We start from the raw sequence: 72,089 nt of genomic DNA on the forward strand, positions 1-72,089 counted from the left end.
TGTATTAAATGGGGGAGATACATATTGAGCTGTTTCATTTGGTGGAGCTAAGGGTAGTGGGTGGTGGACTAAATTGTTTAGTTTTACTGTTATTTCAAATTGAAGTGTTGATTGTCTTGTGCAAGAATCTGCATAATGTGTTCCTGTATGTCTGTGGATATCGTGTCTGTAATGTTATCTGTTTAGTGCCCAATTAAGCAATTTATCACTATCATGATGTTGACAAAATAGGAGAGGTGCTACGAATGACTTATTGTTGAGGGGTTAAAAGTAGTGATAAGGCTTCTCGTAGTGACAAGGATGTTGCTGATGATAAATCTATATGGTCGCCTACTAAAATTGGTTCACCTTGAGTGAATGCTTGTGTCATCCAATGTGGAAGACGTTGTGTTGAAGAAGGATGATTGAAAGATTTTTCGCGAATTTGTTCAGAAGTGGGGGTTGATACTAAATAATCCGATGGGATATTTGGAGTATTTTGTTGTGAAATTGTTTATAATGATGGGTGGTACTTTGGTTTGTATTACTATAAAGAACTAAAAGACTTTGAGATGGTGATGCGGGTATATTAAAATTAACTCTTGGTGTGGCAAAATTTCTTTTTCTTCGGGGATGTTTAGTTTGTCTTTCTATTGTAGATGATTGCTTTTGGTTTTGACTTGGAGTTCTATTAAACTCTTGTTGGAAAGAAGGGTAGATATTAGACGTTGGTTCGTATTGTGATTCGCTTAGAGGTGCGTGGCGGACTACTGGTATCAAGTGTTTCTTCGAATGCGTAGGGATTTTCTTGAAATGAAGTGCGTGTTGATGGTTGAGATTGGTTTGTTTGACTAGACGTTGGTGTTGTTGGAATGTCGTAGTCGGTGGCTCTTTTTTCTTTTTTGAACGATATCTAAGTTTTTTATAACATTTTTCAAGAAAAAAAACAATTAAGAGAAAAATAATTTGTTGAACGATGTCTATGTTGCTTATAAAATTCTTCAATAAAAAAATAATTATTTTGCTATTGCGGAAGTGATTATTGCCTTTTTTATACATTTAAATATTGTCAAAATTAGGGAACTGAGGAAGGTGACAAAAATTACGACAAGAAGAAAGATGTCTTTTCTATTGAATAAACATCTTAACATTTCAAAAGTTGTTGAAAAATTGTACCTGAGGATGTGGTCAAGGATTTTTGAGAAGCTTAGGTAGGTGTTATGAGGGAGCGAAAATGACAAAGAGACTGCAAAAAAAATGAAAAAGAGGAGGAATATTTCAAGGGTGTCTATGATAAAAAATATACTGATTTGAGAAAAGAATGTGAAAACTGAAAGAAGTTTTGAAGTTATTGTTTTTAGATATTGAACTGTTTAAGAGAGAAGCATTCGAGAAATGGTTTGGTTTGTCGAAACTTTTCTTCTAGTTTTCGAGTTGGAAATCGAAATTGGTCGGAAAATTCAATAATTTCTGACAAGTGGGTTTGATGTTGGCAATTTTTTTTGAAGAAAAGTCTGGAGATATAGAAAGAAGCTCCCTAGTTTTTTTTTATTGGATGGTTGAAAGTGAACTAGTTATTTGAAATCTGGAAATGAAATAAAGAGAAAGAAAAAAACTTGATATTAATTTATGTAATTAATTAATTGGAAAAGGGTTTCTGCAATTCAGTTTTCTCTAATATTTTAGATTGTGGGATAAAAGTTTTGTCTTCTTGTGAACTGTTTTTTGGCTACGTTTAAATTTTGTTAAAAAAACGGGAAAATTTGGCTACAGTCTACTGTAGTTCTTCGTTGTTGATCATTGAAAAAATATGAGTGATATTTTTCTTGTGGTACGTGTTGATTGTAGTGTTGTACCTGTGGTTAATTCTGACTGTTCATATGAGTATGTTTTGTTATTTTACTTTTTGCAAAAAAAATTGTATGTATGGTCTGAAAGTTTTTTTTTTGTGGGAATTTTTTTGTTTATTTGTTTGTCGTGATTTCGTTACTGGTCTAAATTTTGGATCAACCATTTGTGAATATTTTGGGGCATCAGATGGTTTTACTAAGGATTGTATGGTTGACTGCGGAAATGTAGTATTTATGTAAATGTAGGATGAATGGGAGAAATGCTGTGATGTCTAGTTGTCGGCATTGTTTCAACTATTTCTTCATTTAAAAAATGCGATGGGGTTCGAATATCTTGTTTTGTAAGAATTTTTGTTCCACTTAAGATTCTATTTAATTTTTTGTTATATTCCAAAACTTGAGCGTCTGAATTTTTTATTGATTGAGGTTGAAAATATTCCAAAAAAACCGTGCAAGTAATACACGCGCTACGCTTGTTTGTTTGTTTACTTGTGTGTGTATCGCGCAAGTGTTGTAGATTCCTTTCAATAGTGAGAAGAGTAATCCAAAAAATATATATAGCGTAGACTATAGTCAATTTTTCTAAGATGTAATAGTGCCATAGAAAAAAGGGGGAAGTTCATTTTTTAGATTGACAAAGCTTAAAACATTTATAGGAGAGATGTTTGTGGACGGTACTTTTCACCGTTAAGATAGTTGTAGTCTTTTATATCTTCAAAGTATCCGAAAAAATCCTGTGCGTATGTCAGAAAATCCTGCAGTTTCAGCAAGTTTGTGTAAATTTTGGTCTATTGATTGTCTTTGGGTTGCGACCATTTTAGTAAGAAGTTCTTGAAAAGTTGTGTTTGACTGTGATGTTGTATGTCTGATCGAGAGTTTATGCCTTTTGATTGTATATCTATATTTGGGTTACGAGCGATAGCTCTAATGCCTTCTGGTGAGAGTTTCTTTTATGATGGCGCAAAAGTAGGGTATGGGTTGAGAAGATAGTTTTTATTCTCATTTGGGTTTGGCTGTACTTCATTGTGACCAGTTTCAGATCTATATGGAACAGCTGTATCCCAAAAGTACGTGCGTCTGGTAAGTGTGTCCACAAAATATACATTATTTTTGTAGAATAAAGGGATTCTGTTAAAACATCGTTTATCGTCAAAAACGTATAATGGTGATACTTTTTAGTACATGTGTAGTAGCAGAGAATGTTTCCTTCAAAGACAATAAAGTTTGATCTATTGCCTGATAACAAATATCCAGCGTAGGGCTTTTTAATACTGCTAATGCTAGTGATTGTAACATTTGTGTTCGTTCGAGTTCACATAGGTGATGGAGTGTTTCTAATTCGAATAGTGATATTTCTTGAAAAATTTTACTTACTTTATAATCCAATTTCATATCTAAGTGTATATCATAACGGACTGCAACAAAATATGTATTACTAATCAGTGAAAATTTTTGTAAATGTGTGCGATCTTTAGCTTGTGGGAGAAATTTTCCTCCAGGGTTTCCTGTGTTTTCAAAAATGTTACCGGGATATAAGTATTTTCATTGTCGCGGATTTGGTTTGGGTGATTTGCGTGTATATTCAATTTTCCTGTTTTCATGTCGAAACCTTTTTTCGTATTCGACAAGAATTTCTGAAAATTGTGTTATGAAAATTGGTGATTTATTTTTACAAGTGATTTCTGTTTCAGGATAAATTTGAAAGCGTGGTAATTTGTTTTCTATTCCATCAATATTTTTATAGTTGTGTCCATTGGATCTTATTTTATCAGGGTTTACTTTTTTAAAAAACCTTCATTCAATGAAATATTTTTGATGAAATTTGGTCATTCTTGCGTGAATTTTAGCAAATTGAAATGAGATACATGTGTTCTTCAGGGAACCAAAATAAAGTTGCCTGGGTTCGCGTGGTAGGACTGCAATAACCTTGATCATTTTTGCAAGGTAAGTGTATTCCTTGACAAAATATAGTGTCGTCTTTTAAATCTCGTGTTATTTGTATTTTTCTAATTGAAATTTCCAATAAAAAACATTATCTCTTGGTATCCTTTATTTTTTCTGTCTGCTTTGCAATTTGAAGGTTATTTCTTCCAATGTGTGAAATCCAATTTTTATCGATTAGATCACGAAGCGTATTGGTCATCTAAATGTATATGACTTTGGTATCTTTCAAGTTCTGCTTGATGTGCAGAGTCTGGAAAAAATTAAAAATTGACTAGTTGACGATTCCTGCCTTTATTCGCAGTTATTTGTAATCGTTTTAGTTCGTTTTTACAGTCTTCAGGGTTAAGATTTAAGATTCTTTCGATGTTGCTTTGGTAAAAGGGTTGGTGGTCGAGTGTATTTTTGTTTCCATTGAGACTTGGAAACAAGGTACTTTTATCTCTGAAAATTTTGCTGTGAAATTATATCCTATGAAGTTGTTGCTCGTGCTTTTGAATTGAGTGCTGGGGAAAGGATTTTAAGGAAAAAAGTTTTAATGATACATGAGTAAGAGAGTCCTGAAAATGAGTTATAGAATGTTGTATATCCAAGTGTCTTTGTTGTATATCTGTCGTATCTATAGATCAGTTTTGTTGTAATAAATGGGGGAGATACATATTGAGCTGTTTCATTTGGTGGAGCTAAGGGTAATGGGTGGTGGACTACTGGTATCAAGTGTTTCTTCGAATGCGTAGGGATTTTCTTGAAATGAAGTGCGTGTTGATGATTGAGATTGGTTTGTTTGACTAGACGTTGGTGTTGTTGGAATGTCGTAGTCGGTGGCTCTTTTTTCTTTTTTGAACGATATCTAGGTTTTTTATAACATTTTTCAAGAAAAAAAAACAATTAAGAGAAAAATAATTTGTTGAACGATGTCTATGTTGCTTATAAAATTCTTCAATAAAAAGTTAATTATTTTGCTATTGCGAAAGTGATTATTGCCTTTTTTATACATTTAAATATTGTCAAAATTAGGGAACTGAGGAAGGTGACAAAAATTACGACAAGAAGAAAGATGTCTTTTCTATTGAATAAACATCTTAACATTTCAAAAGTTGTTGAAAAATTGTACCTGAGGATGTGGTCAAGGATTTTTGAGAAGCTTAGGTAGGTGTTATGAGGGAGCGAAAATGACAAAGAGACTGCAAAAAAAATGAAAAAGAGGAGGAATATTTCAAGGGTGTCTATGATAAAAAATATACTGATTTGAGAAAAGAATGTGAAAACTGAAAGAAGTTTTGAAGTTATTGTTTTTAGATATTGAACTGTTTAAGAGAGAAGCATTCGAGAAATGGTTTGGTTTGTCGAAACTTTTCTTCTAGTTTTCGAGTTGGAAATCGAAATTGGTCGGAAAATTCAATAATTTCTGACAAGTGGGTTTGATGTTGGCAATTTTTTTTGAAGAAAAGTCTGGAGATATAGGAAGAAGCTCCCTAGTTTTTTTTTATTGGATGGTTGAAAGTGAACTAGTTATTTGAAATCTGGAAATGAAATAAAGAGAAAGAAAAAAACTTGATATTAATTCATGTAATTAATTAATTGGAAAAGGGTTTCTGCAATTCAGTTTTCTCTAATATTTTAGATTGTGGGATAAAAGTTTTGTCTTCTTGTGAACTGTTTTTTGGCTACGTTTTAATTTTGTTAAAAAAACGGGAAAATTTGGCTACAGTCTACTGTAGTTCTTCGTTGTTGATCATTGAAAAAATATGAGCGATAATTTTCTAGTGGTACCTGTTGATTGTAGTGTTGTACCTGTGGTTGATTCTGACTGTTCATATGAGTATGTTTTGTTATTTTACTTTTTGCAAAAAAAATCTTATGTATAATCCGAAAATTTTTTTTTGTGGGAATTTTTTTGTTTATTTGTTTGTCGTGATTTCGTTACTGGTCTAAATTTTGGATCAGCCATTTGTGAATATTTTGGGGCATCAGATGGTTTTCCTAAGGATTGTATGGTTGACTGCGGAAATGTAGTATTTATGTAAATGTAGGATGAATGGGAGAAATGCTGTGTTGTCTAGTTGTCGGCATTGTTTCAACTATTTCTTCATTTTAAAATGTGATGGGGTTTGAATATCTTGTTGTGAAATAATTTTTGTTCCACTTAAGGTTCTATTTAATTTTTTGTTATATTCCAAAACTTGAGCGTCTGAATTTTCTATTGATTGAGGTTGAAAATATTCCAAAAATACCGTGCAAATAATACACGCGCTACACTTGTTTGTTTGTTTACTTGTGTCTGTATCGCGCAAGTGTTGTAGATTCCTTTCAATAGTGAGAAGAGTAATCCAAAACAAAATATAGCGTAGACTATAGTCAATTTTTCTAAGATGTAATAGTGCCATAGAAAAGAGGGAAGTTCATTTTTTAGATTTACAAAGCTTAAAACATTTATAGGAGAGATGTTTGTGGACGGTACTTTTCACTGTTAAGATAGTTGTAGTCTTTTATATCTTCAAAGTATCCGCTAAAATCCTGTGCGTATATGTCAGAAAATCCTGCAGTTTCAGCAAGTTTGTGTAAATTTTGGTCTATTGATTGTCTTTGGATTGTGACCATTTTAGTAAGAAGTTCTTGAAAGTGTTGTGTTTGACTGTGATGTTGTATGTCTGATCGAGAGTTTATGCCTTTTGATTGTATATCTATATTTGGGTTACGAGCGATAGCTCTAATGCTTTCTGGTGAGAGTTTCTTTTATGATGGCGCAAAAGTAGGGTATGGGTTGAGAAGGTAGTTTTTATTCTCATTTGGGTGTGGCTGTACTACATTGTGACCATTTTCAGATCTATATGGAACAGCTGTATCCCAAAAGTACGTGCGTCTGGTAAGTGTGTCCACAAAATATACATTATTTTTGTAGAATAAAGGGATTCTGTTAAAACATCGTTTATCGTCAAAAACGTATAATGGTGATACTTTTTAAAACATGTGTAGTAGCAGAGAATGTTTCCTTCAAAGACAATAAAGTTTGATCTATTGCCTGATAACAATAATCCAGCGTAGGGCTTTTTAATACTGCTAATGCTAGTGATTGTAACATTTGTGTTCGTTCGAGTTCACATAGGTGATGGAGTGTTTCTAATTCAAATAGTGACATTTCTTGAAAAATTCTACTTACTTCATACTCCAATTTCATATCTAACTGTATACCATAACGGACTGCAACAAAATATGTATTACTAATCAGTGAAAATTTTTGTAAATGTGTGCGATCTTTAGCTTGTGGGCGAAGTTCTCCTCCAGGGTTTCCTGTGTTTTCAAAAATGTTACCGGGATATCAGTATTTTCATTGTCGCGGATTTGGTTTGGGTGATTTGCGTGTATATTCATTTTTCCTGTTTTCATGTCAAAACCTTTTTTCGTATTCGACAAGAATTTCTGAAAATTGTGTTATGAAAAGTGGTGATTTATTTTTACAAGTCATTTCTGTTTCAGGATAAATTTGAAAGCGTGTTAATTAGTTTTCTATTCCATCAATATGTTTATAGTTGTGTCCATTGGATCTTATTTTATTAGGGTTTACTTTTTCAAAAAACCTTCATTCAATGTAATATTTTTGATGAAATTCGGTCATTCTTGCGTGATTTTTAGCAAATTGAAATGAGATACATGTGTTCTTCAGGGAACCAAAATAAAGTTGCCTGGGTTCGCGTGGTAGGACTGCAATAACCTTGATCATTTTTGCAAGGTAGGTGAATTCCTTGACAAATTATAGTGTCGTCTTTTAAATCTCGTGTTATTTGTATTTTTCTAATTGAATTTTCCAATAAAAAACATTATCTGTTGGTTCCTTTATTTTTTGTGTCTGCTTTGCAATTTGAAGGTTATTTCTTCCAATGTGTGAAATCCAATTTTTATCGATTAGATCACGAAGCGTATTGGTCATCTAAATTTATATTACTTTGGTATCTTTGAAGTTCTGCTTGATGTGCAGAGTCTGGAAAAAATTAAAAATTGACTAGTTGACGATTCCTGCCTTTATTCGTAGTTATTTGTAATCGTTTTAGTTCGTTTTTACAGTCTTCAGGGTTAAGATTTAAGAGTCTTTTGATGTTGCTTTGGTAAAAGGGTTCGTGGTCGAATGTATTTTTGTTTCCATTGGAGACTTGGAAACAAGGTACTTTTATCTCTGAAATTTTCGCTGTGAAATTATATCCTATGAAGGTGTAGCTCGTGCTTTTGAATTGCGTGTTGCTACTACAATTGTGGATTCGATTTCTTGTGATTCTGTTTTGCATTGCGTAACTTGGTTTATTGCGTATTTATTTAGTGTTTTTTGTTCTTTTTCTTCACAATCATAATGTGTAACTAGTAAGTTTTGTGGTCTTGTTCGAGGGGAAGGATTTTGATGGAATGTAGATTCTAAAAGAACAGGGGGAAAGGATTTTAAGGAAAAAAGTTCTAAGATTATGAGTCAGAGAGTCCTGAAAATGGGTTATAGAATGTTGTATATCCAAGTGTCTCTCTTGTATAGCTGTCGTATCTATTGACAAGTTTTGTTGTAATAAATGAGGGCGGTACAGGTTGAGCTGTTATATTTGGTGGAGCTAAGGGTGTTGGGTGATAGACTAAATTATTTAGTTTCACTGTTATTTCAAATTTAAAAGTTAGATTGTCTTGTGTAAGAATCTGTATATTGTGTTCCTGTAAGAAGGGCAGCGCAGCTGGTGCGCAAGTGTCTGAGGGCGGAGCGGCAACAGCTGCAGCTTCTGTGACCGCGAGCCGAAAAGGATCTCAAAGCCCCTCTAAGAACAGCAGCGCAGCTGGAGCGCAAGTGTCTGAGAGCGGAGCAGCAACTGCTGCAGCTTCTGAGACCGCGAGTCGTAAAGGATCTCAAAGCCCCTCTAAGAAGAGCAGCGCAGTTAGTGGAGAAGTATCGGAGAGTGGACCGGTAGCACCTTCCGCGCCTGGGACGGCGAGTCGAAGAAGCTCACAAGCCGGACGGAAAAGAAGCACGACTAGAAGTCCATGAAAAATAGAGAGCGTTTCGAAGAAAAGCAGAGTTGGGTCTGTGAGAAGTTCAGCGGCTCCATCTGAAACCAGACGAAGTTTTAGTAACGCACGGGTTGCGTATAAAATATGCATATTTCCGGACTGTGACGATGATCCGATCGGTCATTTTATTGCTAGCAAAGGCCAGCAATGGAACCAAAACTAAGTAATTTAACAAAAACCAAGTTAGAAACTAGTTGAAACCCAATGATTTTGGTCCTAGCTAGCAAATGTTTCCAACTTGAGTATAGCAATAATCAAAATGTTATAAAAAGTTTAAACAGCCATTTGGTGTAAGAAATTTTTCCCTTGTAAGAAAAAGAAATAGTCCCACAATTGACTTCAAGAGATGCAACTCTTGGAGTGCCCGTGTTCTTGCAATCATGTAATGACGAGGCAGCCAGCGGTGCCATTCCAAAAACTTACTACAGTAAACCCGCACCGACTGCGCTCATGGATTCTAATCGATTATAATGGATTCCCAAGACAAAACAATTGATTAAAATCTGTTACGGATGTAAAACTCAGACCCCGAAATCGATTATTCTTGAAAAAGAAAATTAATCCATTATAATCAATTATAATCCATTATTTTGTCCTGAAATTGATTTTTTTGAGGAAAGAAAAATCCTTTATAATCCACTTAAACGGAGTTGCTATTTTGCAACAGATTTGATATTTGAAATATTTTGCAACCGATTTGCAATTCATGCCTTGCATAGTATTCTTATCTATTTATAGCCATAAAAACAGGTAAAACACCTATGAAAATAGAAAAGCTGGACTCTTTTTTGCTAACATAGGCATAGTGTAACCAGGGGCTTTAAAAGGCTATGTATGAAGACCAAATATGTTTGCCACTGCCTAACTAGTCCGCATACCAACTTTTGTAGCATTCAAAATTTATGAACAATGAATTAGTAAAAAAAAATGCAGGGCTCGGCTCTTTTCCATTTTCCCACCCCATCTGCCAATTCTTATAAGTAAAAGATTTACTTACATTGTTCGATTGTGGTCAAAATAAGCATACGGCATAATTCTCATACTCAATCTTGTAAAACCACTAGTTACACAAGAAAACTGATGCTTACGCGAGGTTGGGGGGGGAGGGGGGGGGGGGTGGTAGAGAAAATTGCATGTGAGGGGAGAAAATTGCACCGGCTCTTCCCCCCCCCTCACCTCACACAAGCATCAATTTTATGGTCTAACGAGTGGTTTTACAAGGTTGACAATGCAGAACAAATATGTTTATCGTGGGCTTATTAGTCTGCATGTCAATTTTCATCACAGTCGGACAATGTGAACAGTACTTTTAATTTTAACAAATTGCAGGTGGGGTGGGGTAAGGAAAAAGAGCCATAGAACCAAAAGTTGAAATGTGTGCTAATGTGTGGGGGGGGGGGTAGTCGATATCAAAAGAACCAAAAATTGAAATGTGTGCTCGTGTGAACTCTTTTTCCCCAAGTGTTGTGTAGGAGAGAGAGAGAGAGGGGGGGGGGGGGTGAGTTGATATGAAAAAGTAAAAAAGTAATCTAATCAAAACGCGGGATTAGGTCTTGCATCTCATCTTGAAAGTTAGTCGTGATGTAGTTCTGACTTCCAGTCACATTTTGATTTGAAACCGCCATTTCGAGATCGAATCTTCATTTCGTAACAAAGTTGTCTCATTAAAAGTTTTTCCAATTTTCCTCTTCTAGTTCTTTTCTCGAGTTCTCCGCCTTACATCTCGTAACAAACTTGTCCCATCAGCAGCTTTTTTCATTTTCCTCGAAAGTCGGCGAACAAACAATATGCAATCTGCAGACGAAGAGGATCAGAATCAAAATATGGAATGCACTCATTGTCCAATCCATTGCCCGAAGAATGAGTCCAGTGATCCAGACAACGAAGGCCTCCCGGAAGAAAATGCAAAGGATGGAGCTGATATCTTCGAGGCAGAGCAGGGAAGAGGTCGACTGAGTGGAACCGATGGCTCCAGAGGTCGTCCCGGTGGATCCGGACAAACTGGAACAGCATTCTCAGGGAGTCAGCGGAAGTCCGGCCAAAGTGGATCTACGAGCCGTAAAGGATCTCAAAGCCCCTCTAAGAAAAGCAGCGCAGCCAGTGAAGAAGTAACTGAGAGCAGAGCGAGTCGGAAAAGATCTCGAAGTACATCTAAGAAGGGCAGCGCAGCTAGTGCGCATGTTTCTGAGAGCGGAGCGGCAACCGCTGCAGCTTCTGCGACCGCGAGCAGAAAAGGATCTCAAAGCCCCTCTAAGAAGGGCAGCGCAGCTGGTGCGCAAGTGTCTGAGGGCGGAGCGGCAACAGCTGTAGCTTCTGTGACCGCGAGCCGAAAAGGATCTCAAAGCCCCTCTAAGAATAGCAGCGCAGCTGGAGCGCAAGTATCTGAGAGCGGAGCAGCAACCGCTGCAGCTTCTGAGACCGCGAGTCGTAAAGGATCTCAAAGCCCCTCTAAGAAGAGCAGCGCAGTTAGTGAAGAAGTATCGGAGAGTGGACCGGTAGCACCTTCCGCGCCTGGGACGGCGAGTCGAAAAAGCTCACAAGCAGGACGGAAAAGAAGCACGACTAGAAGTCCATCAAAAATAGAGAGCGTTTCGAAGAAAAGCAGAGTTGGGTCTGTGAGAAGTTCAGCGGCTCCATCTGAAACCAGACGAAGTTTTAGTAACGCACGGGTTGCGTATAAAATATGCATATTTCCGGACTGTGACGATGATCCGATCGGTCATTTTATTGCTAGCAAGGCCCGCAATGGAACAAAAACTAAGTAATTTAACAAAAACCAAGTTAGAAACTAGTTGAAACCCAATGATTTTGGTCCTAGCTAGCAAATGTTTCCAACTTGAGTATAACAATAATCAAAACTTTATAAAAAGTTGAAACAGCCATTTGGTGTAAGAAATTTTTCCCTTGTAACAAAAAGAAATAGTCCCACAATTGACTTCAAGAGATGCAACTCTTGGAGTGCCCGTGTTCTTGCAATCATGTAATGACGAGGCAGCCAGCGGTGCCATTCCAAAAACTTACTACAGTATCAGGATAAAGAAGTTAGGAACTTTTTGATTGCAACGAGCAAATGAACGAATTTGATCTTCAAGTTTTGTCCTGTTCTGTGCGACTGTTCAAGAAACAGCCGTGAGTTTTTGACGCATGCTAGATAAAACTTTTTGAAAACAGCTAGTCGATAATTTCAGACAAGTTGTTTATAAAGTGTAAGCCAGTCGGTATATCATAACTTGTTTCAGAGGTGCTTTTGCTGTGTAAATATCCTCACAAACAAGACAGGATCATCGCAAATAAAACATGGGATCAAGTTGGTTCTTGAGCACTTGATTTACTCTTTCAAGGAAAAACGACAGACAAAACAAAACTAGTTTTTTTAAGTTTCTCACCCCCATCGTAAAAATACGCAAAAAGCTGTTCAAAAGTGGTTCATATGGCAATTGAATAATTAAAGTATTTTGAACAGATTTGCTATTCATGCCTTGCATAGTTTTCTTATCTATTCACAGCCATAGTAACACGTAAAACACTATTAAAATAGAAAAACTGGATTCTTTTTTCCTCGCATAGGCATAGTGCAACCAGGGGCTTTTTAACCTTACGCATCAGGACCAAATTTGTTTGACACTGCCTAACAGTTCCGCGTACCAATTTTTTTAGCAAACGAAAACTCTGAACAAGAATTTAGTAAAACAATGCAGGGCTCGCCTCTTTTCCAGTTTCCCACTCCTTCGTAAAATTGCAAAATTAAGCTGTTCAAAAATTATTCACACCGTTTTTGCATGTAAGAAGGCTGTAAAAACTGATTGACCTTTTCAAGCTGACACGGTTTATTGCAGTTTATAACCTGAAAAGTCATTTTAAAAAATTTTTCCTGTCAGAGATTTTAGAAAAACTAAAGGGAACTGGAAAGGAGCAGAGAAAATAGCGTCGCTCATAGCAGAGAATTGGACTTGTTATGAAGAGAACTGTTTATCAAAACGAGAAAGTCAAGCTTGCTGTAAGCCAAATATGAGGCCATAAATTCTAACTCCTTGCGTTTGCGAAGATATTTACACAGCAAGAACTCATCTGAAACATTATTATTACACTGGATGTCCTCGGTCTTTAACCCGTACCCCTAAATTCTGTGCAAAAGTGATCTAGTTTTTTTTTAGAAAGAAATAACCAAAAAACAGTTCACTGCTCAACCGCAACGAGATAAGCATGCTTCGAGTATACACAGTAACAGTAGCAATGCAAAGCAAACTAACACTTGTTATAAAAATCTTTATTTTGCTGAAACTGTCAATCTTTATCGTGTGTAGCCTAGTGGCTAGAACTTTCGCCTAGAAAGCCGAAGGTCTGGGGTTTGAGCACACCAGGAGATTTTTTCTTAGCTAGAAATAGCCTAGATTCAACTATTTTCTCATCAAAATTAAGATGAGAAATATAGCATTTAAAGAAAATCCTTGCTTTATTTGAACATTTCAAAAAGATTTTCTGAGCAGAAATAAGATGAGATACAAAGTATTTCAGGTCAGAAATAAAGAATTGTCTCGGTACGGGAATAGATTTAGTTAAAACTTCACATTATTGATAAAATGTTCTAATAATTTAACTAAGTCTAGTAAACAAAACATTTGAAAAAAAACTGAGGTAAATGAGTTTGTCTATTTAGTTGAAACACGTGATCTAACTTTAAGTCCAGTGGACTTGTCAGCTATGTTAGTCAGGTATAAGTTAGAGAATGGCTTTCAAATGGATTCTAATACGAAAATTCAGTTCACAGCATTCCTTCTGCTGGCATACTTTTACATAGAGCGAAGTTGCATTTCGCATACACAAGCAAAAAGATGACCGATAACGCTACTGGGAAAAACTGAATGAGTAAAACTTTGAGTATACAAAATTTCTGAAGTGAAGCAGGCCAAAAACGAATCTACATATTGCTAAGTGATGAAAGTCAGTTATGACGCATTAGCAGTACCAGTCAATTTGAAAAAAAAACCAACTAGCCTGCCTCAATTTATAGAGCGGATGCATTTAATCTAGTTAGCGAAAATGTTCATTAAAAACATTCGACCCTGCCCAGGTTCGAACCCTCTTATTTTGTTTCGGTTCTTCTTCACTACCCCTACGCTACAAATTCATGATACCTTGAAGTTAAAATGCTTATATAATAGTCTGTGTTAGTATCTTTAGCACTGCCTGTACTTAATAGCTGGTTATTGATCAAAATGAACACTTTCAAACTGAACACATTTTGTCGCAACAATATTTGCGTCGCAGCAATATTTGCATTTTAGGTTGCAAAAAAAGAGAGTTCATACTACAACACAAGCTTTGCTTGTAAAATAGGATTGAAGAATAAAAAGTAATATCACAGCATATACATTTTCCCCTTGTGAGTTTGGACAGAGAAGTTTCAAGACATCGGGTCTACAAATTGACAGATACCTCCAACGATTCTACAGCAATTAACTAACTACCATTGAATAGAAAAAAATTAGCGCGAAAGTTCGACTTCGAGAACCTCATCATTTATTTGTTAATACGCTTGAGAAATTTAAAAAAATCAAATTTTTAAACTAAATCTGAATTTTGGAGGATCGTTGTTTCTTCTTGTTTTGGAGATTGCAGGCGGATAATTGGTTAGCTGGGGAGAGAAAGAGTCTTAAGAGAGCTTGACACAAAAGTACGATTATCCTGTAACCCCGAATTGGTTGTTTATAACGTCCCCTTGAATTTGACTGGGATTTCCTTTGTCGGAAAATTCGATCGACCTGCTGCTTCCTGTTTTTCAAGTTTTACAAATGGTGGGGTAGATGTGATTGGGGAGTGCCCCTAGTGTTGTAGTCTAGAATAACTAGCAGCAATTGTTTTGATCTTCTTAATGTATCTGTAACACTAGGTAGAAGGTTAGATGAGTGTAGTATCTCATCGTTCTGGTCCTCTCATGGATTCTATTTGAACACATTCGGTTTAGAGTAAATTTATTTTAGGTCCATGGGGTCATTTCCTAAGAAAATTTTATTCCGGGAATCCTGATCGCTTTAATGCTAAGTTGGGTCATCTTTGTAGGATTGTTTTGATGAAGCCTTCCTGCGTTTCAAGGGTCTGGAATGTTTTTGCACACCCATTGGGTTTCACCGGTACGACTTCTTGCGTTTTCCTTTTGTATCACTGGAGCCCAGTAACTGTGGTACAGTAGCTGCAGCTGCAGCCACACTACAGTAACCTTGGGGAGTGCGTATGTTATTTATGTATTTGTATGTTTAGTATTATTACAGGTCACTTACGTTGACCTAATTGATTCTACGACTGAACAGTGTGCCGTACTGCGTGACGGAACCCAGTCGAACTTAAAGAGAAAAATAGATCTAAAAGATTCAAGAGAATTAACCATTTGAGACCTATATTTTGTTATATTTATATACCCTGAGCATAGAGGTATCATATGGCGCAGTCAGCAGGTTTTTTGGCAAGGATTCACCATGGAAGTTTAAAATTTGGTTCGTCCAATTTTTACTGGCAGTTACTGTAAAAGAGAATGTGAATCCAGAAGTACTATTAGAGGATCCAAAAGCGGTGATAAAAGAACCAATGCCACGGCCTGAAACACCTAGAGCCAATGAGGATGTAGAAGCCATCGCAAACTGAGAAGCCAGAGATAAATTATTAAGGCAAGTCGCTAGAATCTTTCCATGCCGCACTGACTGCGCAAGCAGCAAAAGCGGAGCTTGGCACATTAGAAGACGAATAAGTTCGAGATCTGCTCATTTCAAAATTGAAAAAACCCAGCTCTACAAGATGCGTTGACTTTTGAAACATTCACTTCTGACGAAGTTCTGAAGAGAGCGCTTAAGTTTGAACAAAGCAAACAAACGAGGCAAGCCTTTCAAAAATCATATGCTAACACTGCAGAACACTGCAAGTAGAGGCGGTCTAATGGGCTCACAAGTAAAGATAAAGCAAGAACCCATTATGGAGGTCGGCAATAGAGGATAAAGTTAAAGTTTAATCGCAACTAACTAAATTGTTATCGGAAGGACATATAAATAAATTGGATAAATGTACCAGTGACTGTTTCATTGCCGCAAATGTCATCACAGTGAAAAAAGACGACTCGATCAAATTAGCGTTAGACGCTAAACCTATTAACAAAAAACTGTTTAAAAACAAATATCAGATGCCAAACGTCGAGTAACTTCTAGATGGAGTCAGTCAAATCGTTGCTGCAAATACAGTAGGTACGCTGTATTTCACAGTTTTAGACTTAAAATGCGCATATAGCTAACTCAAAATGACTGCTGAAAAGTCAAAACAGTGTAATTTCATTATTGTGGGGGGACAAGCAACCGGAACGTACAGGTTTCTTCCAGGCTTCTATGGTCTGGCGAACATGCCAGCGGAGTTTCAAAAAGCCATGGATCACGCTCCGAATGCATTTGTTTCTTAGACGATATTTTGATTGTTTCGAAAGGAGATGAAAAATAACATGAAAAATTAGTTTTGGACGTTCTAAAAAAGCTAAATGACAACAACTTAGCATTGAAAACTCCTAAATGTGAGTTCTTCCAGTCGGAGGTGAATTGGCTTGGATATAAGCTATCACCATCGGGTTTTGTTCCTAAAATAACGAAGACAGAAGCAATACTTAATTTGATTCCACCTAAGTCACTAAAACAACTGCGATCCTTTATGGGTAGCATCAACCACCAGTCAAAAATTATTTAGAATGCAGCGAGTCTAACTGATAAACTTAGGCCTTTATTACGAGACGAAAATTAAAAGAAGAAACTGAAAAATATCCAAATTCTGGTGAAGAAATTTGAGTGGGAGGAAAAACACTCAATAATTTTTCACGAAATAAAGAAAGCACTGGCGAACATTGCACAAATTAATTACTATAACCCGGCAAAAGATATACAAGTGAAAAGTGACGCGAGTCACAGTGGTCTCGGGGCCATTTTCGAACAAAAAACAGAGGAGGGGGAGTGGATGCCAACTGTTTTTGCATCAAGGTGCTTGAATACACAGGAGAAAAAATATTCGACAAATGAGCTAGAATTGTTGGCAATAGTATGGGCTGTAGACATATTTAAAGACTAATTTTTGGGTAGAGAATTTACTACAGCTACGGACCATGAAGCGCTAACATCTGCTTTGGGCGATAATCGTTTAAACAAAGCGTATCAGTCTCGACTCACAAGATGGGTTGATAGATTGTTACCATATCAGTTCAAAATCATGAACATACCTGGAAAAGATATGGGTGTAGTTGATTGTCTTTCAAGAGAACCAAATGGAGAACCTTGGTCAGAGTCTGAACTGGATGAGAAGTTCGTAGTAACATCGACTGAAAATTTTCATAAAGCTCTCTACTGTTTGAACAATCGGCTATTGGATATGGCCGAGCCTGTTCGAAACGAATTAATTCTAGAAAATTCTAGTAGCAACACTGGCGGTGACGATAAAGCAAACACGTCATCCCACGTTTGCTATAGCAACCAGATCGTTTCAAAATGAACAAGTCTCGACCGGATTGAAAACGGTCAAAACTCGCGAATTTCAAACTCTGAAACAAACACCTCATGCAAATTCTCTCATTCAAATCAGTTTGCCAAAAAATTATAAAAAAATTTTCAGTCAGAAACTTGACGATGGAAAACGATGGAAGCGCGGAGATCGATAAAGACAAGGTGGAGAACAGGAGTGGGAAGAAGAAAGTGAGGATTAGTGACATCAGACAGAGTGGGGGACACAATCAAGTGACAGAGGAAGAAATGGAAACAACTTTCCAACGAACAAGATTGATAAACGGGGAACAAGAGCTACGAACGAGGACACAGACAGCTCAGACTCAGAAATACCATATGCTGAGTGGAAGATAATGCGGCAGCAGATTAAGAATGAAGACGAAGCAGGGACTTCTACATCGGCGAGTCTAATGGGTAAAGAAGGAGCGTCAGCATCAGCTGCATGCAGCAAAATGGCGGTTGACAAAAAGGAGAGATCCCAACTAGTTTCTTTTTATGACTTAGTGGGTTTCGAGAGATCGGAAAAGCCAAAAACCATACTTGAACTGGAGGCACAGACACAAATGGTCAGTCCTAACGCAATCGAGACTTGCGTTAATCAAGTGGAAGGAATGCCGATAGTTGAGGTGGACATCACGGCGGACATTCCGGACGAAGAGGATCACGATGTGAATGTGGTTTCAAGAAGAATCAGCCAAAACTCTAGAAAAGAAGAGCGAGGTGCCAATGACGCGATACCAGGCGGGACAGATAAGCTAGCGCGATGTTTGACCGGACACTACTCGCCGAATTGACCATGAAGGACACAGGGATGGACCGCCTCAGAAGAGTGATCGAACGAAACGATAGACACAGTTTCGAGATGATGGGCCCATACACGAATTATTCATGGAACCAGCTAAGCGTAGTGGACGACTGCATTCTCGTAAGCGATAGGTTAGCGGTTCCTTGTCAACTGCGCTCGGCAGTACTTAAACGGATTCATTGGGGTCATCCCGGCCAAGAGGCAATGCTCAATGTGTCGCACTACTTGTGGTGGCCACACATGCCTTGTGGTGGACATCGTTAATTTGGTCGAAGAATGTAGAAGCTGCACTCGCTATGGTACGAATGCTAAATATATCATTCCCAAAAATGTAACTAAACCACTGCCACTGCTAACGCAGTCGGGTCAAGAGTTACAATTCGACTACGCTGGACCGCTTGAAAATCATAGGGGAAAAAACTTTTACTTATTAGTAGCAATAGATCGGTATTCAAATTTCCATCGGTGAAATTTACTAAATCGACTGGGGGAAAGTCGTCAATTAAATTCCTACGGACCTACATTGACACACATGTAATACCAGAATCTATAAGAACTGATCATTTTTCTAGGTAAAGAAAAAATAATGAAAAAAAACTTCTGTTCCGAAAACAACATCGAACAAAAACTTTGCCCGGTGGGAGATCACCGAGGATGCGGTTTAGTAGAACGTGCTATTCAAACAATTAAAAGAAGATTAGGATTAATGCTTTCAGACGAAAAACTATCTTCGATAAAGCTCTGCCTTAGCACAAAAACTCGCTCAAGACCTTAGATGGGCGAAACAAAAAACCATACAATGCTCACCGCTCGAAGCTCACTTCGGTCGTCTTCCAAAAACAGAATTTAAGATATAAAGAGATAAGTTTTTAGCAAATTCTGATGATTTAGATAAACAGCACTTGGAGAGATTAGCACTTACGGCTTCGCAATTACGGAAAACAATAGATCAATCCAGGGACTATGTCAAGATAGTACCTAAGGGATCAAACAATCGGGATGTCAATCCGATGTTTGACCAGCAGTCGTTACTGGCAATGGATAGAGACCGGGGCAAAACATTAAAGACGCTGCTCGAGGCCAATGCACCCTGGAATGCCACTCGACGGGATGCGTCGGATAGCGATATCCGGAGATTGGTGGACGAAACGAGAACGATAAATCCAGACCTACGAAATGAACTGCAGTACTCGTGGGAGAAGGGGTTTATCGAAGACAAACAGGCTGAGGAGCAAAACAACGTATGGTAACCAGTTCTGCTTTGCAAGGACGAAAATCGGAAGAGCGGAAAATCTCTCACAAATTCTCTAAAAGGAAAGGTCACGTCGCAAACGTCATCCACGGTGAAGACAGCTGCTGGAGCAGTAAACAGAAAAAATGACATCGCACAGTCGAAAATTAAGTCACCACTGCCTTCACAATCCACAAAGAATACGAAGTTCTCGAAAGGGGAAGAGGTGAAAAACAAAGGTGGCGGAAAGAACGTCCGCTTACAGGAAACTCTTGGTTTGGAGGATGAGGAGAGTTATAAGAATGAAAACTGACGACACCAAAGCTACAGAGCGCTTCCAGGACAGTCAGGTAAGAGTCACCTCGAGAGACACCGAGTCAGGGTGGATTAAACCTGGCTGTAAAACGGGCAAAACCCAAAAACAGTCGGCCGACGTTGAGTATGCAAAAATAGTTGAACGAAAGCAGTCCAATGAAGAAAAGTAAGAAACCGAACGTACAAGAAGCTCGTAGAGCAAAAGCTGCTACAGCAGTTTCAGACGCACAAAACGCGGACGGAATCACCGAAAATCCTGGACGGTCAGATATGAGCACCCCTCAGGCGTCAACTCCAATCAAACAGGCAAAAATAAAAGAAATTAATCGTCAGACAAGTCCAGAAGCTATATTGGAGGCGTTCCAAAATCTAGACTTGACAAAGGAAGAATGAGAAAAAAGGGCAAATCAAGTTTTAACAAGAGGGATACAAAAAACGGCCAAAAAAATTCTCACGTCCAGAGACGCGGAGCTAGGTGATGATGACCTACACACTGACACATCACCAGGATTCTCGGATGAATCAAGCAAAGACGAGCATCTGGACAGCATCGCACCGATTCGGAGGAGTAATCGGCAAACTAAGAACCAGGGACCCAAAAGATATGGCGATCCAGTTAAGCACTCAGTACGCCTGATTTGTTCCAAGGAGGACTTAACATATTTCAATAAAGCTGCCTTGGAGGCATATTGCCTCAAACTAGCGAGACTTAAAACGAACACTAACAAGTTAGCAGAGACAAAGTTAGGGATGTTAGAAAGGCACTTATTTCGAAGAAAACTTGGATGTGCTTTGCTGGATGTAACAAGATCATGGAATGCCTCGTGGAGGGTCCCACTGACATTTGATATTCCAAACAAAGATAGAGAGACGATGTGACTCAATACCAAGGACAGAAGGAAATTAGAAAAGGAAGCAAAGACTCTTATCAAACAGTAACATTAAACTGAGATTTATAGACTCCTATCGTATTATTAAAATTTTATATTGATTTTTATAAAATTTATTCGTCCTCCGGGGAATGTGGTACAGTAGCTGCAGCTGCAGCCACACTACAGTAACCTTGGGGAGTGCGTATGTTATTTGTGTATTTAAATATTTAGTATTATTCAAGGTCACTTACGTTGACCTAATTGATTCTACGACTGAACAGTGTGCCGTACTGCGTGACGGAACTCAGTCGAACGTAAAGAGAAAAACAGATCTAAAAGATTCAAGAGAATTAACCATTTGATACCTATATTTTGTTATATTTACTTACCCTGAGCATAGAGGTGTCACAGTAACCAAAGAGAAGCACTACCTTTATTTTTCTTAGGAGCATGGATCCTGCATTTGATTCGACCTAACTCAGATTTCCTGAAAACGTGATCATTAACCAGAGTAACTATGAGTTCTGATGTCTTGATATTTTTGTTTGTCGATGGTTTGATGTACGGCTTGCCGCTTTTTTTAAAAAAGAAATTACTTTCGGTTGCAAACGGGTTATTCAGAGGAGTTCTCTTCGAGGATGAGGCATTCAGGTCCCTAGTTGAATCGCTATAGCGCTATATTAACCGCTCTCATTCGACTCTGCTTCTTCCCTGAATCCGTCTTCGGTTGAGTCGTCCGCGTTCAGTTGTTGACCATTTCTTTCGGCAGGATCGATTTCCTTTTATTCAAACTATATCCCGATACTAACTTTTTTCACCTCACATTTTTTTTATAGTCGCTGATGAAGAGATCTTCAATGATTCTGCCGCCAACAAGATTAGTAAACGTAAAAACTTGAAATTCGACAATGTGGTTGAATCTGTGATTCTCTACTCTGCAAAAAATTAACTTGCTATGAAAAGACTCGCAATTTTTTTCCTTTCTGAAGATAAAAAGCACAAACCGTTATCAACTCTATGTTTTTTGAAAAACCATGAGGGTAACAAAACTTAAGTGCAAGTCGTGCAAGAACATTTTAAAAAAGAGAGCTTCCTCGTCGATTAAAAATAAGAAAAATTCGTCCTTAAGAACGCCGTTACTGGTTTAAAAGATCAGTTTACAAAAATTCAATTCTCCAATTTCTTTAGTGAAAAAATTCAAATAAAACCTTTTAGAATTCTACTCTTTGACCTTCCAAAGAATTTTTTTCCGATACTAAGATCGTAATAATAAAGGTCGATAAAATTTTATAAATCATTTTAAAATATGCCTTTCCTGCGATAAATTTCCAAATCTGTGTCTGAAACTAACCTATTCAAGTGTCTGAAATAAATCTAAGTATAGAAGATTGATGTTGTCCGTTTACGTGAGAACACGCGTCTCCGACCTCATATTTTCTTGAATTAGGAAAATAACTGTTCCGACTTTCGAAGAAAACGGAACATTTATTCTCGGAGTGTTTTTTTTATTCAGTCAATTTTCACCGATCAAAAAAATAGTTTTCAACAAAAAAAGTTTACACCCCAATGAAGATATCAACTTCCTGAGTTCAAAATCAAAAAGATCTTTTACCTCTAATTAATTATTGTAAAGTTTCGGGGTTGCCAAATTTGCCATGTTTTGGACTAAATTTTGCGCGTTTTGCAGAATTTATTCATATGGCTGAGAGCGTCACGCAAAATATTAAAGCTTGGCGAGCTATCCTACGCAACACAATTATTCCAAATTGAATTGAGGCTAGCCAATCGCATCGACCGCTCTAATTTCGTACGACTCAACATTTTACACTTTGATACCAAAAACTATTCGATATGAATTAAAGGACAGTCTGAATATTCAGGGCTTTACCCTCACATACGAGCAGTCTCGTTAAATTTAGTTTCACAGCATACTGCTTTGCTATTTGAATTTATTACTTGTCGAAATTAAAAACGATTTCGAAAAACAAACGGACGAAGCGGAGCTTCGCGCCACTTGCAATAAAACACAATCGTTAAAAAAAGGCCAAAAAAAATAAATGTTGAAAAAGTAGTTGAACCAAAAGTTTTGGATGTCTAGATGAAGAAAACCTAGAGCCCAGCTTAGGCTGGAAGTACGGGTTTGATAAATTTTAAATTTATTATCCTAATGCAAGACTAAATGCGTGATTTCAAAAACTTGACTTCGCCCTAAATCTTAGTTGTTTGTCTACTAAAATAAATAAGAGTGAAACAACATTTTTAAGCTTCGGAATTTTTCCACAGACATACCTTTTCTCTTACAAAAAATTAAAGAGTAGCCTCTTCTGCAGGAAAAATTCGCGCAACCGGTTTATTCGATTGAATTTTTCATCTCATATTTGATAGTATAGTTTTTAAGAAATCAAAAAAATTCTAAAGTGGTCAAAGTTCAAAAACTTGAGAATAAAAAAACCGACTTTTTTTTTGCTAGAAACAAGTAGTGACCGGTTTCCCGATTGAACGCTTAACCTAATAAATGGCACGGTAATTTCGAGTAAAAAAACTTCGAAAAAACGTTCGAAGTTTCAAACTTTCACTTGTTTGAAGGCCGTAACTTTTCTGAAAAAACTGGGAATGGCAAATTTTAAAGTAAACTTTCATTCGCCTGTTGTGTTTGATTAAGAAATGATATCAAAATTCGCAGAGTAGTTATGGAGAAAAACGAAAAAAGGAAAAAAGATGAACAAATCAGATAGTTCATAGATTTTCTTTTAAGAAAAAAGTCGGCTTAGCCGGCCCATGCAGCAAAGAATCACCCAACCTGTATTTCAATTCGAGGGCCGTAATTTAGAGTGTCAAAAAACATTTGCCGTAGTCAGGTATGAAAAGGAGCTTCCCACAACCCGATTTTCGGATTGAACTCAAAATCCCAGATATGGGAAATTTTTTTTCTGTAACTTTTTTGACATTTCGGAAAACGATAAATTTGTTGTGTAAAACTTGGCTGCTAATGCAGGGAATTCTCACTACCCTTTGTCTCAAATTGAACGCACAACTTCAGGTTTCGAAGGTCAGTTTTTGATAAATGAAAACAAAACACGCAAATCAAAATAAAAAAATTCACTATTTTGAAGGCCATAATTTGGTGTAAAAAAATTTAGTCGTAGCCGCTTGTGGAGGAGAGCTTTTCAAATCCACACTTTTCAATGAAACAAAAATTTCAGATTTGGTAGATAACTTTTGAGAAAACGAATTGAAAAAAAACATTGGTCGAAAATAAATTTCAAATGTTGAAAAATCAAGGTTAAACGAAACTTTCTTATGTCTCGATAAAAAACATCGATAAAAAACATCTAGGGGCCAATCTAAAGCTGAAGATAGGTGTTTGATAATAAGTAACTTTGCTATAATGATAGGGAACTAAAATGTTATTTCAAAAATTGGACTTTGACTTTGGAGTTTAAAAATTTTGACATCGTCAATTTTCTCGAGATAAAAATACTTAAAAATTCGCCAATTCTGAAGGTAATAATATCGCAACCGGTTCTTCCAATTGAAGGTTTGGCTTTTTTTCGTTCAACCCCCCCCCCCCACCTCACTCAAACATGATTTTTATGGTCTAACGAGTTGTTTTACAAGGTTAATTATCAAGACCAAATATGTTTGTCATGGCCTAATTAGTCTGCATGCCAATTTTCATGACAATCGGACAAAGTGAACAGTAACTTCAAATATAAAAATTTGCAGGTGGGGTGAAAAGGAAAAAGAGCCGTAGTTTTCACCTCTGTTTTGATGGAGTAAATTAAAAAAACTCAAAATATTTCCAAAATTTAATCAGAAGTTCTATAAAAACGTTCAAAAGAGTTCTCAAAACTAAGCAAATTTTGCGCTAAGTCAAAATGTTGCCAAAAAACTGCCCAAGCTTCAATACATTGACTTCTTTGAAGGCCACAACTTTTTTAAACAAAGTCAGCATTGCTAATTATAAACGTAGGCGTTCAACAACCAGTTGTTCTGATTAAAACTATCATATCGTATTTGGCAGGATAGATAGCGAGAAAAGTCCAAAAAAGTTCAACAAACCAAAAAATTGACAGTTCCGAGAATCATAGCATTTTTGGTTGAAAAATCGGGCGTAGCCGCTTATGCAGAAGGCATTCGCGCAACCTGTAATTTCTATTGAACCCAAAATCTCAGACTTCGGCGCTTAGTTTTCACGAAAATTCGAAAAAAAACTTCAACAAAAAACGGTCGAAAAATCAAAAGTTTGACTTGTCCAAGAGCCATAACTTTTGGTGTCAGAAAAACTCGGGTGCATTCGGCCGAGCAAACGAGCTTCTCACAAACCGTTCCTTTGGATTGAACCCAAAATTTCAGATATGGCAGAATAGTTTTTGAAATTATTCAAAAAGTTTAAAAAACGACCAAAAAAAACAAAAACTTGACTTTTCCGAGGGCGAGATTTTTTGGTGGAAAAATTTTTGTAGGCGCCCGCTAAAACATGTGAGCTTCCCATCACCCATTATCTCTATTGAACCCACAATATCAGATTTGAAAGGCTTGTTTTTGAAAAAAAAACGAAGACTCACAAAACGGTCAGATTTCAAAAACCTATGTGTAAAAATTTTTGGGTGCAGCAAAGTAAGCTGGGAGCTTTCCAGAACATTCTACTCAATGAAACTAAAAAATCAGATTCAAAAATATGGGGTAAAAATTCCTCCAGAGACTTTTTCGAAGGCTGTGGACAGAGAGGTTAAGAGAAAAGAGACTATAGAGGAGCATGCAGGCACAAAAAGGATTAGGCGGTCTTTCAATTGATAACGCTTTTTTTGGAAATCTGAAAAAGTTTCTGAGAAAAACTTAAATTCTGCCAAAATAATTGGAAATAATTTACTATTACGAAAAAAAAAAGAAATTTCAACGAACCGATTAGTAAACGAGCAATCAATTTGGGAGTGCGGAGGGGAGTGTTAAATTTGTGTTTCCCTTGAAACTACCCAAAATTAGGTCACTGAGCCGATAAAAATTAGGACGGAATAACTTGTGCCGACGAAATTTTTTAGCAAAACAAAAAAAAACAAAGAAGGAAGTACGAAGTCAAGGTATGTAAAAAAACAAAATCTACGAGTAAATCAAATACCTCTAACAACATTAAAACAAGGCGCACAGCAATAAACAACGATTCCAAGATGTGACAAGTAAGCCGAAAACAGAAAAGCAAACAAATAATTGGCAGAAAAATCTTTCCAGAGAAAAAATTATAAACGAAGTCAAGGTTAGTAGAAACACAAAGAGCAGGAGTAAGGATCACATAAAAAGCAACCAAAATGAAACTGAAGTCAGCAAAAAACTCCAGGATGTGGCAACTAAGCCGACAAAACAAAAGCAGAAAGATAAATAGCCAACAAAATTTAGAAACGAAACACTTCCCATTTGAAAAAAAAAAACAAACGAGCCCTGCTCAGATTCGAACCCAGGACCTTTACTATCTCAGACGTATTAGTTACCTTAAGACTAAATGAGCCTGAGAAATTCGAATTCATTTTGAAACAAGTTACCAAGTGATTCTGTTAAACAAGTTGTTAACCAGAAAAATAACCTATAAATTCCAGTTTGATAAGGCTTGCTACTCGCAAGCGTAAATATCGGTTGATTATACCCCCGCAGACTTTTTCGAAGGGGAGCAGGAGAGTATGCCTGCATAAAAAGATGTTGGCGGTCTTTCGATGGATACCATTTTTTGAAAATTGGTAGATGGGTTTTGGCAAAAAGTGATAAAGTTTTCGAAGCGTCTAAAAAAAACAAAAAAAACATCCATACAATTTAATAATAGTATTTTCTTTCAAACAGGAAATCTAGGCAAAGATGCCAAAAAAGAAAATTTGAACTCAAACTAGCAACTGAACACATCTTACGAACCGGAAATACGGTCGACAATTTTTGAGCAGACACCAGTTGAGGCGAATGAAAACCGATTTTTTAAAAAACCTTTAAGAAATTCAAGTCTACCCTGAAAATACTCTAAAATAACTGATATCCACCCAGTAGTTAAATAAGACTTTTCATGAAATTGAGCTTGTCAGCTGTATAGCAGCATCATGACATTCAACTGATTCTGTTAAAGTAGCTGTTAACACGAAAAGTCTACATTCCGATTTTATAATGCTTGCTAGTCGGAAGCGTAAAGATAATTCATGTTTCTAGTGATTTATGGTACAATATGAAGAGCTAAATGTATGACACTTCAAAATATTTACAAAGAATAAAAATTTACGAAAGCTCTCCCTCATATAGCTATCAAATTTATCATTAAGCTTAGCTTTATATCCTTTGTAGAGATTCGTCATTTGGATTACAAGTAAGTTGATTCTTGCTGATCTTCTTTGAATAACACCTGTGAAGCTATTTGTCAAACTGACTGTATAAAAAATTGGTTTTTATCGCTGTTTGGGAAAAATCTGGTAAAACAAAAAACGCAAATCAAAATCAAAATTTCACTATAAAAGCCGCTTACGCAGAAGGCATTCACGCAACCTGCACTTTCTATTGATACCAAAATCTCAGACTTGGGCGCTTAGTTCTCCAGAAAATTCAAAAAAAAACTTCAACAAAAAACGGTCAAAAAATCAAAAATTTGACTTGTCCAAGAGCCATAACTTTTGGTGTCAAAAAAATTCGGGTGTATTCAGCCGAGCAAATGAGCTTTCCACAACCCGTTCCCTTGGATTGAACCCAAAATTTCAGATATGGCAGGATAGTTTTTGAAATTATTCAAAAAAATTAAAAAACGCCCAAAAAACAATAACTTGACTTTTCCGAGGGCGGGATTTTTTGGTGTACAATTTTTGTAGGTGGCCGCTAAAACAGGTGAGCTTACCATTACCCATTATCCCTATTGAACACGCAATATCAGATTTGAGTGGCCAGTTTTTGAAAAAAACCAAAAAGACTAACAAAACGGTATGATATCAAAAATCCGACTTTCCGAGGGCCATAAATTTATGTTTAAAAAATTTTGGGTGTAGCAAAGTACGGTGGGAGTTTTCCAGAACATTCTACTCAATGAAACTAAAAAATCAGATTGGAGAGGGGTCGTTTTTGAGAAACCGAAAAAATCAAAAATATGGGGTAAAAATTCCTCCAGAGACTTTTTCGAAGGATGTGGACAGAGAGGTTAAGAGAAAAGAGACTATAGCGGAGCATGCAGGCACGCAAAGGAGTAGGCGGTCTTTCAATTGATAACGCTTTTTTGGAAATCAGAAAAAGTTTCTGAGAAAAACTTCAATTTTCCAATATAATGGGAAATGATTCAAACTAGTTGTAAACACGAAAAAGTCTTCATACCGATTTTATAACGCTTGCTAATCGGAAGCGTAAAGATAAATCGCGTTTCTAGTGATTCAAGGTACAATATGAAAAATTAAATTCATGAAACTTCGAAAAATTCACTGGGAATAAAAATTTAGAAAGCGCTCTCTCTCTCTCTCTCTCTCTCTCTCATCTAGCCAAAGGATTTCATCATCAAGCCTAGTTTTAGATCCTTTTGTAGATATTAGTATATCCAGCCAGTATTTACATGAGAGTTTTCATGAAATTGAGCCTGTCAGCTGTATAGCAGCATCATGACATTCAACTGATTCTGTTAAAGTAGCTGTTAACACGAAAAGTCTATATTCCGATTTTATAATGCTTGCTAGTCGGAAGCGTAAAGATAATTCATGTTTCTAGTGATTTATGGTACAATATGAAGAGCTAAATGTATGACACTTCAAAATATTTACAAAGAATAAAAATTTACGAAAGCTCTCCCTCATATAGCTATCAAATTTATCATTAAGCTTAGCTTTATATCCTTTGTAGAGATTCGTCATTTGGATTACAAGTAATTTGATTCTTGCTGATCTTCTGTTGAATGTCACCTGTGAAGCGTTTTTTCAAACTGGCCGTAAAAAAGATTGGTTTAAAAAGACTAAAGTGGAGTATGCAGGCAGGCACACAAAGTAGTAGGCGGTCTTTCAATTGCTAACCCTTTTTTGAAAATCAGAAATTTGAGAAAAATTTAAATTCTTCCAAAATATTTGGAAATAATTTTCCATTACGAAAAACAATGAAATTTCAACAAATCGATTAGTAAACGAGCAATCAATTTGAGAGTGCAGAGGGGAGTGTTAAATTTGTGTTTCCCTTGAAACTGCCCAAAAATAGGTCACTGAGCCGATAAAAATTAGGACCAAATAATTTGTGCCGACGAACTTTTTTTAGCAAAACAAAAAAAAAACAAAGAAGGAAGTACGAAGTCAAAGTAAGTAAAATAACAAATTCTCCGAGTAAATCAAATACTTCTAACAACATTAACACAAGCAAAAAACAACGATTCCAAGATGTGAAAAGTAAGCCGAAAACAGATAAGCAGACAAATAATTGTCAGAAAAAGTCTTTCGAGAGAAAAAATTCTAAACGAAGTCAAGGCTAGTAGAAATGCAAAGGGCAAGAGTAAATAATCACATAAAAAGCAACCAAAATGAAACTGAAGTCAGCAAAAAAAACTCCAGGATGTGGCAACTAAGCCGACAAAACATAAGCAGACAAATAAATAGCCAACAAATTTTAGAAACGAAACACTTCCCATTTGAAAAAAACGGGCCCAGCTCTGATTCGAACCCAGGACCTTCACTATCTCAGGCGTATTAGTTACCTTCAGACTAAATGAGCACTAGAAATTTGAATTCATTTCGAAACAAGGTACCAAGTGATTCTGTTTAACAAGTTGTTAACCCGAAAAAAAACCTATAAATTCCGGTTTGATAATGCTTGCTACTCGCAAGCGTAAAAATCGGTAAAATATTCCCCCGCTGACTTTTTCGAAGGGGAGCAGGAGAGTATGCCTGCATACAAAGATGTTGGCAGTCTTTCGATGGATACTCTTTTTTGAAATTTGGTGGATGGGTTTTTGAGAAAAAAAAAACTATAATTTTTTTGCAAAGTGATAAAGTTTTCCAAAGCGCCTCAAAAAAGCAAAAAAAAACAAATCCATGCAATTTCATAACACTATTTTTTATCAAACAGGAAATCAAGGCAAACATGCCAAGCAGGAAAGTTTAAACTCAAATTAGCATCTGAACACAACTTACGAACCTACTTTGAGCAGACACCAGTTGAGGCGAATAAAAACCAATTTTTTAAAAAACCGTCAAGACATTCAAGTCACCCCTGAAAATACTCTGTAATAACTGATATCCAGCCAGTATTTAAATGAGAGTTTTCATGAAATTGAGCCTGTCAGCTGTATAGCAGCATCATGACATTCAACTGATTCTGTTAAAGTAGCTGTTAACACGAAAAGTCTACATTCCGATTTTATAATGCTTGCTAGTCGGAAGCGTAAAGATAATTCATGTTTCTAGTGATTTATGGTACAATATGAAAAGAGCTAAATGTATGACACTTCAAAATATTTACAAAGAATAAAAATTTACGAAAGCTCTCCCTCATATAGCTATCAAATTTATCATTAAGCTTAGCTTTATATCCTTTGTAGAGATTCGTCATTTGGATTACAAGTAAGTTGATTCTTGCTGATCTTCTTTGAATAACACCTGTGAAGCTATTTGTCAAACTGACTATATAAAAAATTGGTTTTTATCGCTGTTTGGAAAAATTCTTGTTGCCATTGCCATTTTTTCAGGCTGGGTAATGAAGGCATGACGCAATGAATTCAAAAACAAATAAAATTCAAACGCAAGAAATCTAAGTTGAGCCCGACAAAAACTACGACGACCTATTTTCATACGTTCATAAACAATTAATCAAAAAATATTCCAAAATATCTTAATTTCAAAGACAATATAGATTGGATATTCTTGATATCAATTTCAAACAACCAAAACTAAGAATTGCTGAATTGAGCTCCAAATAGATGATTCGGACTTAGAGCATTCGGACTTAGAGCAAATGCATTTTTAAATTATCTTATAATTTTCTCAGGTTCATCCTCCTACCTATTTACCAATAGGAAAAGTATTTTTGCTTTAAGAAGGTCTGGTTCGCATTAAGAAACACTTGGTCTCGCTACAAACAGTGTTGGCTGATTTAAATCAATTGATTTAAATCAACAGTAAAAATCCGATTTAAATCAAGATTTAAATCAAAGCCTTTATGGTTGATTTATTTCTAGTGTAAATTGAAATTTTGTATTTCTCGTTTTTATATTAAGCGGAAGCATCAATCCCTCTAGCGGTTGAGACAGCAATTTGAATACACGTTAAATTACAATTTAATACATTGTTCAGCGTGCTCTCTTTCAGATTTGTGTTATTTTCGTGACTAATCTTAACATGCCTGGACCAGGACGTAACGCAAACTCCGTGTGGGATCATTTTACTAAATCAACCAAGGTATGTTTTAATTCTTAATTCATATATCACATTAATAAATCAAATTTTATAACCAAGTATTTCTAATTCCATTTATTTCCATGTTCCTAATTTCTATATTTTAATTTACAGGAGGGAAACAAAGGAAACTGGGCTACGTGCAAACGGTGCGGCAAAGGACTCCAGGGTATCGTTTCGCGGCTTTTGAAGCATCGTGAAGTATGCAATGACGATCAAGACCAGGGCAGCGGCATTCCGAAGAAGGTTCAGAAAACGGACAAAATCCAAACCAATATGAACCTGTTTACTTCTACCACCAGTGTATCCTGAGCTGTTCACCCTCAACGGCGGACCTGGAGAGAATTTTTTCAACCTACAGTTGGGTACATTCCAAGGAGCGCAATCGCCTAGGAGTGGAAAAATCAGCAAAGCTGGTTTTCGTTTTGAAAACCCTAAACATGTCCCGATGATTGTGAAGTATTATATTATGCTTTCAAAGTGTATCATCTGCAATTATGAAATGTTGTGCAGTTAAAATGTTCTCCAGCTTACACTGTAGGTGACTTTACACTGTAGGTGACTTTACACTGTAGGTGACTTTGATTTAAATCAAAAAAATCCGATTTAAATCAAAAAAATCCGATTTTTTGATTTTTTAAATAAAAATCCGATTTTTTTCCAACACTGGCTACAAATTACATGTCTATTGCAAAATAATAAAGCTTTTGAAACAGTAGTTTCACCTTATTGTTCCGACCATTTGAAAAATGGGGAGGAGCATTGTATTCGAACGTTTTTTTTTGTTTTCCACGCAAAATCAGCTACCTCAAATAATCATTGAGTGACATATCAAATTAAAGCCCTTTCAGTCGTGATATGAACGGCGTTTAAAAATTATGAAAAAAGATTCCAAGTGTCGAGAAAAACCGGTTTGAAATTTTTGATCGAAACTCGAGCAAGTAAAGCAAGCAAGCACGCTTATTTATGCTTAATTTAGACCGTTTACAATAGCTTACTTATGCTTCATTTTCTATTTAACTGAAAATTAGTTTTTCGAGCGATTTATTGCCATTTTGGGAACCAAAAACAACAAAAATTTTTGGAAAATAATTTGAAAAAATTCGAATTTTTGTTTCTCTGGTCATTTTTCTTCAAAAACTGTTGTTCTGTGTGCCTTTATTACAATGACTGTCAAGTATGCTTAAACTATAGTCTCAAATCAGACCCTGTAATCACACCACGCAGAAAAAACTGCACTAAATTGAAAAAAAAACGTAGATTTTGAAGAACCATGGTTGTAACATCATGTGCTACTTGTACAGTAACCGGCGATTCTTGTTTTCATTTTCGCTACAGATTCAATGCTTGCTGCTCATCACCAACATGAGCAAATAACAGCTTTTTTGTAGAGAAATACACACAGAGGCGAAGCTTAATTTTCTTTTTAACTGAAAATTAGTTTTTCGAGCTTTTTATTGCCATTTTGGGAACCAAAAACAACAAAAAATTTCGGAAAATAATTTGAAAAAAATCGAATTTTTGTTTCTCTGGTCATTTTGCTTCAAAAACTGTTGTTCTGTGTGCCTTTATTACAATGACTGTCAAGTATGCTTAAACTATAGTCTCAAATCAGACCCTGTAATCAAACCACGCAGAAAAAACTGCACTAAATTGAAAAATTGTAGATTTTGAAGAACCATGGTTGTAACATCATGTGCTACTTGTACAGTAACCGGCGATTCTTGTTTTCATTTTCGCTACAGATTCAATGCTTGCTGCTCATCACCAACATGAGCAAATAACAGCTTTTTTGTAGAGAAATACACATAGAGGCGAAGCTTAATTTTCTTTTTAACTGAAAATTAGTTTTTCGAGCTTTTTATTGCCATTTTGGGAACCAAAAACAACAAAAAATTTCGGAAAATAATTTGAAAAAAATCGAATTTTTGTTTCTCTGGTCATTTTGCTTCAAAAACTGTTGTTCTGTGTGCCTTTATTACAATGACTGTCAAGTATGCTTAAACTATAGTCTCAAATCAGACCCTGTAATCACACCACGCAGAAAAAACTGCACTAAATTGAAAAAAAAAACGTAGATTTTGAAGAACCATGGTTGTAACATCATGTGCTACTTGTACAGTAACCGGCGATTCTTGTTTTCATTTTCGCTACAGATTCAATGCTTGCTGCTCATCACCAACATGAGCAAATAACAGCTTTTTTGTAGAGAAATACACACAGAGGCGAAGCTTAATTTTCTTTTTAACTGAAAATTAGTTTTTCGAGCTTTTTATTGCCATTTTGGGAACCAAAAACAACAAAAAATTTCGGAAAATAATTTGAAAAAAATCGAATTTTTGTTTCTCTGGTCATTTTGCTTCAAAAACTGTTGTTCTGTGTGCCTTTATTACAATGACTGTCAAGTATGCTTAAACTATAGTCTCAAATCAGACCCTGTAATCACACCACGCAGAAAAAACTGCACTAAATTGAAAAAAAACGTAGATTTTGAAGAACCATGGTTGTAACATCATGTGCTACTTGTACAGTAACCGGCGATTCTTGTTTTCATTTTCGCTACAGATTCAATGCTTGCTGCTCATCACCAACATGAGCAAATAACAGCTTTTTTGTAGAGAAATACACTTTTTTGTCTTTTTTATTAACTATTTTGTACCGCAAAGTCAAAAAAATTTCTGAAAAATGTGTTGAACAAATTGATAAAAGTTGAAAAATTACAGCTATGAAAACTTCTTAATTGTATCGAATGAAGTTCACAAACAGCCCTTAAAAACGAAAATCATTTATCTAGCGACAACAAAGGCAACAAATTTTGGGTCGAAACCAGTTGAGCCGAAAACAAGACTGTTGTCATAAAACATTTCATTATATTTAAAAGTTTTAACGACCCATCCAAACTGAAACTCAAAATCCCAGATGGATATATTTTGAAAACAAAATTGACTAAATCAATATCACATAAACGGAAACTCTTTGAATATTAAAAAAATGAAAAAAAAACTCGAAGTCAGACATGGTAATGGTAAATTAACGAATTTGTGAAGTTTCAGTTATAGTAAAACTGTTTAATATAAAAAAACAGTGCTGAAAAAGTGAACCAATTAAAACCCTGCCAGATAAATAAATGGCGCTAAAAAAACGGAAATAGAACTGACAGAAACTTTTAAACTTGATATTTAGAATTTTAGACTAGTTTTGAGGTTTTGCTGAGTTATCTAAAATTCTAAATATCCAGTTTAAGTGTTTTGACCTTAGATTTTATTAGGTTCACTTATATTGATTTGCTAAATGGAAGAAAACCTGAAAACTGAAGGCCGTATCAGCGACCTTGAGCTCTTTACTCGAGAACAACATGGCTATTTTTAAACTCCATGTGGTTACAAACAATTTTGAACGCCTTATTCACATTCCTTGCCCAGAATGGGTATTGCCAACCAATTCATACCAACCATAAAATAGGTTCTCATTCAGAACGCCTGTTATGCACTCTGCGGTGAACGAAAAACAATTTCAGCAGGACTTTCCTTTAGCAATTCCAAAATAATCACCTCAAAACCTTAAAGGTAATTATTCTCGACTGGTCAAAATTAAACCAGTTCCGATGTCTCAATTCTAGACAAAACGTGGAATGAAAGACGACCACCGGGTTTGTAATAATAATCGTTAACTTAAATCGACAATTCGAGAAAGTCAGAACCACGAACAAGATCGAAATTGGGAAACAAAAAAGAAATTGAACACAGAGACAGAGCAAAGCTTCGCACCATTAGCGATACCAGAAAAATATAGCATGGCAAACTAACTATCAGAAAATGAGAAAAAAATTACCAAAAAAATTGATTTACAGAAATTTTCTTGTCTTGACTTCGTCTTCAATAAATTCCCAAGAAAGACAATTGAAAGCTAATTGAGCGTCGAAATAAAACTTACAGAGCGGTAAAAACTTACCGAAAAAAATCATACAAATAACAACTAAGAAAAAAATTTTAGGTCTCCCCTAAAAGATTAAGATAACAACCTGCTATTGCTCATCAAACGGCTCGAAATGAGGTCGCCAAGCCGATATAATAAAAGCCGAAACCCCTTGAGCCGAGCAAAGGAAAAAGAAAAGAAACACGAAAAAAACTGATATACTGAAATCGGAGTTGGTAAAATTACTGCCAACAAAGATAAAAAAAAACAAATTTTGAATAGAACAGAACGCGCGTTTAAAATGAAGACGTGCTCAAAAATAGTCCTTTGACAAACCTATATTTATTCCAAAATCGCTAAATCCTACTGAACACGCTGCGCAACGAAAAGCACTAATCAAACGCAATGAACTCATAAAGCAGAACGTTGATACTAAAGAGCTTCGGATACGTAACCTAAAGCTGTATCATAACAATGAGCTGGTACCAACTGACTGACTATTGGCTTCATGCTGCCTTCTGAATACACAGAGCCTGATTAAAATTGATCGCCGTATCAAACTTTCAAATTTTCTTTCGTTACATTCGCCTGATCTCGTGTTCCTCACCGAAACGTGGCTGAAACGTGATATTGACAGCTGCGACATCCTGCCATTCGGAGACTACACTGTTATCGGCCGAGCTGGGCGCAAAGCAACACAACATGGAGGAGTTCTTATTGCGATGAGAAAATCGTGTAATTTTCGATATTCCACTAAGGTATATTCTAACTTTTCAGCCTCTATCGAAATACACACAGCAAGCTTTGCACATTGCTTTTGCCTAATCTACAATGTTCCTTCCCAGTCCTCATATAGACTAACCATTGAAGATTTATCCGTTTGCCTGCAGTCTTGTTATAAATGGTTTAAGAAAAATTGCGATTCAAACCACATCTTAGCGGACTCTAGATATTTTACCGTGCTTGGTGATATCAATCTTCCTGATGTCTGTTGGAAATCTGGCGCGGCGATTAGTTGTTATTCGATTGATTTCCTATCAATAGTTGAAGATTTGCACTTCATACAACTTCTTGATGAGCCCTCACATGTTGACGGGAATTTGCTAGACGTTATTCTGTCCTCCAATACAGAAACATCCGTATCGATTACCGAAAAACCATATTCAGACCACTTCGGTGTGTTCTTCTCCTTTCCACTGGATTTTATTCCTTGCAATTATGCTCGTACATCAGTTTTTAGTCAAAACTTGTTCCGGCCAGATTTGTTTAACTTGCATCTGCACGAAGTCTACCAGCTGGCATGCCTTCCTCAACATGCCGATGTATCATATCAGATTTACGAATCGATTCTAACTGCGCTTCGGGGATCGTGCAATTTAAAAAGCAAAAATCGTTCTGGTCTTCCATATTACTACTCGTCTCATACGATCCATTTGCTAAATAAATTCAAGACGTTAAAGCGCAAAGAAAGTAACAGCAACGCCTCAATCAGCAGGCTTCAGGCGGCTTACGAGGAATCAGTCGAACTTGACAAGGTCATACTTTTTGATCGAGTTTCGTGCAATTCTACTAATGATTGTTTTTCGTTTCTCCGTAGTTTACGTTCATCGTCTGGTTATCCTGGCTGTCTAGCATGGGGGAAGCGACAAGCAAGCTCTGCGATATCCAAAGCAGCACTTTTCAATGAATATTTTGTCTCTGTTTATTCTGCTACTATCAACTCCTATGACTGCATTGCACAACCAAACGCTCAAATACAATTGAATCAATTAAAAATTACCGTATCAAATGTTTCAGAAGTACTTAGTAAAACATCTAACGGGTCGATAGCATGCGATTCTATTCCGCCATCTCTCCTGTCCGCCTGTGCGAATATACTTGCCCCGATAATTTGCTCGCTGTTCCAGTCAATTTTGAGCTATGGTATCTGGCCCTCTTTCTCGAAATGTGCGTTCATTACTCCAATCTTTAAACCTGGTTCTGCTATTGACGTTGAGAACTACAGACCAATAAGCATTCTTCCTAAACTCTCTCAAGTACTTGAGAGAAGCATCTTCAATTACATATATCCCTACGTTAAAGCTAAAATCAGCAACTCGCAACATGGATCTCTTAAAAACAGGTCTACAGTTACTCAGCTAGTGGAGTTTGTTGACTTAATCTATACCTGCAATGACCAAAATATAGCTATATGGACCGTCTACTTTGACTTTCGGAAAGCTTTTGACTCTGTTCCGCATAATCTCCTCCTGAATAAATTGTCAATTATGGGCCTTGATCAGAAGTTTATTGACCTGCTTTCTTCTTATCTCCGCGGTCGCTCACAGCGTGTGCGCGTTGATGGCGTCCTTTCCGAATCTCTCGAAATCACATCCGGTGTACCCCAAGGCAGTGTGTTGGGCCCCTCCTATTTCTAATTTTCATCGATGACCTTCCAGATGCCACTTCCTCTTCCATTTGCTTCTTATTTGCTGATGACTGCAAGCTTACATCTTCATCGCCGAAGCAAGATCTTCAAACCGATATTGACGAGCTTGTTGCATGGTCTTTACGAAATGGCCTAACGCTTCATCCAGACAAGACGCAGTTTCTCGCTGTATCTAATGGTTGCAGGAATCTTCGCATGTCGGTCTTACCAATAGCTAGCAAAAACACAGTGAAAGATCTTGGACTTCTGATATCATCGAATCTATCACGGAACGATCACACAAATGTTAAGCTTACCAAGGCTAATCAAACTCTTCATTTCATGATGAGGAACATTCCCTATCCATGCCCTATTGCTGTCCGTGCAAAGTTCTATAAGTTATGCGTGTTACCAAGTTTGTTATATGCTAACCAAGTTTGGTCGCCATCTCTGTGTTGTTTACGCAAAATGGAGACTTTTCACAAAAGGGCATTGAGATGGACAACGCGCTGTCAAGACCACTTAATGAACTTGAAGACGACCCGATGCCTACCAATATCCTACTATATTATATTCTATGACCTGTGTTTTTTCAACAAGCTTCTTCACCGCGACTATGACTTGGACCCGTTTCGATTTCTGAGTTTGGACTACAAGCGAGTATCTGGAAAACCCGAGCTACGACCCTTCTTTTTATGGAATCATCGAAGCTTCAAACGTATTACCGATGGTTCTTTCTTTCAACGAATAACACGTTCCAGCAATTACATTACGAAGAAGACCGAAATCAGTTTATTTTCGCCTCCGACTGTGTCCAAGAGTCAAATCTCAAATCAGGATACATCTAACTGAAAGAATAAAACTTTTTGCATTTGAAAACTCCTGCTCATGGTATCTTAAATGCATTTGTTCAAACTGTAGATTGTAAATATTTTATTTTAATTTGTTTAATGCCTTGTAATTACAGCAAGGGAATTTAAGTCTTTTAGTAGTAGTAGTAGTAGTAGTAGAAGTAGTAGTAGTAGTAGTAGTAGTAGTAGTAGTAGTAGTAGTAGTAATAGTAGTAGTAGCAGTCCGTTCCGTTAGTTTAAGAAACTACAGAACTGGAGATGATCACCTTTTTTAACCATCCTGTGAACAAAACGAAATTTTTTGCATGTCCAAAACAGTAACTACATATAATTGAATATGCAGCTTGTTGGTTACATTTTCAAGGAATAATCTTTTCATGTTACGACAAAATGTTCAATTTCGCGGAACCTTAGAATAAATTGATTGTCAAAAGTTGTTTAGTATAATTAATTGTTTGATTTTCTTGTTTGGACTTGATTAAAAATTTAAATCTCGCTTTGCATTCATCGCCCATAAGAAATATTGCTATTAATCTTAAATTAGCAATTGAAAAAGTAGACAAAAACTACAGATTGCTTGAAGCTATGTACATTATAAAGCAGTTCTAGTATCTAGTTACATTGATACTCGTTTAAAATTTGCATAATCACTTGAACACAGGCAAGGCATTATTGAAGTACTTAGTGATCAGATTCAGTCCGTGATTGACATCGTCAACATAACCAGTTTCCCTGATCGAATGCATCGACAGACATCCAACTCCCATATCAACCGTTTCTATTCCCAGTTTTGCCGCCAGAATCGGTCCGACAGTCGTCCCACAAGGCGAATCATTACGAACAGCTAATGTTTGCAACGGAACTTTATTTGTTCCATTTTGCTCGCTTTCTGCGACTGATTTCAGCACCGCCAAACTTCGACTCGATGACGCATAACGTTGGTTGCAGTTTATTTTTTGCACCGGTCCGCCGCCTAGTTTTGGTTTCATGTTATCTTCATGTTTTTCAGGGTAGTTCGGATGTACGTAATGTGCCACATCCATAGATATATGGAAGGAGCTGGCAAGCGTCCTTTCGAACAATTCATTGCTTGGTCTTTCCGACTGCTGCAAGTTGAGAACCTCTGTTACTCTCCTGATGATGGACTCTGTGAATCTGGAGTCAGCACCCTGATAAGACAAAGATCCCACTTCCTCGTTATCGTAGAGAAACGCCATTCTAATTTTGTCTTCATCTTTCAAAGAGCCTGAAGAGTCTAAACAGAACATAACTTCTAGCCAGTAAACTAATTTTCCGTTTTCATAAATAGTTTTCATTAATTGATCTGCGATCAAAAAAGTAAAAAGTCTTGCTGGTACTTCAATAGTTACTTCAAGTAAATTTTGAAATCATAGAACGAATTATTGCAGACTGAAATCCTTGAATGAGCTTCATGTCTGAGTTGAAAATCACTGTGGCTAATGCAGTAGCGGATAAGAGGGGGGGGACATGCCTCTTCCCCTCAGGGATTCGACCGCCTGACTACCCAAAGGGTCCCCCTTTGGTACTATTTTAAGACCTCCATTTTGGCTGACTAACCTTCAAATTTTTCTAAAGGCGCCAATATATACTACTTTTTTTGGCGGGAGTGGGGGGGGGGGGGGGGGGTGGTTTAAGAACGCTTGTCGAAAAAACGCAATTAAAATGCAACTGCGGTGCAAAAATTTTGGTCAAAACGGTCTTTTTAGGGCTTTGGGTGAGCTCGAAAATCGATTTGGTCAACCTAAAAAAAAAAAGATAAAAATCGACAAATTTTTGAACTCTAAGAAAATTCGCCCCATCCCTCGAGAAAATCCTAGATCCGCCCCTGGGCTAATAGAATAGATATAATTTTACAATCCGATGGATATGGCTATTAGCGGAGTTTACACCCATGTTTCTAAAGTGTTTCGTGAGAGGTTCACTTGCCTATTAAGGCATAAGTTGAAATGTAGCAGGAGAGAAGGTTGTCCAATCTGGCAGAGAAAATGAACTCATCGTTCGCTCCACCCAAACATGGTTTCTGGTGATCGTAGAGAGCTAGTTCAAAATCCACTATTGAGTTCACGTCTTCTAGGCTCAATTCTTTCTTCAAGAGTTCAACCACAACTGGACTGGTTTGATTGACAAACGACGAATGTTCCGAATCTGGAAATAACTTTGAAACAGTAGCATACCGCGGTTTGCCATACGTTTTGATGCCATTTTATGGTACCCATTTTTGGTCGACCAATGCATAAAAATTCTTAAAACGGCAAAATATATTTTTATTTTGAAATAGTGCCACAAAAATGTCTTTTCTATTTAAGGAGAAAACTTTGCTAAATATATTTATTCTAGCTTTGCAGAAGAGCTAGAAAATTCGATACGATTGACCTTTAAAAAAGGGAGACTTTTTTGAAAAAAAAAAACCGCTCCGTCGGTAAACTCTTGTGCACACCACTGCTTTGATACAGTGCTGATTTAAATTATCTGGACAAAATGAACAAACCTTAAGTTTTTCAAACAGGTTTTTTTCAAATTGGGTTAAGATTAGACAAAAAATGAAGAGAACAAAAGTTGCTTAGAAATTCCTCAGGATTAATATGGTGTAATTTTTTCTCCGAAAATCTCCGAAATTTTACCCCAAAAATGGGTCATTTTGGCTTTTTTTAATTATTCAAGAATTACGCTGAAAATACTTTGTTATTTGATAAGAAAATTATATCACAAGAAGCGCCTTACACAGCCCAACAACATTTAAGAAGGGTCAAATCTCCAAAAGTTTGCGCAAATTGTTTCAAATTTGTTTTTAAACAGAGGTACTGGGTTTTATATAGTAAAAACCACATTTATTGACTATCAAGTAAAAAATTTTTCTCTTATTCTACTTTTTGGAGATTTAACCCTTCTTAAACTTTGTTGGGCTGAGTAAAACGCTTCTTGTGATATAATTTTCTTATCAATTAACAAAGTATTTTCAGCGTAATTCTTGAATAATTGAAAAAAGCCAAAATGACCCATTTTTGGGGTAAAATTTTGGTTGAGATTTTCGGAGAAAAAATTAAACCATATTAATTCTGAGGAAATTCTAAGCAACTTCTGTTCTCTTCACTTTTTGTCTAATCTTAACCCAATTTGAGAAAAACGCGTTTGAAACCTCAAGTTCTGTTCGTTTTGTCCGGATAATTTAAATCAGCACTGTATGAACTCAAAAATATTTTCCAATTTATTTTTTCATGTTGAAGATATTTTAACAATCTCCTAAACCTTTACCTGTCCCATTAAACAAAAAGCCAAATAAAAATGAAAAACAACGCTTCAATAGTCAGAAACTTTCATTCTGTGTATAAGCGATTCATGTTCTGAATCTCTGCTCAGTTGTCCTGGAAAATTTCTCATATTCCGCTTTCACCCTGAAGCGATAATAATTATTTCAGGCGTTCGATGCCAAACAAATCAAATCAACCAAAGTATATACCACGAAATTTAACAGTTGATTGGTCGCTGGCTAACCTTTCGAGCCTTGGATCAATTCATGTTTTTCCACAGCAGCTATGATCGGAACCACATGCTTCTCCAAATTGGGTGAGAACTTCTTGTGGTATTCGCGGTCCAAATGAATACAGATATTTGGCACGTTCAGCAGCGGTTTCTCAAACTTGACTAACTTTTCTTCCAGAATGTGTCCTTCTGCCTTTAGGATTACTCTACCGGACATAGATAGGTCTCTGTCAAACCAGGTGTGCCAAATACCCCCTCCATAAAGTTGGACTCCAACTTGCTGGAACCCTTCGTTTGATTTCTTAGAAGCTGGTTTCAATTTGAGACAGGGAGAGTCAGTGTGTGCTAAAACAGAAATTACCATAAGCAACATTTTTTATTGATCAATAATTCATCACAGTAATTTGCAGTCGAGAAAACATTGAAAATAAAAAACATTGAAAACGCAATAATAAGTTATCATTAGTTTTTGAGGCACGGCAAATCTTTTGATGTTTCTGAGAATTTGTGCCTTTCAAGTGATTTCTCTGATGGGTGAAACTCAGATTTTGAAGATGGGTTAAATTTATTGAAGAAATTGGCTGTATTAATTCAACTCTAATGTTTATTGGCAGTGAGAGTATCTTGTTTATTAAATCTCAAGAGGTAAGACCTCAAAATGAATTTTATTGGCGCAGAGACGAAGCTGAGCTTTGCATCACTTGCGATACAACATTTATAAGAATAAAACAGAAAGGCACTCAAGAGCTATCAAAGAGGACTTGAGAAATGTAACCGTAGAAGAAACAGTTAGAAACAAAAAATTTTTAAAGAGTCCCAAGTGGGGTTGAATTTGGGAATTCAAAAATTTAAAATTGGGACCAAAATCTTAAGGATCTCATGAATAATATCGGAAAATTGTAGGAAACAAAATATTAAGTAATTAAGCAGACAGAATTAAAGCCGACAGCCAATTAGATGAAAATCATCAAAATTTTTCAGCAAAATCTTATTGCAAAATATACATGTTCTGCCAAATAGTATCCAAGAATGCCATATAGGTACCAAAATCAAAGTGGTATATACAATTCGGAAACGAAACCGGAGCTAAATCGAAAGCCGAAAAATCATAAGCGAAAAAGGAATATCGATGTTTTATACCTATATATACAACCAATCTATCAAAATGAATACAGATAGTTTTGAAAACAAAAGATGCCAAGACAAAAAATGCAAAATAAGCATCGGAACGAAACTTACCAAGCGGAAACAAAAAAACTTCAGCAGAAGCCCTTCACGACGAAAAAAATTCAAAAAATCTAAAATTTTGAGTCCCCCTTCCCCTCACAATACACACGCACACGAAAACGTTTTTCGGTCATCAAACGATGCAATAAGGGGCCACTAGTAGATATTAAAAAACTGAAACCGATTAATTCGAAAAAGAACTGGAAACACGAGAATTTAACAAATCGAGTTGGTAAAATCGCATCCTATGTACAAAGCAAATTTCGATTCCGCCGGATTTCTAAAATTGAAGCAATTACAGAGAAACTTGTTTGCATCAAAACGTTTCTTAGATCTGGCAACTAAGTCGACAAACAATAGGCCGAAAAAATTTAAACTGGAACTTTTACCTTTTGAAAAAACAGGCCCTGGTCAGATTCGTACCCGGTACCTTTGCCTTCCAAACGTATTTGTTACCTCCATGCTGGATACCATACAGTGATAAATTTGAATTCGTCATGAACCAAGGTACCACCAAGAGTCAATGAGTCCTGTGAACAAAGTTATTTACGGGAAAAAAGTGAAGTACACGATTGCAATACCCTTGTGTAACATGGCACAAAGGAAATTCTAAACCTCCAATGACATTACGTTTTGACATGAAAACAATATAGTTTCCACAAAAAAATCGAATTTTAGAAGGCCATCGAGTTATGTTAAAAAGCAGAAAGAAACTTCATTCGGTTATTTTATTTCTCAGTCATGAAGTCATTTTCCATTTAAAAGAACGATTCTCTCTATTTTTTTAAAAAGCGTATCAAACAAATATGCATCAAAGAGACTTTGAGTTGGACCTCAAAGCGCGTCGTAAGAACATATTTCAAACTGCCATTTTTCCGCTGCATTGGGCAAATTATAACTCCATTTAGATACCCTAGGGAAACTTATACTTTTGGAGCGATTTCCCTTCGCGTAATTAAACTCCACCTGAGCTCATTTGAATTCACAATCTGCAGACTTCAATTCAGAAATCATCAACCCCTCCCCTATTCTGTCTCAATTTACAGGGGTACTTAAAAAAATGGTCCCAAAATATCTTCTGTGTTCCCAGATTATTAAAATTAACGTTATTAGATATATTTTAAAATTCAAACAGGAAACTAATCAGAGTTTTTTACTTAAAATGTTTTGGGCAATTTCCGAGTTTTGCAAGTGAATTGATAATTATGGCAACTTTTTTTTCTTTAAAACGCTTTTTACTCTTTCAAAATTTTTCTTTTGAAATGATACTTATGACAACTGCCTTCTGTTGATAACCTTATATAGAAAATTTCCATTATAAATTTTTCTTCTGCTTCCATCGACCCGAAGCGTTTCCTTTTGTTTTTATCCGCTGGAAGTACATTTCACGTGGTCTGACGGACTACATTTTTAAACAAGGGCTTTTTAAATAGGACTCATTAAAAATGGCGAGGCTGCATTTCTGAACGAGAGTACCTTTACGTGGGCGACCTGTTTTAAGCACTATCTTTGAGCAAAAGAAGGGAAAACTGAGACTCTTTTAGCAGACTAGCGTTATACAACTGACGCATAATTCATTCATAAAAAAACGCTTGTTCTTGCGGGCACCTATTTTTCTGACTTGTTAAATGTAACAGCAAGCCTCTTTTACCTTCCGTTGAGTCTACGCTTAGTAGCCTCAATTTACAATAAGAATCAGTCTAGATTAAGACTGGCATTTAAATAATTTCCTTCTGCAAACGCAGTTGCTTTCGGCGTGGTTGCTTAGAACAATAACATATCAATCCGACCTACTAACTTCTTTAAATAGCATTTCAAGGCCGAAATATATTCAGGCTTATTCTTATTTATTAAAGAGCTAGTAAATGTGTTTAGGGTTTGTCACCCCCGTTTACATTAGCTGTCAATAAGTGTTTCTACATAACTTGACATAGAAAAGAATCTCGGCTCTTGAAAGAAGTAAATATCTATTATCGTAGCCTGAAATTCAGCCTTGTTGTCCTTGGAGCAGAGATTTGCAATGGACTCTTCGGTCGATTCTCAATTTGTTGCAACTTTGGTGGCCTGTATAATTTTGAACGTCGGATGTCTTCAGGAGAACTGGTACGGATACCACATCCGAGGTAAGATCAAACTTCAACTGACATTAGAAGATTTGTTGCTAAAGCAAACTCGAGACCCATGAAGCGTTTGTTTGGCGGCTATTGATAATATTCATATGTATGTACAAGTATGGGTCCCTAACATTTTTAGCCCCTAAAACTCATGTGAGTAGAAGAAGAAACTTTTTAAAACTTCGGAAACACTTTTTTATGATTTACCCATCTTTCATACTTGCTTTTTATAGGAACTTTACTTTCATACTTGTACCCATATTTATATCGTCCAAAGGCAGATTGAATGGGGTATTTATCAGGCATTCGACCCTCTGACCACCCGAAGAGTCACCAATTCAATCTTTTTGCAGCAACTAGAAAACTCACCTCAAGAAAACCTAGATTCGCCAATGAAATGGTCTCATGCATAGGTCTCTAGGTATTCAATGGCTCAACCTAATCAAATTATTGACAAATTCTTGCAAACGAATGGACAATTTTCACAAAGGCGAAGCGGAGCTTCGCACCACTTGCGATACAACACAAACATACAAATACTGATGCGAATAGAAAAATGAATTGGCTATACTGGTGCTGCACGAAAAATGTGATTTCGAAAATTGGACTTTACCCGAAACCTTAGTTGTTTCTCTACTATATTAAGAAATAAGAGTAAAAAACTTTGAGATAATCAATTATCCAAAGGAGATAACATTTCTCTTACAAAAAATTAAGAAGTCGCCGCTTCTGCATGAAACAATATCGCAACAGCTTCTTTCAATTGAATTTTTCATCTCAGATTTGATTTAAAGATTAAAAATTGTAAATTAAAAGAAAATTAAAAAAGTTTCTACACAACGGTCAAAAGTTCTAGCGAACGGATTTCCAAATCCACATTTTTCTGCAAAAAGAGCAGGTTGTGGCCGCATAAGCAGAGAAGATTCCCAAAACCTGAGAATTGGCACAGTAGTTTTCACGTAAAGCAAAAAGTTTCCAAAAAACTGTCAAAGTTTCAAAACATCGACTTGTTTGAAGGCCTTAACTTTTTTCTAAAACAAACTGGGCATAGCCAGTTATAAAGGTAGGCTGAGATTTGGCACAGGATAGTTAGCGAAAAAAGTTCAAAAAACTGTTAAAAAATCCGAGAATCATAGCTTTTTGTGTAAAAAACAGGGCGTAGCCGCTTATGCAGAAGGGATTCACGCAACCAAAAATTTCGATTGAACCCAAAATCTTAGATAGTTCGAGAGGATAGTTCTCGAGAAAGGTCAAAAGCTAAAAAAAAAACTGTCAAAAATTCAAATTTGTGAATTTTTCGAGAGCCAATATTTTTGGTGTCAAAAAATTAAGGTATAATTCCATAAGCAAATGAGTTTCCCACAACCCTTTTTTGAACCTAAAATTTCAGATATGGCAGGCTAGTTTTCGAGAAGATTAAAAAAGTTTAAAAAACGGTCGAAAAATCGAAAACTCACATCAAGAATTTTTTTGAGTAGAACACTTTGTGAGTGGCCGCTAATGCACGGGAGTTTCCCAGTAACCGTTATTTTCATTGAACCCACAGTATCAAATATGAGAGGTTAGTTTTCGAGAAAAAAAAATTCACAAAACTCAAAAATCAAAAATTTTACTATCCGAGGGCCATAACATTGTTAGAAAAAACTTGGGCGTAGCCTCTCATGCAGGAAGCTTTTCAAAACCGTTCTGTTCATTGAAAGCAAAAATTCATACTTGAGAGGTGTAGTTTTCAATAAAACTAAAAACAAATCAAAAATATGAGTCAAATATTTCCCCCACAGACTTTTTCGAAGGCTTGGTATAGAGGGTTCAAGTAAAAGGAGACTCTACGGGAGTATGCAGCCACACAGTGAAATAGGCGGTCTTTCAATTGCTACCCCTTTTTTGAAAATCTGTAGGAGTTTCTGAAAAAAAACTAAGATGTTTCCAATTAATTTGGAAATAATTTTCCATAATAGAAAAAATCAACACACCGATTGTAAACATACAACTAATTTGCAAAGAGCGAAGGGAGTGTTAAAATTGCGTTTTCCTATAAACGAAACAAAAGTATGTCACGAAGCCGATTAAAAAATAGGCCGAAATAATTTGCCGAGGAATGATTTTTAGCGAAACAAAAAAAAAGAAAGAAATACAAAGTCAAAGTAAGTGAAATTACAAAAAGGGGGATTAAACCAAACACTAACAGCAACATTAAAAAATGCGAGCAGCAAAAGGAAACGATGTCAAGATGTGACAACTATGCCGGCAACAGATAAGCAGACACGTAATTAGCGGACAATTTTATATCCGTCCCAGGCGTATTGGTTACCTCCAGGCTAAGTTGGCCTGGAATGCATAAAGTTTGAATTAATTATGAGCCAAGATACAATAGATTTATTTGATTCTGTTAAACAAGTTGTTAACCCGAAAATAGTCTATATTCCAGTTTGATAACGCTTGCCAATCGCAAGCGTAACAAAAACTTAAAACACATTGGCAATAATATAATATAAGAATTCAAGATAAACCAATCGAAGAACAGAACGATCACTTGGTTGATTTGGTTATAAAATTAATATTTTGATCATGTTTTATAATACATTCATATGCTTGCAGATCCCTCGGAGTGGGGCAAGATGTATGCGAGGTGTGCGGACAACCACGACCAGTCGCCCATCAAGATAGAGGAGGCAGAGACGGTGTATGATCGTGTGCTTTCTGCACCTGTGTTGCATGGAGGGTGGGAGTATGTTCCCACTTCAGTACTCATGTTGGAGAACAACGGCCACACCAGTGAGTACATCATTACACATAAAGGCGAAGTGGAGCTTAACACCACTTGCGATTTACCAAAAACATAAAAAGAACGAAAAGAGGCGAAAAAATGGAAACGTTGAAAAAAACTAGTTCAAGCAAAAATTATATTTTCGTATGTCTCGATAGAAGTTCAAGCTAGGCTAACATGACAGGATTAAATTAGCAACAATCACAGCTTACGAAGAGGAATCAGCCGACAATCTTTGAGCAGACACAAGTTGAGCAGAAAAAAAACGCCTTCATTAAACATCTTTACAGTTTTAAGACCCACCTGAGACTAGAATGAACACCATTTGCACTTTCAACTACAAAGGAAGTCGCCCAAAGCACAAAAAAAAAGAAAAACCAGAGATGTGGCAATTAAGCCGACGATCTTTGAGCAGACAACTGTTGCGCCAAAAAAATAATTAAATCAAATTAAAAATTTTCAAGTCCACCTCCCTGAACCTTCAAAGAACAACACTTGCACTTGCAATGAAATTTGCTTACAGGACAAAAAAGATGTGTGATGTGACAACTAAGCCGACAAAACTTCAGAATAAGGGAACAGTTCAATTTTCACCGATTTTCCGAAACCACACACTGAAAAAAACAAGGTCCAGCCGAGAGTCAAACCCCAGACCTTAGGCTACAAAGGCGACGGCGTTCACTCTAGGCCAAGTGGGAAGGAACCTGGTGGTTGCGAAGCTTCATTAAAAAAGCAAGTTGAAGAAAAGTTGAAACGTGTAAAAGTTAGCTACTGAAAAAGTCTTGTTCCCGATTTCCAGACACTTGCTCTGGCAAGTGTAATAAAACCTGATTTTGTCGAACAGAAACTTCCGCCCTCGAAGCAAACATATTTTCATTATGCCATAAAACAAACCGAACCCGTTTAACCGAAAAAAAATATATGGATAAAAAACAAAATTATTTAAAATCAGACTTGGTAAAATGACAGGTTACAAACTTCAATTTCCAAATCAAAAAATAAATTCATGCTTACCAACATCAATTTCAAAAGCATGCTTAACAAAACAGCCGAAAAAAAAACACAAAAAAAAACAAATTTATTTCAAAGAAAACGGGAAATGAACCGACGGAACCAAAGACGAAAACCACGAAAACCACGAATACGAAAAAGTTCGAACATTTTTTTCAAGAAAATTATTTGAAAAAAGCTAATACCGGAAACAGACTATACCTATTTACTAGCTAAATGAAGGTGGTTGTATTTGAATTTTCGAGAAATTGAAAAAGTCTGAAATTTACCATTCCTACACATTTGACCATTCTGTGCCTAAAAGTTATTTACGGGAAAAACAAGTCTAGTACCCGATGGCAATACCCTTGCTTATCGCAAGGGTAAACACCAGGAAAAAATACCAGGTCTATAACAACGAGAAAAGTCCACAAAAAGGATAATTAGGGCAAACCTTGACAACTTACATTTCTTCTACGAATAAAAAACAGAACTTATCCATTCTATTGGAGATTTATTATCACAGATTTTCATTATAGCTGGCATGAATCAATATGTAACGCTAAAAGAACACTCAGTATCGTCCGAAAACTATACTTTTATATAATAAAATCTGAAATACCATATCATACAACAAATGAGTAAAATAACCAACAAAACAATTCCGGTGTTTCTTTCATAATTCGTCATTTTGTGTGCAGAGCATTTAAATCAGAGCTTGGCATTGCAATAAAATAGCATAGCAACAGGAAGAGACTAATTAATATTTGAGATGTTGTTCCAGTGGAGCTGGTGTTCAAGGACAACCACATTAGGATGCACGGAGCCCACCTGACACACGAGTTCTACCTCAAACAGTGTCACTTCCACTGGGGAGAGGACATAGAAAAGCCAGGCTCCGAACACTGGCTCAACGGAAAACAGTACGACGCAGAGGCAAGTCCCAATAACACCCTACACTATTGCAAGCCCAAATTATTAATACTCATTCATTATGCAATTTCTTCCATTCAAAGGTCTTTAATTTTGCTTCAAAGTTGAAACATTCGTCAAACTTTTCTTGGATTTCTAACAATACACAAGAAATATTCGTTGAAGTATAAACTATTGTGATTTATTATGTCAATAAAAAACATAGCCAACGGACAGTTGGAAAACGTGTAGAAGAACAAGGAAACCGAAAAAAAATTGATAGGAAATTTTTGAGCATTTATCAACTTTCGAAACTCGAAAGAAATACAGATCACGTTGAAGCTCTTTGAATTTCGCATATTGTTTATGATTGGCACTTTTCTTAAAATTATCTCATTCAGAGAAATCTGAGAAGGAAATCTTTCATGTTCCGCTGGTAATTCAGAACATTAAAGTCCATTTTTGAAACTAGAAGTCATTCACGTACTTCGTGACTTTTGAACTTTCGCTGTTTGATAGTGGACTTCGTCTTCCTGTTAGCAAAGGAAGTGGACTGAACTTAAATGAACTGAAAGAAATCATAAGTCAAACTAGAAGCCATTCACGTTTTTCGTGACCTTTAAACTTTTGCTGTTTGATAGTGGACTTCGCCTTTCTGTTAACAGAGGAAGTGGACTGAACTTAAAAAGTCATCGAGACAAATAAGTGAAAATAAATCTTATTGGTAAAAAAACTGCAAACAATTTGCAGGGTCTAACTTGATTCTTCTGATTGACTGATGAGTCGCCCTGTTTTAGATGCACTGTGTGTTCATTAATGTGGACTTTGTGCCTGGCACTGAGGAGGAGATTTATGACAGGGAGGCATGGGCAGTGTTCGCAGTTTTCATCAAGGTCAGTGCATTAACAGTTTATCAGGTCGACGGACGAACAATTTATACTGGTTTATTTGAAAGTCTATTGCTATGCCCATAGCTATTGCTACTTGAAAGTCTATGGCTATACCAATTGAGTAAAAAAAGTCAAAAAAAAATATTAGAAACGCTTCGATAGGGTTGAAAAATTTAGGCAAGCCATTTTGCTTTCCGAGCTCTGCTGAACTCCTTGAATGACAATCTCACATAACTCGGTATGCTGCTACCACTACTGATTGCAACCACTGTGACATTAACCAAACAGTAAAAATGAAACAATTTCATTTCAGTTCGATTCCGAAAAACCAAACGAATATATAGACTATCTTCTGTCACATACAGATGCCATTAGGGAAGCAGGACACAACTACAGCTTCAACCAGGAGAAGAAAAAGGCAGACATTCGACACCTCCTACCGGGTAAGTGAAATAGCGAAACACGGAGATCATGAAACTGATAATAAAACGAATGTTTTCGATTAAAATAGCGCTTGAACTCACAAAGATTGTCTCATATATGCTCTTCTGTTGATAATCTAAATCTTAAGAATGATGTGAATACTTACAAATGTTGTATGGGCTCAAATGAAATCAATCATTATGAAGAATACTATTACTTTCTGTTTTCAGACAACCTGTCCGAGTACTACCGCTACCAGGGTTCTCTCACCTCCCCGCCCTGCTATGAGTTTGTGGTCTGGACCATCTTCAACAACCCCATCCACATCTCCCGTGACCAGGTAATAACTGAAATAGACTTAGTGGCTCCGCTCAAATATCCCTGGCCAGAAACTTCGATTTGAGTCATTTCCGAGAGCCAATGATCTAGTAATAAACCGCCAAACTACTAAGTTATTCTCAAACATGATCTATTTTAGTAAAAGCACTTTATGAAAACCTTATGATCTTATTGAAAACGTACCTTTAAATTTTTGATGTACGAAAAATCTTTCAACGGGTGATTCTCTGACATCAACAAGGTTTCTCAATTTGAAGGTCTGCTTTGAGTTACATGATAAAGACAATTTTTTTGCAATGATAACGTAAAAAGTGGTCAAAACTTAAACGAACTTACGCCGCAGAAAAAACTATTTAGCCTTGTTTGAATCACACGCTCGAGAAAACCTTGCATTTCCAAGGTCAAAAATCTGAACAAATTGGAACAACGGGCCATCTACATACATATTCTTTTTGGATAAAAAAATGTATTATTTAATTCATTTCAGACATAACTATAATGCATACTAACACAGAAACTCAAAATAAGAATGGAATCAAATAAACATAATAATAATAATTGTGATTTGGGGGGGGGGGGGGGGTTTGGCTTCTGCAATTTTTAAAAAAAGGTCGACAAAATTGTCGATATTTTTTTTGCGCCTTTTAGCTTTCGTAATTGGAGTGGGCAATTTACTTTATACCAGATGAAATTGAATTGAAATTTAAAAATCATATATAACTAAGTGCATTCATGAATGTATTAATATGTATGAATTCACTGTGTAACTATAAGAGCTTTGATTAGACTTTTCGTGAAACAAAAAAAAACAAAAATCATCAAAAGCTATGTAAGTGAAAATCATTTCGTTCTTTTACACTTAAGATAGATACTAAAATGCTATCAAGTGGACATAAAAATAGTTAATATGTCAACTTTCACACTTTTTCATCCAATTTAACTTAGGGTGTGAAATTATTATGATACGTTTTCAACGCCGCCCTGTATACACATCGATAAATTATTCAGTGCAACCAGAACAAGGGATTGTTGGTTCGACGATGTATTCGCTATAATAAGTGTTCTAGGCTGAGAAGTTGTTCGAGCTGCACAACTTCGTGAAAGAACGCAATGTCGGCTACATGAACATTACTGGCAACTTCAGACCTCCACAACCACTAGCAGGAAGAACGGTTTACAGAAGTTTTCGAGACATCGACGACAAACTCAACACCGCGTACGATCAACTCAGCAATGGGTTGGTGATTTTGTTCACACTATTTGCTGCTCTCTTCTGTGCAAGAGATTAGAAAAGATTGTCAGGAAATGAGGATTTAGAGGCGGCTCAAATGTGAACTTTTGTCATATACGACTGCCCAACTTGCATCAATATTGCATGCTAAAAAATTTTATTACTGTGATTATTGAAAACTTCCTGTGTATTTATGATATTTTAAATAAAATTCAGCAGTTCCTTGTTTGCTCATTTTTTAACTTTGTACACCTTTACACTCACCCACGACCCACTCCTTAAAAATCTACAGTACGCAATAAACTTTCGAATCTGGTCGGCCACATTTCTCAATATTCACATTTTCTCAATGAAAAATGCTTCAAGATCAAGAATAATAAAAAAAAATTGCAGCCTTGGTAACATATCGAACAGCTTGGCCTGGTTCATTAAATCATTTTAGAAAGCAGCTTACCGGATATCATTTTGATGCCATTTCCTGGTTTGTACTTCTCTCCTACTGAGAACATGCAGATTGAACTAGAGTTCCGCTTGACCATGTAATGACCTCCTCTCTTCAAGTCAGTCCACTCTTCATTCTCAATTAGACTTACAAATCTGGAAGCTGCCAAAGTGGCTTCAACATGTGCCACTGTGTGAAATGGGTCTGTACATTTGGATAAAAAGTCAATGACTTGTTTGCCAACGGATTTAGAAGCCATTGTCTGAAATTTGTATTTTTATTAGTTATGTGGATAGTTTCAAATAAGCGAGAAAAAAGTTATAACAATAAAAAATAAACAAGCAATAAATTTTAAACTATGGCCATCAGGCAATTGGAATAGTGTCAATCAACTAAGATCTTCCGGGTAACCGCAGATCTTCGCCACTTAATTTTAAAATTTAAATGAAACAAGTTAAATTTCTTGGGATTTGAAAAAGAAAAGTTCTAGAAAAAAGTCTCCCGACTGTAAGACACTTGCTCTCACAAGTGCAAAAATACAGGCATACACAATTATCAGTAGTATGCATATAGTGCACTAGGATCGGGGGGGGTTGTCATACATGGATGACCATTAGGTATAAATCATAATGGTCACCATGTATTAAATGATCAGCAATGGTCACCATGTAATAATCCTAATTGTCACCATGTATAATTTTATACCTAATGGTCACTATGTAATAATCCTAATTGTCACCATGTATAGTTTTATACCTAATAGTCCTCATGTAAAACTTCGGTATATTATTGAGTATTCCCACTGAACGTTGTGGAAACGGGAATGGAATTAGGTTTTGGTCGGTGCATGTTTTCCCTTCTAAAGTTTGGGGGTATTGATTTGTTTACATGTAAAATGGCGTTATATACCTATTATATGCGACCAAACTATATGGTATATAGGAAAGCACAAGATTTTGGCAGCGTAGCTTAACTGTTGCCTGCGGTGACCGATTTCCTTCAAAAATGCATGTTTTATTACTGAATCTCGAAGAAAGGAAAATTCGTCAAGTGCGGCGGCCGCCACCTCTATTTAGGCAAAAATCAATATGACCAAAATAAGAATGAAAAATTACTTTAAGCCAAATGAAGCTAAAAAATAAGGAAAAATTACGAAACACCGAAAACTCTAAAATAATGAAATTGGCTTGAAAATTTCGACATTTCCATTTTCCGTGTCTACAGGAGACTGAAAAATAAACGTCTGAAATCTATGACAAAAGCTTTGATTTTATAGAAAGATTGAAAGAGCTAAAAGGTTGAAGTGTCTAAAGATCTTGAAAAACGAGAACACTGATGAAAGCCAAAAGTGCCCATTAATTTTGCTGCAATCATTTCTAAGACTTGTACCTAACTTGTTACTATAAAATTGAAGTGGAACAAAATTTCTTGGGGTCCGAGTAGAGGAAAACGCATGGCGCTCGACTCTCAGCCGAAAGGCGGCGTTTCGAAACCCGTCCGGAAATTGTACTGAAAGGAGGCAACAGTTGCTGGTATGGTGATGTCCCCCCATAGATCGATTTTGTACTTTTTTTCTCACTTTGATAAAAAGCCTAACTTCTCGAATTACTGCTATTCAGTTAACAATTGGGTAAAATTTCAATTACTAAAAGATTGTATTGTTCAAAATTAAATTGTAAAATGTATATATCAACAATATTAAATGGTTAGTTAATGGGTAAGCATGTGAGTTAGGAAACGTTTCAAAACATGATCAGTTATGTAAACAAAATCAGAAGCATCACCATTAAAGTTTTTATCAAAAATCAAATGTGCAATATAAATACAAAAAGAACCGCACATGGTAGAGTTTGAGTCTTGCATGGGAAAGTTTGTCATCAATTCAGTCACTTGATGAAAATTCTCGTTCAATCGTTTATACAGATTGGTGTACTGCCAAAGAGGAAGACCGAGAGGATCAGCGAAGTATAAAACATTTCTTCTGTTGCATATCACAATCCAATGTGTCCCCGGAGAATCTGATTTTGAAGTGTTCACAATCATAAAGATATTGTTTGGGATGTGAGGTGGAAAATTGTCGGCTGCAAATACTCCAAAAAACTTATATTTCAGATGTTTACAATTCTGAATGAGGTCCTGCAACTGGGTTTCATCCATTTTCAGACTGTCGAAATGGGAAGGACGTTCTTTGTAACTTTGCGGTCGGAGGTAATAAATACATTGGATGAGCGTATACCCCAAACAAAAATTTCCAGGTTTGCTGTCAAAGCGTTTGAGAATTGAAGATCGAGTGAAACTGAGCAGTTAGTAAGTTCTGGATGCAAGAAGTCATGAGCTGCCTGCTGTGTGCTAGTGAGATCAAAACACATAATAAAGTGCTGTTGGTAGTTATCCAGAGTGATTCCCAGCCCGCAGTGCAACAAACCCAGCGCTGATAGCGTGTTGAAGAAGAGACGTTTATGATCTTGTGTACTGATTGGTGTACTTGCTATTGGTAAACCATTTCGTCTCAAAGTAACTTGCTCCAATCCAAATTTTTGATAATGAAAAGGATTCGTTCGGTTTGTTCCTAGAAATGCATTATTTGTGTTCAATGCTATGATAATTTGTCTCACCGGTTCACGAGCAAAAATATCTTCCTGTTGCCAGCTGCGCTGACCAGCTGTTGCAAGAAATGTTTTTGTAATTTCTTCTTGATATGGGTAGTTCGCAGGAGTTTTGAGCAAAGTTGATTCAATGGCAGAGAGCACATGGTCAGTCACAGTCATTTTTCTAACATATAGGTTCGCTTCGAGTATTTGCAGCTTGTAATGCTTGGCAGCATCTTCCGATATAATGAGAAAGTCTTCATGAGAACGTCTGTAGGAAAGTCTGAGGGTAACACCGCTCAACAAATGCTTGTCACATGTGAAAAAATCAACTCCAGCGGGTCCATAGAACCAAATTTCCCTCGATTCACGGACCAGTTCTCGTTGAGATGTGAAATCAGCTGCATCTATTGCAGCGGGATTGTTTTCAAAACGATATCCCTGACACTTAAGCCATGAGTCCTTGGCTCCTTTGCTGTTAGAAAATTCTGTTCCAATAAAGCTTTTATGCGCAAAATTACTATTGGCATTTGAGATTTTGAGTCCATTAGCAGAGAGGGTACAGTCAGAGAAAAGGGAATACAGGGAGTTGTTTACGAGGAACGGTGAATCAGACACAGTAGGATCAGTGTTGTCGTATCGCAGATCAGCTCCATTTGATTGCGTTACTTTGCATCGTATTTCCAAATAAATTTTTTGCAGGTCAACAAAATTATTACGGTCACCGGTGATTTCAAATTCAAGCATTGGTCCATTAGGTGAATAGACAGGTCCAATTTTTTGATCAAAAGCGTTTTCAAAAGTAATCAAAAGAGGTTGTTTTTCAAACAAATCCAGAGAGCTATGGGTAGCTTCATTGGGTAACAAATTAGCGATCATTTTTTATGTTTGAGAAAAAATCTGCTCGACTTCTCACTGGTCTGGTTTTTCTTCGAATGGTTGTTTTTCTTTTTCGAGCCCCTACTGACCTTCTTCTTCGTAATCCATTCATTGGTGTCTTTCGACGACGTCGTCTACCACCACCGAGTTGTTTTCTTGCAGTTTTTGTGACAGTGTTTTTCAATGCTTGTTTAGGAGACTTCTTTTTCATAGCGACATCAATTAGTTCTGGCGCTGCACTCATCAAAAGTTCTCTGCCCAGTTTTTTCGCAGCCGGTAGAATAACCCGTCGTGCAAACGGTATAGCAACACGACCAATACCAGCAGCCAAAGCGCCAAATCCACTGCCGCGTTGTCGGTAGTGTCCAGAGAAATGAGGAAGTGAAGCTTGCTTTGCATAATATTGTTCCATTGGTTTTCAATCAAAGCGCTTGAATTTTAGGGTCAACACAACTTTACCAGTTCCTGCAAAGGGCACTAGTCTTCCAGTTTCTGCGCGCAACTGTACCGATATTGATTGTACAGATGAAGTGAATAATTTTTTGTAGTCTAAATTAGTGAAGTTTTTTCGATGATTAGGTTCAATGCTGCAGGCACTACCGTTTTTGATGCGTCTATTTGAATCAATGACGCGTAACAATGGGGCCTTTGCATCACCAACAGTTTGGTATTGAATAATGTCAATATAGACAAAAATTAGACTTGTCCCACTTGATAAGTCATATGGGAAATGAGATTCGTACAGTTCGTTTCCCTCATAAGATGCATCGAAGGAGGGTATCATTTTGTAACCAATGTGATATTCACCGTTCTCATCAAGTTTTTCATTGTAGCCTAACAGACTGGGTATTTGGGGACTTGGGAATGAGATTCCTTCATTTGCGTTCATCCAAATGCTCATGCTATTCGTGATTTCTTGAGGACTCGCATCAAAATGAATTTTGTCTTTGAGTTTTGTTTTTATCTCATTAATCAATTGTTCTATAAAAGTGTACTCTCCTGATTTGATAAAAACTTTTTCGCCATAGTAGGGTCTGGAAATTGTATTCCGATTGCCAGCGTTGGATTTACTGGCTACTACTTCGGATGCTCTGAAGTACGTAAATTCCTCATCAGTAACATTGTTTAATTTTGTGGGGAAAATTATTTCTGAGAGAGCAACTCTCCAATCTCCGTCTAAAGCTATTTCTTCTTTACAAAAAATTCTAAAACTGGCCAAAGTGTTGTCTGGGAAATAATCCATTGATGCTGTTGAAATCAAATGTACAGTAAACTCATCACTGCCCATTTTCGTTATAATCAGCTTTGTTTCCAATTAAACTAAGTTCTTTTTCATAAAATTTTCCGCTGATTTCTTCCTTTTCCGCATCAATGAGACTGTATGTTGGAGGGTTTACAGTAGGAATGGCAACTATTTCAAAAACTTCGTCTGTAAAAATCTGCTTGTAACCTTTTCTAAAAGGCAAGTCAGTCTTCGCTATTCGCACATAGTCACCAACATAAAATTTTGGTTTCTGTACCAACTTCGATGAACTGTTTGCAATTAATGAAACTAAAGCAGGTACATGTTTTCTTGTGACCTTGTTTGGAGCCAATTTTGTAACTCTATTAACGCGTGAGTTAATCGTTTGAACAAAACTTTGTAATTTTTCAATATAACTGTAAGTCCATTCAAACTCCAAGTATTTGTACATAATACTTTTCAGCGATCGAATGTTTCTTTCGGCAAACGCTGATTTTTTTTCACTGTGAGTATTGTATTTGATGATTTCTCGTTTAGTACATAACTTTTCGAACTCTCCTTTAAACTCGGTGCCTTTGTCAACCCAAACTTTTTTTGGTTGTTTTGTTTTGATCATTTTTTTGAAAGCTTCGGTTGTTTCTTTAGCATATTTGGTCTTCAGGGGTTCCACTCGTAAGTAGCGAGAGAGACAATCGACAGCAACTAATAAATATCGTACCCCTCGGTTATATTTAGCCAATTTATCAACATAAGCCAAGTCAAGAGACCAAATTTCGTTGATATCGTTAACAATCACTTTTAGCCGAGGATATGTTTTACGAAACAATCCATACTTTGTATGTGATGATTGAGATCTCAGAAATTTTTTAACTTTTTTTGGTGAGAGTTGACTAGCATTTGTTAAATTTTTAACGCTACCAAATGCAGCTGGACCTTTCGTGTAGAGTAATTTGAGTTTCTTTTCTTCACTGATAGTAGGATTTCCATTCTTTTGTTGACGTCGTCGCAAACGATTCTTTACTGCTTTCATAGTTTTTATCATCGTCGTCATCGTCGTCGTTGGTGATGGGGAAAAATTCTTTTTTCTGGGTTTTTCTTTTGTCGGATTGCTTGGTTTTGGGTTTGAAAGTTGTCGATCGAGTCTTCGAAGAGGAGGGTTTAGATCTCTTCGAGTACTCAGTTGTCGGGTTGTCGTCGGAGACGAAGGAGGAAGAAGTTGAGAAGGGCTTAGCTGCTTCGCTCTTAAGCGAGCGGAGAATCTGTTTGGCATAAGTGTTGGACACTAAGCTAGGATCAAGATTCAGTTCTTTCAAAATTTGTGGATAAAAAACTCCCTCAAGTTTTTTTGTGTTTTGCTGTGTATCGTACAAAAAAGATTCAATTTTAACGAGTGTTGGTTTTCCTTGAATTAAAACATATCCGTCAACGTCTAAAGTCAAGGATTCAACTTTGAACAACTGCTTTAGCACGATGTTTGCCCTTTCCAATTTATTAGCTTCCAATAGCTCTTGAATGGATTCCATAACCTTTCGAAACACTTCAGCGGTTTTTCCATTACTTTTTTCATCGTTTTTTTCTGTTCTCTTTGAGCTTGTCTGCTGCAGTGAATTGTATGATTCAAAATTTTTTTCTGCTTCATCATCACCATCATCACTGAATTTAGTAAGTGCAGATAAATTTCTTTTTCGAAGATTTGGTACTACATTATTAGGGGTTAAAGGAATAGGAGATGTTGGGTTTAATGATGGTGGAGAGTCACGGCTGATATTTCGTTCTCGAAATCGTTGTATGTAATTGAGTTGAGATGATTTGTCGTTAATTAACGGATTATGAAGGATTTGAGATTGTGGTGCAGTTTTTTCATCTGGAGCATATGTTTTTCGAGGAATGAGGATGAATTCTTCAGCATACATGCCTGAGGTTCTAGTTTTTCAGGTAAATGTAACACGATTCTCCGATTGATTTAACCAGTGAAATATTGTTTGCCAAAACTTTTCGTTTTTCTCGGATACTAAACTTAGGGTCAACAATTTTTCCAAATGGTATTTTCTTACTCTCGATGAAACTTTTGTTAGTTGGAACATGTCCCAGAAAAACATTCACAAAACAATCGCAAAGAAATCTAATAAAATTTGAATCAGCTCCTGTCAAAATTGATCTACAATGGCGACTATTGAGCATTTGCTTCAATATACATAATTCTTTCTCTTTCATTTTCAAGAGATGTGATAACTGCTTTTGAGGATGGTAAATAGAAAATGGTTGGTGATGGTGGAACTATGTTTGACGAATAACGAAGACATTCTGAAGTTTTGGGATCCAAGTCTATCAACAGATGACCGAAATCTTCTTTCGTTGCCAACTGATACGCATGACGGAGGAATTTTGCATTATTCAACTGTCTAACCTAAAAAATCAATTTGTTGAATGTCTCGAGGTGATTTGAACAAAATTAAGTGAGTTGTATTCAAATCTATTGTACGTGATTGCTTACTTTGCTGAAATAAATTGTGCTTGACATAAATAACATGAACATTTTTATGTCGGCCTGCTGTAGCTAATTTAACAAAATCTTTTTCATTAAAAATTTCTTCACAGGTATCATCAAAGACAATCATACAATCCCGTAAGTTATTAACAATTTCAAAGCTGGACAATTTTATAAATTCAATATCAAATTTGTTGTGAGAAACAAAGGAACGGTATTTGGGTTGATCGTGAAGATAAAAATAAAATATCTTGTTATATGATGGATAGAATGTACCTTTGAGAAACATTTGAAAAATTAAATCAGTTTTGCCAGATCCCGAGGGACCTGAAACGGACATAAACAGACGATCTTTTGTTGAAATGATCTTATTCATTATTATAACTTGGGATTGGGTAACATGTAACCAACTGTACTGGATAGTATTGAAAGCCAAATGGCAGTCTCGTCACAACTAAGATTGTAAAAAGACAATTTTGAAATAGATAAAGAGAGCAAAATGAAAATGAAACAGACTTGTGTGAAAAAGACAACTTCTGCAGACGGAAGAGAAACAGAATTACAAAATTTCCAAGATCTGTTTTCGTGAGATAAAGACTGTTCGGCACCACCAATGTCTACAAAGTCGCAATCATTGTTCTCAACAGTGGTGGTTTCTTCAATTTCCATGTTTACTGGAAGACTTTTTTTGCTTATTTGTATCAAGGTTGATAGTTACAACTGCATACCAATCGCCTTTTTTTCTCTCTGATCTATTGCCGTTTGGTTAGTATTTTATTATATATCTTGCTATGTTTTTGTCTGTCAGAAGTATCCGAACAATTTTTTCTACGTTTCCGGTACTGATTTCGTCTAATAACTCTTTTGGTAAATTCTCACCTGTTAAACTCACATTTTGTGTGTTTTCTTTTGGCAAAAATATTTTTTTGAAATTTTGAATTTTCAAACACGACATGTTAGCAACTAGTAATCACACAAGATCAAAAGAAAATGAAGACAATCAATAAATATATTTATTATGATTCACAAAACTTGGTATATGTATGTGATTCGTCATTTCGGTTCAACAGGCAAATCAACTCCTCGTTCAATGAAGAAAAACTCATATTTTGTGAATTTGTCATGGTTACAATTAGATTTGAACTTTACAACAAAATGAGCAGCAACTCTGATAGTGGCTTGAACTAAATGTATTTCCTCAACGTTATCAGTTTTGACTAATTCTTTCAGTTCAGCTGGAAGCTGATGGTCATGCAAATGGATTTGTCTTCTCTCTCCCAGCTGAGGTTGCAGCCCTTCCAGGTTGAGATTGAACAACGGAATTGACTGGCGAAATTCCTGGAGTCTGGACATTGTACAGGTGAAAGTAGTCAAGAACTGTAAAAAATTTCCGTAAATTGTCGATTTCGATATCGTTCAGTGTAATTTGTTCGAGTTTTTGCAGGAGAGGTTTTCCTCGACAATCTAATATGCCTGTCCGCGTAAGAGTAACTTTAATTCTTGGTGTTAAACTGTTTTCAGGACTCTGATTAGTCATTGAAGCGTAAACCACCAAATTTGGAGATAAGGTTGTTTGCATCATTGGACAGTTCATTTTGTAACCAATCGAAAAAAACTTTAGATTTTCTACGGGTACAATGCTTTAATAATTGATGCGAGGGAAGTAAATGAGAATGTCGTTTGCAAATATGTTTTTCTTGACCCAATAACTGTTCAATCTTTGGGCAGCCAATATCTTCCAAATTGGTCACGGGTAATTTCAAGTATTCAGCTAATAAAACAGATTTTTGTGTACCTTTAGCAAAAAAATGGGAATTTGGGTTCCTCAAACGAATGCTGTCAAAAATTTGATCCAAATATGAGTAAGGGTATTCACCTTCGTCCCAACGGAGCCCGTGTAGAAATTTAGATACCCAATTGTACGCTTTTTTCTCTTCTTTTGATAAATTGTTGAATTGGACTGGTGGCAGAAAATGAATTGTATCAATTGTATTAGCAGAGCAAACGGAAAGTTCCTTTATGATCAAAGGTTTCTTGCCACATTTAAATCCCTCAATATCTAAAATAATGAGATGATTGAAAAACAATTTTTTAGTTTTCTTTCTTTGGGTTAACATGACTTTCACTCAACATTCCAACAAACGAAATAACTTTGGTTTGAATGCTTTAAGAAATAAGCAAAACGCAATACCTGTCACGTGACCCAGGTAACAGTTTTTTATTGGACAAGGCAAAACATATGTGTACCCAGGACCGGTATGATTTTTTTCTTGCAAATATCCCGCTGCGTCATGCAATATAGCATGTATTCTAAGAAATTTTCAAGTGTTTGTCGAGCGACGAATTGTCTATTCCAATTAAACCACCATATGGTCTGTTTTTCAAAACAAAATCCAAATTAATATCAGCATCCAAATACAAACAAGTGGCTAAAAAATACTGAAATCTGACTGATTTGTCTGGATATTGTGATTTTAAGTCTATAAAAATTTCATGAATGAGTTTTAAATCGAAAGTTGAAATCATGTTTACTGAACTCAATATAATAAAAATGGAATAATGAAAAGTATCAATTAAAACTTAACTTTCTCTTCAACAATAAATTTCACAAATAGCACATCAGTATCTACATCAAGTTTTCCATATCCACTTGTCAAAATATCCATTATTTTGCAAAAAGCGGCAGAATGGGGTCCATTAATTAAACTTTCAAATCTTTTCAAAGTTTCTGTATTCATCTCATCTGTTTGAACATGTCTGCTTTCTGTATGTTTCTTTGAAACTGAAGTCGAAATTCTTACGGATTTGTTTGACGTCGACGATGCAGCAGGCGTAACTGTATTATCAATTCGTTTCTGTCCCCCAACGGCCGGAGATTTCTTGCAAACGTTTTGATTTGGTGAAGTTTGTTTGTTAGATGATGTTGCAGAAAGCAATAAATTGGGTAAACGTTTTTTGATTGCAGTGAAATCTAACAAATCGAGATTAGCTGCAACAGGTTGTGCTGAATAAGTGAGAGCTAGTTTAAGCTTGTCAAATAACTCACCGTTTCCTTTGACATCTTTAGCAGGAGAAACTAAGTGTTTGAAGCAAGTGAAAATACAAGGAACACTGAAACATTTTTGGGACGGAAAAAATTGGTTTAATTGTTCCTCTGAATCTACTTGAATCAATATATGGTAATGAATTTTTTTTTCATTCTCGACTGAAAAAGGGCAATATTCAGATTTGAAGTGGCTTCCAAAAGCATAATTTTTAAAAGTAGATAAATTAGGAATTTTTTCAGTGATAACAAATTTGAAATTTGGTTGAAATTTTTTGAAATAATCAGGTAACACAACTTCGAACATAGCTTCTGCCAATTTGTAAAGGAAAATTAATTCGAGTCGTGCTTGAAATCGTTTGTGTTTGAGGAAAGTTGAGATTTCCTGGCTCGTTTACAGTTAGATTGTGGTTTGTCTTTGTTTTCAACAGTATCAGAAATTTCACTTGTTTGCGCTCGGATTGACTTTCCCGACTTTAGTAATTTTGAAAATTCTTCGCTGCTTAAGGAAAGTCTTTGTACACATTCAAATTCAGCGCCTTCAGTTGCTTTTTTGAAAACTTTCAGGAATACATAAGTTCCAGTTTGGTCATATGTTTTCAATGTAGCACGCACTAGTCTTTTACTGTTTTCCGAAATATCGAAATAGCAATCGCCAAAATCTTTATCTGCATTTGCTGTGGTGCTTGTTTTGGTTTTATTCATTGTAACGAGTAAATTTTCAAAGTAACTTGATTCAAAACTGAATAGAAAGAAATGAATGGTTCCGATTGATTGTATATGTCTGCAAAAGAAAGCGTTGTATCTATTTTAATTTATATACACATGTACTTTATATCGCAAAGATATTGGATTGCAATTTAGTTCAAATGGATAAGTATTTTGTGCATGTACAACTGATAAGAATTTTAATGGGTGTTAAAGGTCACAATGTTTAAACGTTATTTTTGATACAAGCTATTTGTTTGAATGCAATTTAGATAAACATAGAATACCACGCAAGGTAACATAAATATTTTACACGCCCTCCCTTATTAAACTGATTAAAAACTACATAGGAGGTCTTGAAATTTCTAATTTTAGAAGAACCAATCCCTATTTTAATCTCTTGAGGCGTTTTCACAATTCATTTCAGTTTCATTTCTCTCCGCGTTACGTTTGTCATTTTCTTCCAACTTTTCTTCAAAAATGCCTTGTTATATTATTGCCGGATATTCCAATCACGAAAGAACCATTTTTTATGAAACCGTTCACGGTAATTTTGTAGCAATATTTAACGAAGAAAAAAAATTTTAATGAGTGGACTTGTACTCATCACGTTATGATTCCCAAAAATTTTTTACATTTATTCAGTAAACTTTCCTTCAAAATTTCAAAGAAAGACGAAGAACTGAATATAAAGTATTTGAGTTACCTTACAAATTCTGGTAAATATACGGATCCTGACGAGCCTCTTGCTCTTCAGGTTGATATTTCAACTTTATCAAAACCAGTAAAAAAATTTTTGTATAAATACGATTGTGATGTTACTCCGATGTGTGAAAACCAGTTAGAATACTTTGAAGAAATTGAATTTTTTGATCGTTTATGGGGAATGGAACAGATTGAATCACCATCAGTAGTTACCCCGAAAGCTGATCCTTCCCCTGTAGTATCACCATGGCTTGACGAACCGGGTTGCTCAACTCCAAAGCGTACCCCTGAGGCTACTGTGAGCAACCACATGGAAAACTTAACCCCTTCTCTCTGTCTAGCGCCAAAGAAAAAAAGGAAACTAACAACACTAGAGAAAGCGCAGGAGTATTTGGACCTTATATAACTTTGAAACTGAGGTTGAGTTTTATTGATTTTTGTTTGTATTTATTGTGTATAATAATTTAACTTTAAAATTGAGTTTGAGTTTGTATCTTGTATTTGTTCATTTATTATCACACGATTGGGTTCTGATTAAAAATTTATGTCAAAAGCCTTTAAAAATTGAAGTTTAAAAAATCATTTATTTTTAATAAATTGACTATTTTTTTTCAATTAAAAACAAAAAAAAAATCCGTAAAATTTTCATTTTTTCCACAATTAGGATTTAACATATTAACATTGAAGTTCTTATTTACAATAGTGATCTTGAGAAAAAACTGAAAAGCATCCATATATATGCTAATTTTTAGAAAACAAGATTAAAAAAATCAATTTCGTTTTTGAAAAAAGATAATTAACGTCAAAAAAAAACTGGAAAAAAATAATTTTGGATGAAAACTTATGTTGTCATATGTTTATTCAAATAGTTATCATACAAATTAAACATAATGAAAAATAGTATAAAAGATGTTTAAAACCAACTTTTTGATAAAAATACTTATTTTTTTAATGTTTTTTAGTTAAAAATTTGATTTTTTAATTACAAAAAGGAAAAAAAAGCATTAATTTTTTTGTCTTTTTCTACAAATTGGAGTTACCATTTGATCATTGATACTGTTGTCTCCAAAAATGATCCTATTGAAAAAAATACAAGTATTCATCATCATGCTAAATATTTGAGAAAAATAATAAAAATCAAACTTTTTAATTGATGACTCATCGTTTTTTCATTTTTCCGAAAAAATGCAATTTTCAACCAGAAGACGCAATTTTTTATTATGAGCAAGTGGTGTTATCATGAAAGTGCATTGAGGGGCACGACTAATGAGATTGTGGGAGTAGATGTTTTTTCAATAGTCTTCGAGAAAAACGCTAATCCCCTTAATCCCCCCTAAAACAACAAACTCATTTCTCTTTACAGAAAAGTATTTTTTCGGACTTTTTTTTTCAAATCGAAAGACAATTGAGACAAATTCATGATGACATGGACCGTGCAACCGCTCCGTGATTGACATCATTGATAGCAATGCGCCTGGAAAGTTAAAAAACTGTCATTTTTCAGTTTTTGCTTTACTTATTCATCATTTCAACTGTTTTTGATACTAATTTTGACATTTTTATAGGATATTCTGTCCCCATGGCAACTGGGATATTTAGGATCTATCATGTGTTGTGACATGCTCAACTTTTATTCGCAATTTCGAAATTTTCATCAATTTATATTTTGAATTGATAAAATATAAATGTAAAACTTTTCTCTCTTGGCTCTAAAATCATTTTGGATTAAAATTTAGCCCAAACTTGGTTGGCTTAGATTAATTTTTATCGTTTGTAATAATTAATAACGTTTCAAACAACAATTTATCTGTTTCGTCCAATCGAATTTGAGTTTGCCAGTTATGGCGGGAAATTCAAATCTAATTCAAATTTTGGCGGGAACTTTAATTCAAATTCAAAATTACGCGCGCAAAACACAAACCGTTTTCTCTGCAATTGGTAGACGAACAGTTATGCTTCCCATTTACTGTTGTTTCTGAGTGTAATTTGAGATCACTTGATTCTTTTTCTTTCTTAAAATCAATAGCTTAACTTATTTCAAAAAATGTTCAAATGCAATTTTTGTCCACTGAAATATGCAAATAAGAGCAATAGAAGTCGCCATGAGCGTGACAAACATTTTGTTGAAAAAGGACTTATTGTTTATCGATGCAATGAGTGTTCATTCACGGCTCAAATGCTTTCAAATTTACAAAAACATATTCTTCACACTCATGGTCAACTTGGAGGTGTTTGTGATTATTGTCATTTGGGATTTCATTCGCCCAAAAACTTATCAGCTCATTTACTAGCAACCCATGGTCTTCCTGTTATGAGAGCTGCCTCTGCTGATTTAGCCACTACAAGTGCCGCTGCTAATGCTGCTCTCGGTGATGTGCATGCTGTCGATGAAGACGAAATCAACGGCACCAATCTTCAAAAAAGTGAGTCTGCTTTTTTCGGTGTTCTTGAAACGTATGTGATCGGCGGAAACCAACCCATGGATGAAAATCAGCCGATTGACCTTTTGCAATTTATACAAGAGAAAAAAGATGAAATTCAAAGTCTCATAATCGATCGAGTTGCAGAAGGACCTAGAAAAGTTCAGTTCAGCGCTAATTTAGGTTTGGTAAAACCTAAAGTAATAAATGATTCTAGTAAAACTGAGCACGACGAGCGGATTGACATTTATGCAAACTCTGATATGAAACCTGTGATGAGCTTAGGATTAGAAGATGATGAGTTTTTTGAAATGGTCGAAAAAATGCAAGCAGTTTTGGAGACTTTTGCATCTTATGGAAGCGGTTGGGTTTTGCAACACGTAATTCAAGTTTTTGTTAAACTTGCAAAGTTTTCACCAATCCGTGGGTCATCTTATATTGACTTGCCTTTTCGAATTCGAATGTCCCAGAATTTGATAAACATTAGAAATCACGAAGATAATAATTGCTTCGAACTTTGCTTTACCGCTGCTTATAGTCTGAAGCATGGTGTTGACCTACTTCTAACTGATCAACAAAAAGCGAACCCAGCAGCTGCGCGGACACTACCTGATACATACACTGCTGAAAGTGCACACAAAGCCCAAGGTAATTTTGATTCACCCATGAGTTTCGCTTCAATTGGAAAATTTGAACAACTTAACGACGTGCGGGTAAATGTGTTCCAGTACCACAAGGGAGATTTGTTGCCTATGTATATATCAAAACGACCAAACCAAGATAACAGCACCCAAACTGAAATATTTGACATGGACCTGCTTCTCTTGTATGAGCCTGCAAAGCATCACTATGTACTTATAATCGATTTGTTAAAGTTCATCTGCGAAATCAAAGGGTTTAAGTATCGCACAATTGCACGTTTATGTAGAAACTGCTTTCACATTAGTTGGAGTGATGAAACTCACGAGCAACACATCCAGTGTTGTAAGGATCATGAACCTGCTCTAGTAGTCATGCCTTCAGCAGAAAAAGGTACCAACAGATACGAGTTCAAAAACCTCCAGGCCTTGTGGTTTGTACCACTTGTGATTTATTTTGATTTTGAATCATTTCTGAAACCTGTAGATTCTTGTCCTGATAATCCATCGCGATCATCTACCCGAGTTGTACAAAAACACGAAGCTTGTGGGTATTCATTGGCTGTAATTGAACACGGAAATTCACAGCCCTACTTCTTTGACTATGACAGCTCTGATCAATGCATGAAAAAGTTTCTCAATCAGTTGCATCAATTAGCGAGAGAGATATATGATCAGAAGCGACGGTTTCCTCAATTTCTAGAAAGCCAAGAATCGTTGAACAAAGAAAACACATCAACATGTTGGATTTGCTGTATACATTTTACCAATGAGCACGAAAAATGTCTTGACCATTGCCATTTTTCTGGAAAATTTTTGGGATGGGCACATGAAAAATGCAACCTCGCAAGACGAACTGTAAATTTCACCCCAGTCATTGGACATAACATCCAGAACTATGACCTTCACCACATTTGTCTCGCATTGCATGAATGCGAGCCAACAAGTACAATGAGTGTTATACCTAGCACCGACGAAAAATATATATCGTTAAGCATTGGAGTCCTAATTAAAACTATAAAAAGGAAAAACGGATCTGAGCAAAAAGTTTTTGAATACCTCAGATTTATTGACTCATGCAAGTTTTTGAATTCTTCCCTGCAAAAATTGGTTGATAATCTACCAGCGGAAAAAATGTCAATTTTGAACAAGTATTTTGCAAACGAGACGGAGGAGCAACGGTGTCTGATACGACAAAAAGGTTTCTACCCTTATTCGTACATGACCGGAAGAGAAAAATTTGCAGAAAAAGAATTGCCTCCTTTGCAAAATTGGTCCGATGTTTTGAATGGAGGAAAAGTTGCAGTTTCACAAGCGGATCTGGAACATGCAAAGAAAGTTTTTAGAGTGTTCAAATGTCAAAACTTGGAAGATTATCACAACTTGTATCTCAAGTGTGATACACTCCTTCTTGCTTGCGTCTTTGAAGAATTTCGACAAATTAGTCACCAAACTTATGGTCTGGACTGCGCGCACCATTTTAGTGCTTCAAACTTAGCTGGAGACGCCTTCAAACGTATCTGCAAAGACTCGAATGTTCAGCTTTTATCAGACCGCAGGCATCTCGAATTGGTCGAGAATATGATGCGAGGTGGTACTGCATCCGTGTTCCATAGTCGCTTTTTCAAAGCCAACAACAAAGAATGCCCCGACTTCAACCCAGATCAACCTAGCACCTACGGGTTTATGATCGATGCAAATAACCTCTATGGCGGCGTCATGCAAACGGAGAAATTACCGGTGCGTAACTTTGAGCTAATAGAGCATATAGAAGACGAGGTGATTGTGAACCAAATCCTCAACATGACTGAAGACTCTTTGATTGGATTTATATTGGAAGTTGATCTCGAGTATCCAGAAGAACTGCATGAGGATCATCAAGATTACCCTTTAGCTCCTACTAAAGAAAGTGTACCCCAGGATTGGTTGAGTCCCTACCAAACAAATTTACTCGAGCGGATGAAAAATCAAGACATTGCAAGACGTTCAATTGGAAAGACCAAAAAGTTACTGCAGACGCTGCATGACAAGTCAAATTATACAATTCATTACAAACTATTGCAATTGTTTGTTAGGTTGGGACTTAAAGTTAAAAAAGTGCACCGTGTGCTGAAGTTTGAACAAGAAGCATGGTTAGAACCATACATCACATTGAACACGACTAAACGACAACAAGCTAAAAATAAATTTGAGGAGGATTTGTACAAACTACTGAACAATTGTGCTTATGGGAAAACATGCGAGTCGAAGCGCAAACGGATGCTTGTTCGGATAGTTAGAGATTATCATGCCGCTTTGCGAGAAATTAGTGCATTCGAATTTAAATCCTACAAAATTTTTGGAGAAAACTTGGCAGCGTTCACTTCGAATCCAACAAAAATCTATTGGGATGTCCCAACAATTGTGGGAGCTAGTGTTCTTGAGTTAGCAAAGTTTCACATGTATAAATTTCATTACGATATAATGAAACCAAATTTTGAATGTCAACTATTGTATTCTGATACAGACAGTCTCCTGTACCAAGTCAAAAGTGAAGATTTATACCGAGAAATTTCCGAAAAAAGGAATATTTTGAATGAACTTGACTTGTCAAATTACCCGAAGAACCACCCTCTCTACGACCCGAAAAACAAAATGGTTGTTTTAAAATTCAAGGATGAGTTTCCAGGAGACATTATAACCGAGTTTATATCCCTCAAACCCAAGCTTTATTCCATTTTGTCCAGAGGTAATTAATTTCTATTTGCCTTATTTGTGAGCACGAATTTCAAAAAATTTTGATTTTTTGTGATTTTTTTTTCGGAAGGCAATTTTTATTTGTGGGCGAAAAAAAGTAATTTTATCAAAAAAAAAAAGAAATTTGGAAAAAACTTTTTAGGCGAAAAAGTATAATTTTTTTTGAAATTTTTTTTTGTGGGCGGTTTTTTTTTGTGGGCGAAATTTTTTTTTTTTTGGGAAAAAAAAAATTTTTTTTGTTCGAAAAAAAATTTCGGGCGAAAAAGTGTATTTTGTTTTGAAAAAAAATTGGAAAAAACTTTTTAGGCGAAAAAAAATAATTTTTTTGAAAATTTTTGGTTTTATTTTTGTCGGGGATTTTTTTTTGTGTTGGTTGATTGTTGTTTTTTTTTTAATGATGACTAATTTTTAAGGTCACACCTGGCCTTCATGTATTTTTTTTGTTGCACCTGGCCTTCAAGTTAACATGATGTAGCTCTTAAAAAAACATCGTATTTGGTTTTTTTACCACCACACATTAGTGATCATCAAAAAATTGATTAGTAATCATATAAATAAAATTTTAGACTGCAGAAAACTATCGGCGAAAGGTGTATCCAAAGCTGCTCAGAAGATGTTGAGTCATCAGCGATATCGAGACACCTTGACCTCTGGCTCGTTATTCAAAACTGAAAACAGTCGAATCGCATCCGAGTCACACAATCTGCAAACAGTGACTTCGACGAAAACATCGTTATCAGCTTTTGATGACAAACGCTACATCCTCGATGATGGTCAGCAGACTCTTCCCTACGGTCACAAAAACATCGTGGGTCAAACTGTGATTGGCATTGATGATAGTGATGACAACACAGCCGCTGTTAATTCTGACCCAACTGACGATGACGATTTGGAAAAATGGATGCCATTTTTTGAAGATCGTCAACAACCAGTGTCGTGGGATTGTGACGATTTCCTAGATGGGGTGTCTGAAGAATTCGCTAACACTCAAAACGTTGATTGGGACCATCCGGAAATTGATGATGAATACTCTGAGGATAGTTTTGCTGTTGAGAACACACAACCACATCGCTCGCTTCGACAACTGATGGACCAGGTCAATAGCAGTTGGCAAACTACAGACCCCGGTCTGATTCGGGCAGCAGAAACCAACGACAGTGATATTGATAGCGGGGATATCGCGGATCTGGAGGCCAATACTTCCGATGAGGACGAGTCGTCATTCTTCAACGATTCGTTTTTCGATTATGAAGCAGTTGAAGTAGAAAAACCACGGTCAAAAAATCGACGAATAGATTAAAACACAAAAAAACACCACATTAACTTTTGTATAGTAAATAAAATTCAGTTATTTAATATGAGAATTGTCTGTACATAAAATTTGACCTACCGCTATTCCGTGTTTAGTGTGTATTTAAGTGCGAGATTTTGTTCAGCTTTGGAACTCAATTAATCTGGGATATAAACAATTTCATTTAAGCGATAGTGTCTTTAGCATACTTTTGTATGTATTTGTATGTAATTTGAAATTGAATCAAAGTTTTAAGAAGAATTGAGCAAACAGTCTATAGCGCAGTTAAACACTCCAGCTGGTTTCAGAACGAAGATTTGGCAAATCCTTTCCCGCACCAAACATGTAACCACAACGTTCAGTGGGAATACTCAATAATATACCGAAGTTTTACATGAGGACTATTAGGTATAAAATTATAC

The 72,089-nt window shown here is 36.1% G+C and overlaps 3 protein-coding genes across 3 annotated transcripts; 2 read left to right on the plus strand and 1 right to left on the minus strand.

Moving 5' to 3' along the window:
• The first annotated feature begins 10,594 nt into the window (after nucleotides 1–10,594).
• Nucleotides 10,595–11,572, plus strand: LOC134839863 (mucin-19-like). The gene has a single exon (XM_063855489.1). The coding sequence runs from the start codon at nucleotides 10,595–10,597 to the stop codon at nucleotides 11,570–11,572; it is 978 nt and encodes a 325-aa protein (XP_063711559.1).
• Nucleotides 11,573–38,615: 27,043 nt separating this feature from the next.
• LOC134839167 (uncharacterized) lies at nucleotides 38,616–53,186 on the minus strand. The gene is made up of 4 exons (XM_063854627.1): nucleotides 52,941–53,186; nucleotides 41,606–41,938; nucleotides 40,040–40,258; nucleotides 38,616–39,347 (listed from the first exon to the last, which is right to left on the minus strand). Exons 1-4 carry the CDS (start codon nucleotides 53,023–53,025, stop codon nucleotides 38,740–38,742), a joined length of 1,245 nt encoding a protein of 414 aa, XP_063710697.1. The 5' UTR covers nucleotides 53,026–53,186; the 3' UTR covers nucleotides 38,616–38,739.
• Nucleotides 41,951–52,714, plus strand: LOC134839168 (carbonic anhydrase 13-like). The gene is made up of 8 exons (XM_063854628.1): nucleotides 41,951–42,238; nucleotides 44,696–44,943; nucleotides 47,533–47,709; nucleotides 49,476–49,627; nucleotides 50,401–50,496; nucleotides 50,807–50,936; nucleotides 51,147–51,256; nucleotides 52,323–52,714. The coding sequence occupies exons 2-8, from the start codon at nucleotides 44,841–44,843 to the stop codon at nucleotides 52,542–52,544; spliced, it is 990 nt and encodes a 329-aa protein (XP_063710698.1). The 5' UTR covers nucleotides 41,951–42,238; nucleotides 44,696–44,840; the 3' UTR covers nucleotides 52,545–52,714.
• Nucleotides 53,187–72,089: the final 18,903 nt, after the last annotated feature.

Source organism: Symsagittifera roscoffensis, chromosome 2 (assembly GCF_963678635.1).
Source record: "Symsagittifera roscoffensis chromosome 2, txSymRosc1.1, whole genome shotgun sequence".
Lineage (NCBI taxonomy): Eukaryota > Metazoa > Xenacoelomorpha > Acoela > Convolutidae > Symsagittifera > Symsagittifera roscoffensis.

Coding starts and splice junctions, on each gene's coding strand:
- LOC134839863 (XM_063855489.1), top strand. CDS start 10,595: ATGCAATCTGCAGACGAAGAGGATCAGAATCAAAATATGGAATGCACT.
- LOC134839168 (XM_063854628.1), top strand. CDS start 44,841: ATGGACTCTTCGGTCGATTCTCAATTTGTTGCAACTTTGGTGGCCTGT. Junction 44,944..47,532: donor GTACGGATACCACATCCGAG/GTAAGATCAAAC, acceptor ATATGCTTGCAG/ATCCCTCGGAGTGGGGCAAG. Junction 49,628..50,400: donor GAAAACAGTACGACGCAGAG/GCAAGTCCCAAT, acceptor GCCCTGTTTTAG/ATGCACTGTGTGTTCATTAA.
- LOC134839167 (XM_063854627.1), bottom strand. CDS start 53,025: ATGGTCAAGCGGAACTCTAGTTCAATCTGCATGTTCTCAGTAGGAGAG. Junction 41,939..52,940: donor TGGCATCAAAATGATATCCG/GTAAGCTGCTTT, acceptor TTTCTGTTTTAG/CACACACTGACTCTCCCTGT. Junction 39,348..40,039: donor TTCAACTTATGCCTTAATAG/GCAAGTGAACCT, acceptor TGTTCTGTTTAG/ACTCTTCAGGCTCTTTGAAA.